Source organism: Hypomesus transpacificus, unplaced genomic scaffold (genome assembly GCF_021917145.1).
Source record: "Hypomesus transpacificus isolate Combined female unplaced genomic scaffold, fHypTra1 scaffold_235, whole genome shotgun sequence".
Classification (NCBI taxonomy): Eukaryota; Metazoa; Chordata; class Actinopteri; order Osmeriformes; family Osmeridae; genus Hypomesus; species Hypomesus transpacificus.
The window spans coordinates 1-55,023 of record NW_025813769.1 but is presented as its reverse complement, the minus strand read 5'-3'; the positions used below and the strand labels follow the sequence as shown (position 1 = coordinate 55,023).

The 55,023-nt window shown below is 48.9% G+C and overlaps 7 protein-coding genes across 9 annotated transcripts; 2 read left to right on the top strand and 5 right to left on the bottom strand.

Moving 5' to 3' along the window:
- The first annotated feature begins 767 nt into the window (after nucleotides 1-767).
- On the top strand, nucleotides 768-3,661 carry mrpl39 (mitochondrial ribosomal protein L39). Its single transcript, XM_047014299.1, has 10 exons — nucleotides 768-974; nucleotides 1,388-1,594; nucleotides 1,699-1,838; nucleotides 2,009-2,108; nucleotides 2,252-2,319; nucleotides 2,416-2,528; nucleotides 2,629-2,694; nucleotides 3,064-3,217; nucleotides 3,326-3,373; nucleotides 3,461-3,661. Exons 1-10 carry the CDS (start codon nucleotides 935-937, stop codon nucleotides 3,575-3,577), a joined length of 1,053 nt encoding a protein of 350 aa, XP_046870255.1. The 5' UTR covers nucleotides 768-934; the 3' UTR covers nucleotides 3,578-3,661.
- Nucleotides 3,662-4,966: 1,305 nt separating this feature from the next.
- On the top strand, nucleotides 4,967-13,658 carry jam2a (junctional adhesion molecule 2a). Of its 2 annotated transcripts, XM_047014301.1 has the most exons (11): nucleotides 4,967-5,345; nucleotides 9,527-9,592; nucleotides 9,926-10,036; nucleotides 10,200-10,349; nucleotides 10,732-10,919; nucleotides 11,220-11,322; nucleotides 11,433-11,537; nucleotides 11,737-11,749; nucleotides 12,311-12,382; nucleotides 12,636-12,669; nucleotides 12,906-13,658. In XM_047014301.1, exons 1-11 carry the CDS (start codon nucleotides 5,294-5,296, stop codon nucleotides 12,942-12,944), a joined length of 933 nt encoding a protein of 310 aa, XP_046870257.1. In that variant the 5' UTR covers nucleotides 4,967-5,293; the 3' UTR covers nucleotides 12,945-13,658. The 2 variants fall into 2 exon arrangements, with proteins under 2 accessions (XP_046870257.1, XP_046870258.1); XM_047014302.1 differs by lacking the exon at nucleotides 12,311-12,382 and having other exon boundaries at nucleotides 4,970-5,345.
- Nucleotides 13,659-13,735: 77 nt separating this feature from the next.
- On the bottom strand, nucleotides 13,736-15,094 carry atp5pf (ATP synthase peripheral stalk subunit F6). The gene is made up of 4 exons (XM_047014303.1): nucleotides 15,042-15,094; nucleotides 14,260-14,440; nucleotides 14,033-14,157; nucleotides 13,736-13,842 (listed from the first exon to the last, which is right to left on the bottom strand). Exons 2-4 carry the CDS (start codon nucleotides 14,427-14,429, stop codon nucleotides 13,814-13,816), a joined length of 324 nt encoding a protein of 107 aa, XP_046870259.1. The 5' UTR covers nucleotides 14,430-14,440; nucleotides 15,042-15,094; the 3' UTR covers nucleotides 13,736-13,813.
- Nucleotides 15,095-15,344: 250 nt separating this feature from the next.
- Nucleotides 15,345-34,670, bottom strand: appa (amyloid beta (A4) precursor protein a). 2 transcript variants are annotated; one of them, XM_047014295.1, is made up of 17 exons: nucleotides 34,466-34,670; nucleotides 25,715-25,882; nucleotides 24,983-25,112; nucleotides 24,735-24,847; nucleotides 24,445-24,635; nucleotides 23,985-24,241; nucleotides 23,292-23,459; nucleotides 21,491-21,624; nucleotides 21,248-21,322; nucleotides 20,933-21,091; nucleotides 20,562-20,690; nucleotides 20,317-20,416; nucleotides 18,731-18,943; nucleotides 18,564-18,617; nucleotides 18,365-18,456; nucleotides 17,732-17,878; nucleotides 15,345-17,652 (listed from the first exon to the last, which is right to left on the bottom strand). In XM_047014295.1, the coding sequence occupies exons 1-17, from the start codon at nucleotides 34,523-34,525 to the stop codon at nucleotides 17,551-17,553; spliced, it is 2,292 nt and encodes a 763-aa protein (XP_046870251.1). In that variant the 5' UTR covers nucleotides 34,526-34,670; the 3' UTR covers nucleotides 15,345-17,550. The 2 variants fall into 2 exon arrangements, with proteins under 2 accessions (XP_046870251.1, XP_046870250.1); XM_047014294.1 differs by having other exon boundaries at nucleotides 25,715-25,886; nucleotides 34,467-34,670.
- Nucleotides 34,671-35,884: 1,214 nt separating this feature from the next.
- On the bottom strand, nucleotides 35,885-40,533 carry cyyr1 (cysteine/tyrosine-rich 1). Its single transcript, XM_047014297.1, has 4 exons — nucleotides 40,005-40,533; nucleotides 38,110-38,209; nucleotides 37,019-37,179; nucleotides 35,885-36,693 (listed from the first exon to the last, which is right to left on the bottom strand). The coding sequence occupies exons 1-4, from the start codon at nucleotides 40,078-40,080 to the stop codon at nucleotides 36,560-36,562; spliced, it is 471 nt and encodes a 156-aa protein (XP_046870253.1). The 5' UTR covers nucleotides 40,081-40,533; the 3' UTR covers nucleotides 35,885-36,559.
- A 1,272-nt stretch (nucleotides 40,534-41,805) lies between these two features.
- adamts1 (ADAM metallopeptidase with thrombospondin type 1 motif, 1) lies at nucleotides 41,806-48,070 on the bottom strand. The gene is made up of 8 exons (XM_047014298.1): nucleotides 47,018-48,070; nucleotides 45,810-46,150; nucleotides 45,554-45,686; nucleotides 44,966-45,423; nucleotides 44,654-44,840; nucleotides 44,287-44,465; nucleotides 43,861-44,036; nucleotides 41,806-43,749 (listed from the first exon to the last, which is right to left on the bottom strand). The coding sequence occupies exons 1-8, from the start codon at nucleotides 47,637-47,639 to the stop codon at nucleotides 43,017-43,019; spliced, it is 2,829 nt and encodes a 942-aa protein (XP_046870254.1). The 5' UTR covers nucleotides 47,640-48,070; the 3' UTR covers nucleotides 41,806-43,016.
- Nucleotides 48,071-50,159: 2,089 nt separating this feature from the next.
- Nucleotides 50,160-53,788, bottom strand: LOC124462705 (A disintegrin and metalloproteinase with thrombospondin motifs 5; the record flags this gene model as incomplete). Its single annotated transcript, XM_047014290.1, has 4 exons — nucleotides 50,160-52,407; nucleotides 52,573-52,748; nucleotides 53,071-53,246; nucleotides 53,450-53,788. Coding segments are annotated over 4 exons (1,370 nt in total), but the record flags the coding sequence as incomplete, so codon positions are not given.
- Nucleotides 53,789-55,023: the final 1,235 nt, after the last annotated feature.

Sequence of the window (55,023 nt, the reverse complement as noted above, 5' to 3'; positions counted from 1 at the left end):
GTGTTGACAGTCACGGTTACAGAAGCAGCTACGACACAAGATAGGATCCAGGATGTAAACACTAAGCTATGGTGTGTATGATGTGTGTCCATAGATCAGTAATGCAAATCAACAATGCATACAAGGCTGAAATACATACCAGAGGATTCATAAAACTTCATAGGATGCCAGGCCGGTATATACAATTGCTGATACTGGTTTTCCCCACACTTTATGTAACCAATAACATACAGTGGTCTCAGTTTAATTTATTGCATTTGGATCCAGCTCCGTTGTCCAGCCCAATGTCTTAGATCCATTAGCAAAACATTCCTCCTTATGAATGCCAACTACTTATTCTAATCTTATTTAAACAAGCATCTGTCACATAGCCTCTATTACAGTCCTGGAACTCTATCAAGTTGTGGCAACAAACATTTCCTTTGTCCTACTTTAAGAATGATGTAGCCAACCTAGATCTTATTTTACCCCACCCTGGCAGCTTATTGGCACAGACAGTCAAGACATTTCATAGCAGCACCTGTCGAGAGAACCGGAAGTGAAGAATGACAGGGACACTAATGGTGCGTGTGAGGTGTGGGCGCCCGGGTGGAGAGGTGGAGCGCCTTGGAGTTGAAAATAACTGTGAAAATATTTTTTGTTTTAACAGTTACTAAATCAAATTGAGGAAATCTCTGAAATACAGCAACAGCTACCCCTACTGACCATGTTGTAGAACAGCCTCCACTCTACGAATGGCTGATGACTGGAACCCTTATCACTAACCCGACATACAACACGGACATAAATAAGACTTGCACCCGAGTGCGCATGGCGTCCTTTTGACAGTTTCTGTAGCTTAAAGTCAACTACAGAAAACTGAAATATTTTCCATGCACAGCTTTGCTATTGAACTATAAAATCATTTAAGTAATTGTACAGGGAATATTACACCATGTCGTGTAGGAGGACCATGTGTCAACTTCTATTGCGCCGTAAGTACACCATCCCTTTTCTGCAGAACTGCAATGACAGCTAAGAGCTAGCCAGCCAAAGAAACCGAGCTAGCTCTGATATTCCCTGTGTGACCTTGGGGTTTCCTTGTTTTAATGTCATACACATCTATAAATATGTTTAAATTGTGAGATGTGGTCGATGGTGTGTCTAATTCTAAATGTGAACTTGGCTAGTAAACGTTGACAAAATGTTTTTAGCTAGCTAGCTAGCTAGCTAGGACATACTAGGTGGTTTAAAGCCTGTATTAATTGTCATTCTCCAGTCAGGTGTGAGAACAACTGGGAACAGAAGCGTTAACTAGTATTTTTTGGACGGGTGGGCAGTTAGCTCAAACTGCTTGAAACGTTGAGAGTAACCCTCTAATCGCGTATTCCTTCCTGGCATCTTTCAGGTCTGGCGTCCAGCGTAGCGGCTGTCCGTCCATTGGCCACCGACTTGCGAGTACAGCGCAGCGCGGTGTTCTCCCGTGAACAGGCTCGGCAACGCGCCCTGTATCCACGCACGGAGAAGATAGAGGTGACCCTGCAAGGACAAGGTCTGCAAGGGACCCTGCTCGTCATGAACAAGGGAATGTCCACTCCACACAGTTGTGCACGCCGTAAGTTCAGTAAACTAAATTGTGTGCGTGTGCGCAGAAGGGATTGGTCTTCAGATTTTGTCTTTGTCTGAATAAGTCAATGACTGGCTCTTTATTCCTCTCAGATTTGACTGAGTGGCATGTCACCAACTCTGCCCTGGCGCTAGTGGATGGGGAGCCCTGGCCCCTGCACCAGCCCCTCACCCAGTCCTGCTCCCTCTCCCTGCTCACCTTCAAAGACTCTGACCCCCAGCTGGTCAACCAGGTACTGGCTGCCACTGTCCTGTCTGTCAAACTCAGTGTCAGGTATCTACCTGTCTCTCGCGATGGTGGACAACCCATGTGATACCAGACACTGTACCAAGTTAAGACGGTCTGGTTTAACTGATGTGCCTGGCTGCTCTGTAAGTCTTCCCTCCCCTTCCTGTTGGCCAGGCGTACTGGAGGTCATGTGCAAGCCTGCTGGGCCAGGTGCTGGAGGATGCCTTTAAGGAAGACTTCACGGTGGAGCTGCTCCCAATCCTAGAGGTGCCAGGTAATGTCCTTGGACCCACATACACACGCACACACACACACACACACACAGGTCTGAATACTTGAGTAAACATTTGATATACCTGGCATATTATGCAGCAGTGTTTGTCCCTCACGCTTCCCTGTCTCCATCTCTCTCCACAGTGACGGCAGGAGCGTTCTGTTGTGATGTGGTGCTGGATCCACAGTTAGACTCATGGGAACCCTCTGAGGTACGCGGGGGCCGTTTCATCCATGTTTTGTCCTTTGGTGTCGGTGCCGTTTTTCGGATGTCTTGTAGACACGGTCTGGTCTGATCTGCCCCCCAGGAGTCTCTGAGGTCCCTGACCCGGGGAGTCCAGCAGATGATCCACCGGGACCTGCCCTGGGAACCTCTGGAGGTGGCGCCCTCTGTAGCCCTGGAGGTTTTCTCCCACAGCAGGTACCCTCCTTCCCTTTCTCTCTCAGTTTCTCTCCGTTTTTTTTCTCTACAGAAATGATGTGAGTGCAGTCTTCTAATAAGTGTGTGTGTGTGTGTGCAGGTGTAAACAGAAGGAGGTGGAGGAGAAGGCAGCGCAGAGCGATAGAGGCACAGTGACACTCTACAGGTGAGAGAGCCAGACACACCCACACAAATGGATACTTCAACAGACATTCTAGGTCTGTTACACACTCGCACAACACACACAGAAACTTCTCCATGCTCCTAAGCAGTGGCAGTCCTAGCACATTTGGCACCCCGGGGCAAGGGGCAAGTTTGTGGTTTGCGCCCCCCCCGGGGAACGTGGACATATGACGTGTCGCGGTTGGCACCCTCTGCTGGTAGTGCGTTTGAATCTCAAGGACAGCAGGAGGTTTCATTTAATTTGATGCACTTGGGAAATTGCCCCCCCCCCCCCCCCCCCCCCCCGCGCTCGTGCCCAAAGCCGCTACTGCTCCTAAGACCAACCTGTATTGACCCACTGTCTGTCTTCTAGGTGTGGGGACCATGTGCTGTTGACCGGGGGCCCTCTAGTGGCGAGGACAGGTCTTTGCTCCCAGTACGAGGTGACAGCCGTTCACACTCTGGGAAAGGGTCCCTGGGGTCTCCAGCGCCGTGTGCAGGGGCTCTCGCTGCCCCTACAGCTACAGGTACAACAACACACCTGTTTAGGTGCAGACATTGAGCTATATGTCCCCTTTATGTGTGGATCTTTCTGTCAGAGAATAATTCCCTGTTCGGTTCCCCTCCCCTCAAAGGCTCATCACACAGTCTGGAGGAAGCTTAGAAGTCGGGCTGAGAAACTGGTAAGGTATCCTTGCACAGATGTTCAGAATTGTCTCAACCATAACTGGAGTTGATATTGTAATCTCACTGGTTTATTCTCCCCGTAGCTTAAAGTGCCTACAGAATCAACCAATGAAGCAGCTCCAGATACGCTGTCCCCACCCCCTTCTGCTGTGACTCCTCCCCCTGCCGCTGAGACTCCCACCCCAGCAGCCAACAACTAAAACATAACTCTGCACATTATACATACATACTTGCATTATCTTTGTTATATTTGTTCAATAAATGTAAACTAATGTTTCAACTCATTATTGACAAATTTTTATGTGTGTATGATATATATATATATATATGTGCTGATTGTGAAGTGTATGATCCATTTAACATTTACTTGGTTTTCAATTTGAAAGCACAATTGGATAACTTCTCTGCTTGTTTGTGACAGACACTGTGTCCAGTGAGTGAAGTATAATAATGTGCTTTTACTGTAAGGTGTCCTTGCATGGGTCTTTAACTGCTCAGCTGACAACATGTAAGTCAAAGTGGTGTATGGGTGGGGGTGTGTGTATTTAACAGTCAGCAGTTTGCCCCGAGACAAAGGCGGTGGTGTGTGGAGGCTGACTGTCAGGATAGAGCAGCTGCTGTGTCTGTCACTTTCAGACAGGTGCTGTGTGTGGGGAGGGGAGGGTGAGAAAGTGAACTAGATTAGTCAGAACTACCTGGTCAGTTGACAAACTGAGGTAAGGTATCATTTTCAGATGTATATCATTTTAAGGATGTTCTTTGTAATTGTTTCACGGACCACACGTTGACCTGGCCCTTTATGGATGAAGGATGGTGACGCTTCCCTGAAGAGAGGAGGAGAAACCTAGAGAGACTCAAGGTCGAAAGTTTGTGACTTCACAGCTGTTGGCCATACTCATATACACCCCACTTTGACACTCACAGTGTGTGTGTGTGTGCGTGTGTGAGTGTGAGTGTGAGTGTGAGTGTGACACACCCAAAGACATATGCCCACCCATGTGTCCCCACCATACAGCAATTGAAATGTTTGCACCATAGCCAAGAATTCCTGGCAATTGTAGAACATGATTGGGAGAAATGTTTGGAAAATCTTCAGAAGTTATTGAGTTTTAAATGTTTTGGACTTTTAAAACAAAGGTCACCTTTTTTCATACTCATTAAATTGAGAGGGACTCTTAAAATGGGGTATTACTGAACATTTGACATTTAATCGGGGTTAAAATAGCAAAGGCAGATAAACGGAAAAAATACCTCAGATTTAGCTATGGTTAGTTAACTTCGGGGTTGTTTGAATTGCTTTCAATACGACTTCTATTGTCTCAGTCAAATCTAATTACACCATTGTGAGCTATTGTCAATTTTTGTAAACCACCAAAGTCACACCTACCCACAGGAGTCACTTCCCTTGCCTTAACCTATTATTCAGTAAAGCAAGACAAACAAGTGTTATCTAAGTGTTAATTCAGTAGTTACGTTCGATGTTGCCAGAGAGTGAGCTGGGGCGGCATTGGTTGAGCGCATGAGTGCACAAGTGTAGTGCGCGTCTTGAACACAGCGCCGCGCTCTTCACATGCCATGGTTAGTACCTTTCCCCCACCCCTCCCTTCCACTCATCCAAGAACCTTCTCCGATCGCGACAGCAGGACATCGAAGAGCCGAAACCACAGTGTAATTACTAAGAGGAGACCTGAGGAGGTTGGGAGACCCACGCTGCTTCTAACTACGTCGTGGCCGGAGCGCTTAATAGTTTCCAAAAGAGTCTTAAAGTGCGACCTCGATTGGAATGCCCCGCGTTGGAAAATAATTTCGATTATTAATTGGATTTTGGAGTTGTGAATAAGTGCAAGAATAGGCGCGAAGGTTGAGAAGAAACTCTCCTTTCGAGGAAGGACGTATATTTTTTACATCAGGAATTGATGATGGAGAAAGCGTCACTGTTGCTGTCTATTGTCATCTTAATTATACAGTGTAAGTAGCCGTATTCCGTCAACGAGGACTTAAATATATCATAGGTTTGCGATGCTTTCTACCCTTTTGTAAATTACATGAAGCTTTGTCTGACTGTGTGTGTGTGTTTAAAGAGATGATGGATGTCCACCTAATTAATCATTCATTGTATTGTTATGATCATAGCTGTTTTCAAAGTACTGTCAGCTTGGCTACGTAAACAGCAATATTAGGAGGATATCTTCCATAGTTTGTTCCTGTAGATTTATAGATCTTCACATCTAATCCTCATCCCGTGAGTGGCCAGTCATGAAAGTATGTTCCACTGTGAATCTGAGAGGGGGGACCACAGCGGGTGGTGTTGAGTGGTAGTTGGCCGCTGTCCAGTCGAGGAGACCCAGGGTGTGCCCCCAGCCCCCCAGCCCCAGCCCTGCTAGCAGGCTGGCCTGCCTGGAATCAACACACTGCTCTGGGAAGGGCCGCAGACACGGCAGACCAGGGCAGCCTACTGCCGGTCCGTCTGAACTGTTCCAGTCCTGATTAGATGTGGTCCACAGGACCCAGGCTGTGTTCCCGTCCTGGTGCTTGATACCAGTGTTCATGTTGGCTCCCGCCTGTCCCGGAGGCTGCAGCGGTGTGGTTCTGCGGTCGTCCTAGACCAGACTTATGGATCTATCTTAGGCAGCTCCTTCTGCTCTGCTCCATGGTCATGGAACCTGCTATACAGTTTCTGCTCATCAGGATAGCAGGTCTCCACAAGTCTTGAAAATCCTTTCAAGTTTGTGAAATCTAGAAAGGTAAAATAAGACCTTTTTCATGAATAAGTGAAAAACAGGATCTGTTTTCAGTACTTGAATCCACAATTGAGATATACAGTATGGCCTATATTATACAGTAGAAGTTATTGGTTAATGGTGGGTATGCAGTTCCCTAACTTCAAGTCCTGATTAATCTCAAATGTGTGAAGATAACTCTTCCACTCGCATAACTCAGTACATCTAATCCACTCCTGTCCCGTCAAGTAACTTTCATATTATGTTTACTGTGACTTTACATTCCAATGTCACAGATTGGGTTATCAGTTCTTTGGACAAAGTGGCCACAGCCATGGTATCAGACCTACAGACATAACAGACTCTGCCATAAAACTTTCCCAGTGGGAGATAACCACCTGCCATTTGTGCAGCAAAACACGCAATGTTGACTCCTTGAATTTGAGGAAAACGACCCTTAAAAGTCACAGAATTGGATGTGGAACAAGGTGTGGGAACCCTGGATTAGGCAGTATGATATGAATCATCCTAATCTGGATCAGGAAGCATAGCCAGATAGGGTTACAGTTATCCTATTCACTGTTATGAGTTGGTGTGTTTGTGCAAAAACACGATTGAAGCCTGTGTAATATTAGATAGCAGGGATTATTTCATACAGCTGGGAAGGTAGTGTGTCTAGCGGCTGTTGTGGTTTCGGGGTATGTACGCCAGGGTGGGGCTCCCTGTTGGACCCCTTACCCCCAGGGCTTGACGAGGCCAGCTGTTGCACACAGTGGAGTGCAGGGTTACACTGATACAGAGAGGCTTTGTTCTCGAGGGGGGGGAACACACATACCCACACCCCCTTCACACACACACACACAAACTGTCCTTTCTCTGTCCCTGGATTCTGTGCTGGCTGTCTCTTCTGTAGATGTATGCCTTTGAATGTCCACAGACTTTGTGTGAGATCGCTGCAGGTGGACCATTATTTAAAGCTCCCAGAACAGTCCGAGTGAGTGAACACATGCAAGACTGAGTGTGTGTGCGCGCATGTGGTGTACAAGTCTAACTATACTAAAGGTACAAAGTCCAACTACTTTAGCCCCTTAGTATAAAATAGACTTTGTACCTTTAGTATACTTCGAATGTATGCACCTTCCTGCCAAAGTAAATTCCTTGTGTGTGCAAACTTTCATGGCGAATAAAACCCTTTCTGATTCTGCTGTGGAAGTTCTGTTTTGGGGCCGGACCTCTGTGAGTATGCACGGTGAAGTCTACAGTGTGTGACAGATGTGTTAGCCTTTGTGTCTGTGTTTGTCTGTGTAGTCACGGTATATGTGTGTGTACGTTTGTGACATCAGGCTGGGCATGCGTCGTTGAAATCACGGTGTGCGTGCGTGTGTTTTTGTGTGTTTAAGGCGTGTGTGCTGTGTGTTGGTGGTGTGTGTGAGTGAGCGTGTGTGAGACAGTTCAGACAGGTCAGTTGGTTCAGGCAGAGCAGCAGGCAGCAGACAGACAGGTAGACACCAGGCTGAGAAGTGTGGGCCCTGTGTCAGGTCGCTGCATCTCCGCTACCTCTAAGAGACAACCCTCAGCGAGGTGTCGCTCACTACGGCTGATACGCTGTGACAAGTTTCTTCAATGCAACGGGATGCTGCCGTCATAGAATATATCAATCTCTCTCTCTCTCTCTCTCTCTCTCTCTCTCTCTCTCTCTCTCTCTCTCTCTCTCTCTCCCTCTCTCTCTCTCTCTCTCATTCACTTTTTTTCTTTCTTTCACTTTTCTGTCTCGTCCTCTTTCTCTCAGTACCATCCACGTCTCCCAATAGGAGCCTTCTTTCTTCTTCCATCTTCCTCCATTACTTTCTCTCGCCCTCGCCTCCCTCCCTCCTCTCCCTCTCTATCTCTCTATTTGTCTTTCTCCCTACCCCTCTCTCTTTCTCTCTCTCTCTCTCTCTCTCTCTCTCTCTCTCTCTCTCTCTCTCTCTCTCTCTGCCTGTGTTCATCCATTTAGAAAAACAAAGGCTCTTAGAAAAGTATGTCTAGGCGCTTGCTGCAAGGCCACACTCCCTACACCAGCTGCACTGATAACCTCGTTACTCACACAAAACAACACACGCAGGCAAGCAGGATAGGGACCCCAAAACATGACGCTGCTATTATCTTGGACGGTATTGAAATGTCTGCGGGGGTGTGAAAGCAAGGCCAAAAAAAGATGCTGTTACAATGTCAAAGTAAGTTTCGGAGAAGAGGTCAATGTATACTTCAGTCCAGCTTGATGTATTTGCACGCGTCAACGCGTGCTGAGCTCGATTCATTAGGTCTCATGGTATTGTGGACATAGCGGAAATATTGGGCCTAGCTTACAGTAAGCCCTGTCATGGCCACCCATAATAGTCTCCTTCCTGTGGTCTCCACACGCTTCCTGTGTTTTGCTCCACCGCTATTGTGTTGACTTCCACCGTTCCTCTAAAGATCTGCCCTCCGGCAGCCACAGCCACAACCACAGCAGGACAATGACTAAAGCCAGTCCCTTGACCTTCCACTCTCTATCTGCTCCCTACACTGGTCTGCTAATAGAATCACACAGGAAGCAGAGACCAAACAAGGCCCAATCAAAGAGGGAGCTAGCTCACTGCCAGCTCTGAGGGCTGGTGTTTGGCAACTGACCTAAGTGCTTCATAGGGATGAGGTGTCCTCTGATAATCTTGATAAACTGATGGCTTAGCTGTGTGCCAAGCGCAAACACCTTGTTTGTTAAGCAACCCAAGGGATGTTGCCCAACAATGTATAGGTTAACAAGACTACACTGATTTTGTTTACGATTATGTCTAATCAAGGGTTGCTAAGTACACTGTACATCTTGGTGTTCAATGAAACAAATGTAAATGTTATCTTCGGAAACATGAAGTGTACAATCAAAGGCAGTGTATTCATGTGTTGCATGTGTTCCTTTTTGCATTCACACATGAACCATCGAAAGATCTCAGAGTTTACTCATGAAGAATAGGCGTTTCCCAAGGCGACTTGCCAACAGAAGCAGGCTGACAAAACAATAATCCTGACCGCCTCACCAATCAGCTTGCAGGAAGGGTTGCATCTGTTTCCTGTTCCTGTCAAGATAACAGGAATCAATGGCAGCCTTTGAACGCCAGAAATACGTTTCAATGCCAATCAGAGGCCATCAACTACATGCCAGCTCAAATTAGACCCACTAAACTTCTCCTTACACATCCCTTCAATCTACATACGGACGCTGGCTAACTCCTAGGATTACACCTTTTGATAATCCCTTCGTCATCTGAGGCCGCATACAGGGAAGCCTCTCTCACACCCGCTAAGTGCCTGTCTTCATCATGTGTTACGATTCCTCTGCCCCCTCATGGATGACAGCGGTACTGCAGGCAAAGAGAATCTCACTGTCGTTCTCCCTAATCTGTTTTACAGGCCCACCCACCATTCCTGTGACTGTGTTTACCAGCCGGCCCAAGGTGGAGGTCCGTGAAGGTGCAGGTAAGATGGTCACCCCATCCATCATCTATCCCAGTGGTTCTCAACCCCGGTCCTCGGGACCCCCTTGCCTGCTTGTTTTAGGTATTCCCCCTGCTTCAACACACCTGATTCAAATGAATGGTTGTTGCCAGGCTTCTGCGGAGCTAGATAACGACCCCTTCATTTGAATCAGGTGTGTTGGAAGAGGGAATCATCATGCAGTGTACAAGGGGTTCTGAGGACCAGGGTAGAGAGCCACTGATCTATCCCTTCCCAGTGTCATTCTATTGTGTATTTACAACGTCTTTCTCTAATTCTCCCACACATTCTGTCGGCCTGTCTGCACGCATGCAGATGCCATTCTCTCGTGCGAGTTCAAGACTGAGAAAGAGCAGAACCCGCGCATCGAGTGGAAGAAGAAAGACACGGACGTGTCATTTGTCTACTTTGAAGGCGACTTCAGAGGTATGATCTTTCTCTCTCCTCTTCCCTCCCAATAACTCTCTCTCCCTCTCCCTCCCTGTCACTCTCTCTCCCCCCACATGCCTTGATTTAAGATACATCAGTACGTGTTTATCAGGAAGAAGGATCTTTTTTTGTCTTCATCCGCTTGCGTCGTGCTTCCCAGGAAACTTTGCCGGCCGAGCGAAGATTGAGGGGGCAACGGTGACACTGAGGCGGGTGAGCCAGAAAGACGCCGGCCAATATCGCTGTGAGATCAGCGCCCCTTTAGACACTTTGACCCTGGGAGAGACCAACATCACCCTCAAAGTTCTGGGTACGGCTGTCTGTCTGCCTATTCACTGTCTGCCTGCTTGTCGGTTTGTCTGTCTGCTTGTCTGCCTGTCTATTTGTTCCTCCCTGCATTGAAACGGCTGTCTTATGTTGACTGACAATTGTAACTGTTGATTAAGATGTTGCACTTAGATTTGATGATATTGTAACATTCTCCTATTTAACTATGTACTATAGTGTTGATAGGAGTATTGTTGCATTGTGTCTGGTTAAAATCCAAACCGTTCCTTGGCTCTTCACACCACTGAAATACTGTTAGAACTGTTGCACTTCTAGTCTTGGATGATTTGCTGTACTTGCAGTAGGAACTATTTGTTTGTCCCTTTATCTGATACTATCCTGGTGTGTGTGTGTTTGTCCCACAGTGCCCCCGCACACCCCGTCCTGTGACATCCCCAGCTCAGCGCTGACGGGCTCTGTGGTGCAGCTGCGCTGTAGGGACCGTCAGAGTATCCCCCCTGCCACCTACTCCTGGTACAAGGATGACCAGCCCCTGGTTCCCTCCCACTTAGCCAACGCCACCTACAAAATCAACCCTATGACAGGCATCCTGGTGAGAGAAGGCACCCTGAACAAGTAGTTTCAACACATCCTGCACATTTTTGGGGGTGTTATTCTATAGGTTGTCAAATGGCTGAGCGGTTATGGAATCGGGCCATTAATCAGAAGGTTGCCGGTTCGATTCTCGACCGTGTAAAATGACGTTGTCCTTGGGCAAGGCACTTCACCCTACTTGCCTCTGGGGGAATTTCCCTGTACTTACTGTAAGTCGCTCTGTATGAGAGTGTCTGCTAAATGACTAAATGAAATGTAAATGAAATATATAACCCTCTTTTCTCGCTTCTCCATTCAGGAGTTTAGGACGGTGTCCAGGACAGACACTGGACAGTACAGTTGTCAGGCCTCAAATGGAGTGGGCCCATCCAAGATGTGTGAGGGAAAACGCATGACGATAGGTCTGTGTATGTGACTGTGTGAGGGTGTGTGTTTTGTTTTCGAATTTTTTAGGTGGAGTGAGTGTCTTGGTATGCCCACATTTCAGATTTTGTGCATCTTCTTTTCTCAGATGATGTTAACATCCCAGCGGTCGTAGCTGCAGTCGTGGTGATATGCTTGGTCGCCATCTGTGGAATTGGAGGCTTCTATGCCCACCGCAATGGTTATTTCACCAGTGAGTCTCTGCATGTTTGTGTGTGTGTGTCCCTTTAGTCATCTGACAATGGATATGGTTGGTGGATATTAATTTTCTATTGTTTGTGTCCATATTTACAAGTCTCTCAAAATGTAACCCCTCTTCTCTCCTTTCTCCAATCTCTCTCTCTCTCTCTCTCTCTCTCTCTCTCTCTCTCTCTCTCTCTCTCTCACTCCAGGGCAAAAAGGACGGTAAGCATGAGTGTCACTCCTCCTTTGACTAAAAATAGCCCACATACACTGCACTCGCCAGAAGTGAGAGTGGTTGTTCCAACAAGCACGCACACACGCGCATAAGTTTAATGCTGGGTCAGGCTTGTGAAGTCTAACAGGTGTGTATCAACGCAGTGGGGTCTGGTTGTCCACCAGTGCATACAGACTACAGACACTAACAGGTGTTGAGCAGTTGATGAGAATCTGTGTTGTCATTTACCACTACTTGACATGCACTAGGTCAGGTCAAAGACCAAAGATAATGTCAAAAACAGATTCCAACACTACTGGCTGCAGTAGTTACTGACTGGATCACTGAGCGGATTAGCTGCCGCCACAGGTCCCCCCCCCCCCTCTCTTTCATTTTAATTGGCTAACACAACTCGAGCAGCATTGCGATTGGCTTTTCCCACTCAGTATGGTTGTGTTTTGACCGTAACCCCTCAGCATGTGGTGTGCAGCGTGAAACTAAATTGCCCCCGCCCCGACCCCTGCACTCAACTGTGTCCTACGACCCCCCCGTACATGTACCCACTGCAGGTCCTTTTGGATCCCCCAGTGTCACGGTGTGGCCCACATCAGCAGCCAGAACCTCCACAGAGCAGAGGACATGTGAGTCTGACCCTCAGACAGACACACGAACCCTAAAATGGCCGACAGACTCGCTCTGTTAGAGATACAACCAACCATGTCCTTAGAGAGGCTTCTGTTCAAAGCTCTTCGCCCAGCAAAATAGGCACGGCAAAGAAACAACAGTTTTCAGACATCGACTCGGTGTTCAGGCTACTGCGGATGCTTATCTCTTTATCCTGCTTTGGGTATTCCCAACAGTCTTATCCATAGATCCTTTCTCTTTCTCTTCCAGGCCCAACCCCAACTACAGTGCTCCTCCACAAAATGTGAGTGTTGAGTCAATCTGCTTTTCTGCTGATTTATTTGTGAGTTGAATACTGATGGATTGTGACAGACAAAGTGCTGATTCGGGTTTCTCTGGCTCATGCATTGCCCATGGGACCCAATTGATGAAATGATTCAGCAAAAAGCTAGATAATGTAGTCAACATGATTTATGATTTGCATAAAAGAAAAGACGCAGAATGTTTCATTTCCTAATCTTTTCTCCTTTCTTTTTGAAGCCTCAAGACTTCAAACACACTCAGTCCTTCATGCTGTGAGGATCCAGCCCTCTCCAGACACTGCTTCAGGTTCATATTGCTGTGCCAACACTGGACGAGTCTTCATCGATGTTCATTGAAGTTGTGTTTCTCTTGCCCAGTCGCTCTTCTCTCCTCTTGGAGTTTAAAAATAGACGTCTTGTCAAGGCACCTTAGCCTTCTCTGCCTGTCTGGGAAAACAAAGCCTGTTTTTCCTCCTTGTGAAGTTTCATGGAACCCTCACCCCCACTGGTGGCTAAATATGAAAAGTCTTTACCCCCCTCCATTGGCCAAAACATGAACTACAATTTGGAGAACCAAAAACTGAAATGCTTTCGGGATACAACATGTCAAGGTGTGGACATGAGGGAACCACAGTGTACAGCACCATGTACAGCACCATCACCTCTGCTGTGCTTTAAACGCATCAGGTTCTTAACCGGGACATACTGTAAATGTTTTGAAGCAGTCATTTAAGCTGATTAAGATCCCCGGTCACCCGTATGTGCCTGCATGGTCTCTGATAACCTGTGCCTTTTGCTTTGAGTTGACCTTATTTTTTTATTTCTTTGTAAAAATTTGCCTTACTTGCATCTTAAGTATTATTATGCTACTGTGTTCTCCGAAGTGTGTGTCTGTATACCTGAGTGTATGTTTTCTAGATAAGGTATGGATGAGTTAAGTTTGTTCATTATGATATGCACTCAATTAAAGAGTCGTTTTTCTTATCAAACAGCAAATTGTCATGTGTGTATAATTATGCATTGACACAGTCTGGCTATCCCTACAAAAATGATGGAAATGACATAGCATTATTGATATATCCATTTATCATTTATTAAATAGTACATTATAGTGGTGACATTTAGGACAGACGACATGGTCATCATTTACTTGACCACTTCATCAAACTTGGGGTCTGAAAGAGAAAAGGAGAAATTATTCTCAATCTTTTATACAAAAAGAGCGCTCAACCTACATTGAAGTACCAAATATTTCAAGTGGGCAAACATCAGCGACACAGTCATGGAAAATAGCTCTCAGGTCAACAGCAGCTTTTGTTGATTTCTTAATATAGGACCAGATCAAGCCCTGGGCATTTTACACACCTTGGTACTTGAAGTCTGGGAATTTGGTGAGGTCACCGGCACCGTATAACCTCTGGAGCTTAGTCTTCTCATCCGACAAGTTCTTCTGATAGCTGGTGCCAGCATCAACAATCCCACCAGTGGCCCTGAGGGGGTAGAGGCAGGGACATGGTCAAATGATGTGCCAACTTATAACATTTTCTAAATAGCATGGACAGGGACCCTTTGTAGTGTTGACTAGGACTGACTTGCTCTTGGTGTTGTAGTCACGGATCTTGTCCAAGAAGAGTTTCTGGACGGGGTCCATGCCCGATGCCCGGTTAAATAGGACAGCGGACAGACCCACGTTCCTGCGAAGTGTCAATGACACGGCAGAGCGTAGCAGCGCGGACAGGTGGAACAAGCGATGAAGCGCCATCCTGATACTGTCTGATTAGGAAAAGAGAGAGGATGTGTTATACAAGATGTCTGTCTGCTCCGAGGTCATGTTCAATATCGTTATCGCCATTTCATTACAGACTTCAAGTTCAAAGACTCTAAAACGATTATATAAAGATTCATCCTCAACTTCCATATTAGGTTAATACATCGCTATTTGGTGGCACGCGTCTGCAACCAGAGACTGAGAGAGTAGTGTCACAAGAACGCACCTCGCTAGTTAGCTACCTAGCATGGTTTTTCTTAAAATGTTTGGTTAATCTGACCTTATCTGTACAGCTATCTAAAACCTTCCACGTACACTGTATTACGCCTATTTTACTGTATACTGCTAATGCAACTAAGGAGCTCGTCTTCCTAGGTTCATGCCAGCGTAGCTAAAGCGTTAGCTAGATACACTACAGCTTGCTAAAGTTAGCTGCCCTGATTTGCACCCTAGCCTTGCTTAAACCGTCTGCTTTCATCAGTCTTACTTTTACACAAAGACATATCTTCATCATTGGACTTAATATGTAATGACTATCAGAAATGCTGAAGAAAGTAAGATTACGTTCGTTTATATACACATCTTTGTCTCATAAACAACACTCACCTTGACACTCTGGAAAGCGATTAACGAATGTGATGAGCAGCGGTAGGTTGTGGGTAAAATGTCAGTCAAGCTTCGTGCGCATCAAAGCGCAAACCCTTTGCGCAGTGCTGGAAAACTGCAAAATGAGTGTCATTGTGTCATATTTGTTAATATTTCTTCCCTTCTTTCAGTAGAGATGTTACATTACCCATATGAGGGGAAGTTATCTTTGAATACAATTATATATATTTTAATATACAGAGACGTATTGCAGTGGCATGTGCACTGATCCCAACTAAACAACATAAGGCACACACAAGGGAGCTGTATGTACATTCAAAACTTTATTTATATGGAATACAGTGTAGAAAGCGTTTTCCCAGTCAAAGCAAATGGCTTGCACAATTACACACAGTGGATATAAAGCCACAAATAGACAGAAAGAAACCCTGCTTTTTCTTCCAACTCGACTGCTTACAGTTGGTCAAAAACACCCTCTGAACCAAAGCAATGGATTAACTCATTGCAGCATGACATCTCTCAGCTATCAGCAATTCTTCACAAGGCTTTCTCTAGAACCAACCTTCGACCAAAAGCTCCACTCATGAGATGCATGCTTCCAGCACTCCCAACTAACAAACAGTAGACAACCCTTGGAGTTGTGTTGTAGTGATGTTTTACAATAATGGTGTGTTCAGATGGATGGTGACAAGGAGGCTGCCACAGAATCTTCTAGAATCACAACCTCCAATCAGCCTGGTATCCCTCTTTCTACTCCCAGTTACTTTCAATTAATCTTTACAAATCGGCAGTACTCTCCACATCCAGCCACGAAGAACAGGCTTGGTGAATCTGGGGATCTTTAGAAAGAAGTGTGTTGTGATAGTTATGAAGTGAGGAGGACGCCTAAAGGGTGGAAAAGCTGGGGAGAAAATCTATTTTACAGCCTGCTGGCTTAGGCATCCATCTGGAACAGCTAATTCCCTCCCCCCCCCCCCTTCTCCTTCCGTTCCTCCCCTCTCACATGCACACCCTCTAGCAGTGCACCTGTTCTGGTGTCAGCAGAGAGAAAGGCAGGAGATAGCTGGAGAGAAGGCTAACCCTACAGGATGTCTTGTTACTGTATCTTGTTATTTGATATTTCAAATGTTTGCATCTTAAACAAAAGGTGGGGCTTTCCCAATTTTTTTTTGCAAACGTGGAACCGGACGAGAACGCTAACTAGACTGGAGAACACACACACAGAGAATCATCCATCCTGCCCCCCCCCCCCACCCACCCACCTCTCCTAGTCCCTCCCCCCCACCAAACACACACACCAAATCTTCCCCAAACCTTAAAAAAAAAAAAAAAACGACACAGGTTTGAAAAGAAATGAAAATTAAATAGGGCCATGTCGAAGAGCCTCGACATTTAGGTCTGCAAACGCAATATAGGATTCCAACACAATACATTTCAGATCATAATAACAATGTACACATACGGATCAAGCCAGGGCCCGTAGCTCCAGGAACAAGCATGGTAAAAAAAAGAAAAGAAAAAAGGGGAAAAAATAGAAAATGGGAACATAATCTTCCAATCCAAAGGTGTACTTCACATGATATCAAAGCAGAGAGCCCAGTCATCTAGATTTATCATATGTTTTATGGTTGTTTTGAGTCACGTGATCACGAGAAGATACTAAAAATTTACAATCTTGCTAGAATGACAATCTATACGTGAGAAAAGATCTCTCAGAACTGGAAAGACCGTTTTTAATCCCCTCATCATCAATATCATCATCATTGTTGTCATCATGCACTAAATAGAACAGCTAGATTTAAGCGTTACTTCAGTACATAACACGCAATAAAAAAAAAAGAACAATTGTCATCTTTACATAGAATTCTTTTGTTTTTTTTACATTTTGATTCTTTTTTTGGAAAACAAAACCGGAAATGATAGAATAACTCCAAACAAAAGAGCTCATTCAGAATACATTGTTGCCATCATTATCATCATCATATATAATAATCATCATCAACATCATCCATAGCACTGAATCCTTAAAAGCCTTGTGTGATCTAACACAGCACAGCTGTCATAAGAATGAACAGAGAAAGATATGAGGGGTGGGGGGAGGGGTGTGGGTAGGTGAGGGGGGAAGAGAAGAGGGGGGAGGGGATTCATGACCCATAGACCTCACCTATACCCCAGTGCATCGTGGGTGCAGTAGTGTAGGGAGGAAGGGGAGGAGGAGCAGTGTGTGACACACGACACCTCGTAGGTGCTGATGCAGGGTCAGTTTCTCTACTCAAGTCCACACCTCAGCATTTGCAAGCCAGAAGCTAACACTGACCCTGGACCAGTACGAGGGCGTTCTCCTCCCACCCCAGACCAGGAGAGGTTGGTGGTGAGGCTGGGTGGTCTAGGCTAGGCATGGGACACCTCTAGGAGAGGATGGGGGTGAAGGGTGTTTATGGGGCGAGAGATGGGGGTGGGTTGGGGGTGGGGTGAGTGGTCAAGGTGGGATGGTGACACTGCGTGTTCTTCAGTTCTGCATCTGCTCAAAGAACTTGTAGGTGGGGTTCTCGTAGCCGTTCTGCTGCATCTTGGACAGGTGCCGTTCCTCGGGGGTGACGGCGGCATCCACCTGCACCAGGGAGGGACGGGTTAGAGCACGGCTCACCTGAACGCACGACCACACACACACACACACACAGTTTCCCCACCTCGATGACTCCGTGGTGGATGGATGTGTACTGCTTCTTCCTCAGCATCACCAGGGTGATGACGATGACTGTCGCTATGACAACCCCGCCGACCATCAGCCCGATGATTGCTCCCTTGTTCGAGCCGACGTCCTCCGCGAAAAACACCTGGGGGTGGGGGGGGTGAAAACATGACCTGTCAATCACACACCCAGGCCTGCAATGGCACTGCTACAGGAGGCTTGGTTACCTCATGGAGATTTGGGATTGAGGGGATGTGGATTAGGGGCAGGCATGTAGGTAGGAGAGGGCCTGGCAAATTTAAGGCTCAAAACGAACGGGACAGAAAGATGATTTCTAATAGAATGTCAGGATTAAGGGATTACACTTAGGTGTAGAAAGCGAGGGGTCTCAGATTGGAGGACGCGGAGAGGGATTTAGGGCGGTAAGCCGAGCGTTCCCGTGGCTGCAGGGAGGGAGGGAGCCGGCGTGAGGGCCATTAGAGCGAGGACTCGGGAGGAAAGGAGGTCTCGGGCATGGTCGTTAGCAGGCCGCCGTCTCCGTGGGATACGGTTGCTATGGCGACAACCTTGCGAGTGGGCTGCAAGGACACACTGGAGACTAAGTGCTACGTGTGTGTGCGTGTGTGTGTACCAGCTTCTGGTGGTGGACTTCATATCCGGTGCTGTGCCTCTCCTCAGCCTCCATCCTGAGCTCAGGAATCTCCTCTGGCTTCAGACCAGACACTGGAACACATGCAGACAATCACACACACACACTGCAGCTGTACGCTATTACACACACACACACACACACACTAAGTAAAGATAACACACTCAGGCACACAACCCACCTGGTCGTGTCGGCAGGCCTCTGTCAGGGATGGGGCGAGCGTCAACAGGAACCACTGAGGGAGGAGAGAGAGAGGGAAGGAGGAGAGAGAGAGAATGTAGTTCATGTCTGGATGATAATCGTTCATTATGCGGAACTGTTCCGTGTCGGAGTGTGCGTGTCTCCTACCTTGGTTCTGGGTGTTGGCCTGGTTGAAGCTCTCGGGGTGGATGAAGCCCAGGCCGTCCAGGCCCAGGCCGTCCTCCTTGGCCAGCGAGTCCAGGCTGGAGGTGCTGTCGGGCAGGTTGGGCATCAGGGCGTCGTTGCCGTAGCTCACCCTCACGTCGCTCTGCAGGGAGGACAGCTGCTGGGCCATCTCTGCCTGCTCCCTCTGCAGCAGCTCTGGGCGAGGAGGAAGGGAGGGAGGGAGGGGGGGGGTTAGGTAGGTGGAGATGGAGGGGAGGATCAGGAGAAGACGGGGGAGGCCAGAGAGGAGGACGAGGGGTAGACAGACGTGAGGAGAAGGGGAGACGTTGATAGGAAGCATAAAGAAACAAAAACAGAGAAAGAGCGAGCGCGAGAGATTGAAAGGAGGGACAGACGGTTCCGTTGCTGCTCAGTAGTGCAGCAAATAGCCATATTGTGTTGCCGAACCGTGTGAATGACTTACTGCGACATTAAAATGTCAGGAACACAATCAAACAGCGCCTGATTGTGTTTTTGACTGAAAACGCATGAGGGTGTATGAGCCATGAGACGGCCAACCCTCCAGACAGAACAGGAGAAAACCAGGGAAGTGGAAAAACATTCCAAAACGACAACACCAATCAATAGTTTCTACAATTTCCCCTTCGATTGATGCCGATTTAACATTCAACAGAAAATGTCTTTCACAGTGACATTTAATGAATGCAAAGTCAATGTATTTGTTTGACTTCAGCTTGATTTAACACGTAAAGGTTGACGGATGGAAACATCATTTTTCAAGGAAGTCCTAGCCTAGTTAGGCAGCACCAGGTCATTACGCCTATGCAACATGAAAGACTATAATCTAAATGATAAAATCTGAGGTAAAATAAAATCCTAAAACAACTTGACAAACATTTACAGATCAGCGAGTCACCCTCAAAAATCCTCCATCAACGATTTTAAAACACCAATCTGGTACATCCAGTTTGAAACCGATATGGAAGATGTTCTAAGCGGATGGAAGTGTACACAAAAGCCCATTTATACCGAATTCCGTCCTGAAATGTGGTACAGCTAACAGGATAGGACCCTGAGAGCGAGGCAGGTACGCACCACATTTCCGGCTAATAAAAAACACAAATATACTGGTCAAAGACCCAGATCAGTCGATCGGTTTCACCCTGACACGATCTTACGAGAAAAGTCAACAGCATGCGTTCGTGTGTGGGAGTGTGTGTCGTAGAAGCCGTGGTTGGGTTTAGAGTGGAAAGATACATTGTATCTGAGTCAGGAACAGACCCAGATGGCTCAGTGATGCACACACACACACACACACACACACATATATAACTCAAACAACCTCCTAACAAAGACAGGGGCGAGGGGGGGGGGCTGTTCTCATTCTTACTGAGCGGTAATGTGTGTTTGGATGGATTTATAGATGTCCAGGACAAATAACTAACACAATGCCACATCGACTGTTGTGAGGCGAGACTGAAAAACAACCAGATAACGAATGATCCTGTCTGCCTTCCGACTTCCAGACAGACGGAGCGAGGGACAGACAGGCCAGGGCAGATACTCACCCACTTGATCCTGAATGTCATCAGCCACACTGGGCACCTTGTAGAGCAGACCCAGGGACTGGTTCATCCTCTCCTCAATCACACGAAGATGGGTCAGCACCTGGACGGACACACACACAATCAACACCTGCACCCACAGCGACAGTATGCAGCACGTACCCATCCCTTCTCCACCAGAAGAGGAGCCTCCATACAGAGGGGGGTCACTCTCTCCAGGGCGCGTGCCCCCTGGGAGAGGGCCGTACCTGGGGTCGGATCTGGGCCGCCTTCTTGGGGTCCACCATGCGCACGTGCTCAAAGTGCTTGAGGGTGTGCTGCCTGTCCTTCTGCTCGGCGCGCACGTACTTCTTCAGCAGGCTGAACACGTGACGAGGCTGGGCGGGGGGAGGGAGGGAGAGTCAGAGGTTTGGTGAGTCAGAACGTCGTGTGTGTGTGGGGAAGTCTTAACGTGGCCCGTGTGTAGGAGCATGTGCTGAACAGAATGTGGGCACTGTGGGCACACTCATTGATGGCACGCGTACCGACGTGCAGGTGTGTGTGGGGGGCGTGCATGTCTGTCTGTGTTACTGTGTCTGAGTGTGTCTGTGTCTGTGTGTGCCTGTGTGTGTGTGTGTACCCGGGGAGGGTCAGCCTGCAGGGCGGTCAGGTAGCTCTCCAGGGCCAGGCGCCGGCGGTCGTTCAGCAGGGCCTCCACCCTGGCCATGTGCGTCTCCACCAGCTGCTGCCTCTCACTGGCCGCCTCCTGCTCCAGAGCCTCCACGCGCTCCTGGAAACGCTGCACACACACACACACACACACAGCAAGTTACATACACACCAAGTTAAACACGCAATTTGTATAAACCAAGTTACCGTACTCCCCACACACGCACAAATACATGTTGTACAGCACAAGCAGTAATAGTCGAATACGTGTGTGTGTGTGTCTGACCTGGATGACAGCCTTCTTATCAGCCCGAGGTAGACTCTTGGCCTCGCGCTCAGCCTCCTCCCACTCCCTCATCACCTAGACACAGGGCCGCAGGACAGAGACCACGGTTATCTACTGTAGGTTGGATCACACTCCCCCCCCCCCCCCCCCCCCCCCCCCCGATACAGTATCAGCTGGATTCAGATGTGCTCCCTTCTACCCTCCCTCCATCCCTCTCCTTCTCCTCCTCTCCCTCCTTCGTACCTTGGACATCCTGTCTCTGTGCTTGGCCTCCAGACTCTCCTTGGCCTTCTGGAAGTGGGCGTGCTCGTTCTCGTCGCCGGGCGTCTCCAGGTAACGGTCCACGGCGTCGGAGGAGCTGGGGGCGGCGGTGGGCACTGGGGGAGGAGGAGGTAGAAGGGTAGGGACGAGGCAGAGGTGAACAGGCATGTCGAGTAAACAAACATGGCACCGCACATAATCCCTTTTTTTGTGGTTAACAATCGACATTTGTTAGTCAGAAACAAGCCGATTGGAGAGTGAGTGAGCTAGCGTTTGGAGGTGAGTGAGAGAGCGAAAGAGAGAGAGAGCGCAAGTGAACGAGCGAGTGAGAGACAGTGAGTGATAGAGCGAGCAGACAAGTTAGTGAGTGAGCGAGGCGGTCTTGTCCCCCAGGGTGACCTAACCTCATCCTGCTTCATAGGATCCACTTCTCTCAGTGAACCGTTCGTGGAATTTGTCCTCAAGGCAAAACTGTGTAGCTCACATTACATGAAACCTTTCACCTTTCAGCCTAATTAACCATCGACCACAAATGGATATTCACATGTAGACATTTCTATCTATATCTGTTAGCACTCACCTGTACTGTGTGTGTGTGTGTGTGTAAACCATGCAAGGCTAGTTTGCTCATGTCATATGACTTAACTCAAATTAGACAGTATTCAAAATAAAAATGAACTGAAAGTGCGGTTCGGTTGAGACACTAAGGCGGTATTAGTGGCTCAACCACCCCAGGACGTTCGACCATCGCTAACTGTCATCTCCTTCCTGCGGACAGGCATAAAACGCCTCCCGTTTGGAGATCAGATCCTCCCGTGGAGTTTGATTCTGGTCTGACCACTCACTGACCGTGCATTGACCGCTCTGTGACCATGTGAGAAGTGAGGGAGGGCAGTGTAGAGGGCACAGTGAGAGGGACAGAGAGAGGAAGACAGAGAAGGAGAGACCGACAGAGGGGAAGAGAGAGGGAGCGAGACAGAGGGAGAGGTAGAAGGAGAGCATGAGAGGGACAGAGAAAGAGAAACCGACGGGGAGGGGGGAGGGGGGAGAAAGAGGGAAGGAAACAGACAGAGACACAGACAGGACGGTACTTTCATTCCCACACTGCTGCGGCACCTTCACACCTCCGCCATGCTCCACAGAGCAGAAACGACACACCTAGCCCGACACACATGCACGCACACACGCACCTAAATCTGCGGGATAAGGGGAAAAGACGTGACTCGTTAGGAGAAGCAGAGAGGGCGGAGAGAGGACAAATATAGAGAACGGGCCAGGAGGGAGGGAAGAGATATCATGTGCCCTCAGTGACACACACACACACACACACACAGATGTCTAGACTGCCGGGTCACTGCTACACAAACATTCCAATCAGTGTGAGGAAGAAACCTTTGACTCCTGTTTATCAAAAGGCACACAGACACACACACACACACACACACACACACACACACACACACACACACACAGACAGACAGACAGACAGACAGACAAGACAAACAGACTGTGGCGCTCGCTCGAAAGAAAAGTACGAAAAATGAACAAGTGTTAAAAATAGGAGTCTGGAAGTGGCAGACAGTCTTGTTAGTGTTCACCGTCTCCGATCCACAGAGCACGCGCGTGCGTAGATCGGTTTACGTTAAAAGACACACACACACACACACACACAACCAGTGGTGTTGACAGACACCAGAGGTTAGCCAGCCGGCAGCGAGGTTAGCAGCTAGGCGGCTAGCAGTAACACAGCGGGGGGGGGAAGGAGGGGGGGGGGGTGACTTACGGACGCTGTCGCAGACAGACAGGCAGTATTCCTCCGACTCAAAGTTATTCCGGTTGCCCCCACAGCCCCCGTAGATAAACTGGGCACAGTGGCCCTCCTCGCGGTCATAGTACCAGCGGGGCAGCATGGCGCGACAAGGACCAGTCTCTGCACTCGCCCAGCACACCTCTGAGAGGAGACACGCATGTACACACACACACAGGTCAGCAGACGCACACACACACACAGGTCAGCAGACGCACACACACACACAGGTCAGCAGACGCACACACACACACAGGTCAGCAGACACACACACACACACAGGTCAGCAGACGCACACACACACACAGGTCAGCAGACACACACACACACACAGGTCAGCAGACGCACACACACACACAGGTCAGCAGACACACACACACACACAGGTCAGCAGACGCACACACACACACACAGGTCAGCAGACGCACCCACACACACACAGGTCAGCAGACGCACCCACACACACACAGGTCAGCAGACACACCCACACACACACAGGTCAGCAAACGCGCACACCCACACACACACACGTGTCCATGTCCTCTTGTGTGCAGGCTTGCTCACACACACACTTGACTCAAGTTGCGACCTTTTTGAGTCAGCTTCGATTTGTCAGGCCTGTGAGAAACACTTGTGGACACGCACACGAACACGCAAACACAGGCTCACCTCGGACGACCTCCTCCACCGACTCGGTGGTGGTGGTGGTGGTGGTCGTCATGGCAACGTTGGTGGTGGGCTCGTCGTCGCGCTCGTCGATGACGTCGTCGTCTTCGTCCTCCTCTTCCTCGCCGTCTCCATCCTGGTCATTGTCCAGCACCTCCACCTCCTCTTCTTCCTCCTCCTCCTCGTCTTCCCCGTCATCTTCTACCACAGCAGGCTCCTCCTCTTCCTGCTGCACCGTTGGCTCCGCCTCCCGGGGCATACTGAGGTGAGACCGAACGAGAACGAGAGAGAAAGAAAAAGAGAGAGAAAGGGACAGAGGGAGATGAGGGACAGAGAGGGGGAGGGAGAGAGAAAATGAGAGAGAGATACACTATGAGTCAATGTCAATTGTTGCATGTCACATCCACACTGTTCATACCACAAACACTAGTCCATAGCTTAACGTGTGTGTGTGTGTGTGTACCTGTTGTCGGTGTAGTCGGCCTCAGCTCCGCCCCACCACACGTCAGAATCGTCCTCGTCCTGCTCGCCGCTGTCGGCCGAGCGCTCGGCCTCCGTGGGACAGCACACAAACTCCACCCCCCGGAAGCGGTCGATGCCGCAGGGCAACAGCATCCCGTAGTCATGGAGATTCATGGTTCGGTCTCCGCAGGACTGGGTGGGGGAACGATGGGTTACAAACATGTCCGTTTATGTGTGCGAGTGTATGTTGACAATATGCATTGTGTGTGTGTGTGTGTGTGTGTGTCTCACCTCCTTGGCCACAGTGTGCCAGTGCAAGTGGCTCTCACACTGGTCCATGCGCTCCTGGTGCAGGAACTTACACTTGTCAGGAACCAGCAGGGCATCGCTCACAAACTCCCCAACTGCAACACAGGCACACACACTTAATATACCCACATATATACAGCCTCTCTACAGATTTCGCCACCCACCTGCACACACACACACACACACAGTTGTAACCACCCACACATAAGACCATACACACACACACGCACCCAGGCAGCGGTAGGGCACCACGATGTGCAGGTGACTGCGGCACTGCTTGCGTCCCTTCTTGCACCAGTCCTGGATGCTGACTGGCTGGTTGGCCTCCACCACGTTGGTGATCTGGAGATCAGGGTACACCTGCACACACACAGAACACGCTCCATCAGTCTCCCCATCCCTCCTCATCCCGTCTCCCTCTCCTCTCCTCCTGGTCCACCTCTCCCCCCCCGCCCCTGCTCCAGCTAGCCTCACTGTCCTCTACGCATCCCTTCCTCTCCTCTCGTCATCCTCTGTTCAGTATTCTTTGTAGACCTTCACCCCTCCCCCCTCCCCCAATATTAGTTCTTGTTGTTGCTAATTACTTTCTTGATTTCACGCCAGCTTTTTTCCCCTCCCCTGCCTGCAGTTTATCCTTTCTTCACCCTTCCACCTGACCCAATTCTCTGTACTCCTCCTTTTCTCAAAAGCCTTCCTTGTGTTTCCCCCCCCCCCCCCCCCCCCCTCCCCGTCTCTCCTGAGATGCTCCCTTTCTCCAAATTCGTTCCTCTGTGCCAGTAATCCCTCCCTCCCTCCCTCTCATCCTATCCACTCCACCCTCCCCGCTTCCCCACTCGGCCTCACCATCTACGCTCACATGGCCACATTCCTTACCACCCTCACCCCCCCCCCCCCCCCCCCCCCCCACCCTATCCTTCCTCCTCCTCGCCCTTTCCACCTCATCCTCTCCTCTCCTCTCTTACCTCCTGGCAGTACTGCAGGATGCCCTCCTTGGTTCCGATGCAGCTCTTGGTTCCGGAAGGGTCCGACTCCCACTTGCCGCTCTGGACGTTGATGTGCATGTTGAGCTTCCCACAGAACATGGCCACCTGGGGCTCCGCCAGCAGACCCATGGACTCATCTGTCGGCACCTGCGGAGGAGAGAAGGTGGTGAGGGAGAGGGGGAGAACAGGGAGGTAAGGGTGGGGGAATCGAGGTAAGGGTGGGGGAATCGAATAAAAGAAGAGGTCGGGGGAGGAGGAGGAGAAGAAGGAAAGGAGAGAAGAAGAAAGGGAAGATGAGGTTAGCTTGGATGCTGCTGGCACATCGACGAGCCCCACCCACGAGATGCGTCTGAAGCCTTTGAGTCAGGCGGATCAATCATCCGATAATCCGTTCCAAATGAGGGCCTGGATGTTAACAAGAAACGTCTTGTAGACCAATCAGGAAAGCGAGCAACATGCACTCGCACTCTCCGTGTGCCCTCTCTCCAAGTCCCATAAATGGAACCAAGCACCCAATCACGTCAGGGGGTGAAACCTGTGTGCGTCTCCATGTCATTTTCTCGGCCCTGGACTGGTAATGAGGTTGTGTAACTGTATTGACGTGCAGGGCTGCCTCCATCTCTGCCAATCCGACTGAGGGAGTGGAGGCAGACAGAAATCGAGGCAGATGAGGAGAGCATGTGGGAAGTATCATGCTGACCAAGCCGTCCGCATGCAAGGAGGTTTTGTGTCGAGGTTCCCTCAGGGAAGGAGGTGCAGCACAGCCAGTGAATGACTGCATTGTGTGGGGAAACGGAGAGACCACAAAGAAAGAGTTTGCTAGCGAGGGAGGGAGGGAGGGGGGGGGGGGGGGGGGGGGGGGGGAAGAGAGAGAGGGAGGGAGACTGATGCCATTGTGTATTCCATAATCTTGTTAGTGGTCCGACCGTTCTGGCAACAACACAAATGTTTGCTTGTGAAGTGGATAACATATTTTGGCCGGACTAGATTCTCTTGTGCAGTCGAGGCAATGTTTTTCCTTCTCCGGCGAATTCAAACAAGAACCCCACGGACACACACGCAAAGACGGACAAGCACACATCAGCTTGGCGCCTTATGCTCTGTGAAGCTACTGCCGAGAGAAGTTCATGTCCTTTACACCAACCTGCTACAACCCATGCCCTGGTGAACCGCATATCTCGTAAATCCCTCTCAACACACGCACACACGCACAGCATTAAATCCCTCTCATACCCACCCTCCACACACACACGGCATCCAATCCCTTTCACACCCTCCACAGACACACCAACACACCCAGCAGGGTGTGCCATCCGTGGCACCCCCCCCGTCCGTCAGCAGCCTCAACACATGGTCACCTTAGCACCAACTCTGCCATCTGCACCAGTGGGGTTACTTAGGGACCGGGGCTCAACTCCCATCCTGCCATCTGGGAGCCCTGAGCATGAGCACTCAGGGACCGGGGATAAACAGCCGTCTATCTTATAAACATGCGGGGGAGGGTTAAACCCCGCCCTGTGGATGTGGTGTGGTTCCATGTTGCCCAAGAGCAGGTGTGGATTTAACTCAGCAGTTTGATCACCTACAGGCTACTTTCAAATCCATCCCGTCCCGTTTTGGCTTGTAAACGATGCCCTTTCTCACTCGTCCCCGTTCATCCGTCTTCCATGGCGTGTTCCATGGCCTCTCCCCCGTCCCAACCTCCCATCGCTTCCCTCTGCCTCCAGCCGTGGCGCTAACCTCTCTCTTCTCTGACTGCTCTTTGCAAGGGGAGGTTTGGGGCGAGCAGCCAAATCCTTCTGCAGTCTCATCAATCTCCGTTTCTAGAACACACTGAAAAAGCCAGGGGTGTGTGAAAGGAAAAGTGGAGGGGAGGGGGTGGGCATGAGAGAAAGCAATAAACACCCCAGGGAAAGACAGGAAGAGATTGGAATATAGACAGATTGGTCAATAATCCTCTGTCTCAGAAGGTCAAGTGCTAGGCCACATTACAAGATGCAGTAGAGAGACACAGAGAGAGAGACACACAGAGAAAGAGAGAGACAGAGTGTGGGTGAGAGAGAGAGGCTGGGGGGGGGGGGTGAGTAGCAGTAGTAGTAACAGCAGCAGTAATAGTAACATGGTGGGCTTGATGCGAAGCGACAGGGCTTCCCTGAACAGCCTGCTCGCTCGCTCGCCTCTGCCCGCCCTCATCCCTCCCGCTCGACCAGGCTGCCATCTCATCCGTCGTCTGGCCAGCCTGCCGCGAGTAATCTGGGAGGAGAATTAGGACTGAGCCCGGACGACATATCCCCCCCCCCCCCTGCTAGTCCCAACCCACAGTGAAGGAACTCACGGCACAGTGCTTCCAGTCACAACCAGCCAATCGCCACACAACCATCGTGAACAGCACACCGAGGCAGACAGGATGGAGGACGGTGTGTGTGTGTGTGTATGAGAACTGCTAGCCACGCCAGCGCAGGACTGACTATTCCTTGAAGCAGATCTTATATCACAGGGCTAGACGTTGATATACTGATACGTTAATCTCCCTCTCTCTATCATGCACAAAAACGATGAAAGGAACAACAGATCTAGATATATATATATATATATATATATCTCTCTCAATTTGATACCATCTCAAACACACAAGCCAGGCTGTCACAGCTGGCTAATGCAGGAGCTGATATTGTTGCTTCTTGATAAGCAGGTTTTGAGGCTGCCGCTATCCATCATAGCAAGATGTGCCTTGGAGCTAGCTACATTAGCTAATGAACACAACTGCTGAGGCCAAGGGGAAAATGGCTGATGCCATGGAAACTACAGCAGGGCTCCTTTGAAATGTTGACGTTCTGTTCTTTGTCGGCCTGTTTGTCTGTGTGCAATTTCCTAAAAGTGGGCCACCGTGTGTTTGTGGAAATAGTAAATCATATACCCAGGGTCTAGTCTTTGAACCAGCTGTAACACTCACAATTTGAATGGTGAGAAATGTTCTAAAGGAGAATTATGTACGTCCAATTACTGCTTCAGCCAACACTCAATTCAACCCATTTAGGATCTCATTTCCAAGTTCAGTTATTGACAAACACAGATTATCAGAAATCTTTCATCAGCTACAAATCCACAAAACTGTTTCACAGTAACTGTACACACCCACATGCATAAGAGTTGTGAAATATTACGGTTAACCAAAATCAAATCCAGATTTTTAAAAATAAAAGGGATCTTTTTTTATTTGTATAAAAGGGATCTTTAAACATACAAGCACTTTGCTCCTTGTTGCGTCTGAAAGACCCTGTAGTCCTTCGTCAATGTTTTCTACCTCATTTGGCCAGTGATTAGTTCAGATGACGCAATTGGCTCTTGGGCGTGTCTCTCAGCCCAGAATAATTACTCTATTGGTTAACCAAATTCCCTATGGCCCTGCCTCCCCAGATGACAATGTTCCCATTGGCTTATGTAGGAGTCCCTTGTGTTGGGTTTGGCCTGGGGGAAAATCTTGTTCTTCCTCCATCTGTTTCTCACTCTTTTCATAACATTAACGCACGCAAACACGCACGCATCAGATTTTGTGGAAATCGGTCCTGGCAGGCCCCGGGTGATGTTAATTGTGGAGAGGGTCTTATCAGAGTGGTACAGGCCTGCTGGGGGGGCGGGGGATCTGGGATGAGGGTGGTGCCTGGGGAAGACCCTCTGGGGGGGCTGGATGTGTTGTGAGGGATCTGCTCAACCCTCGACCAACCCTCTACCAACCCGGGGGAGGGGGGGGGGACAAGTGAGAGAGAGAGAGATACCACAAAGCCAGATCGCGATGGCAGCCTAGAAACACACATATCCAAAATGGTGGGGATTAGCCATGACGCATTCACAAAAGGTTGCTTTTTCATCTTTTTTCTTTTTTTACAGAGCACAGGAAACGGGAGCTGTGGGAAACCAGTTAGCGAGGAAGTGTGTTGACTGAACTGGAGAAGGCAGGAGAGGTGTCAAGACAACCTCTTCCTCTCTCCCACACACCAAAACACACACACACTTTGGAAAATCCAGTGACTTTAACCTCTGGCTTGAGCCCATCTTTGAACATATGCGCGTGTGTGTGTGCGCCTGTAATGACATCTGCACCTGGTCTAGGGGACCGGATCTTCTCTGGGGAATGTGTTACTGTGATTACAGGGCAATCAGACCTCCAGCCTCTCGCCTCTCTCACACCCCTGCCTGCCAACATTCCAATTACAGGCAAGACACCCGGGACGGAAGAGTGGTTGCCTTGGCTATCGCCATGAGGATGGGGTCTATCTTGACGTCTGTTCCCATTGGACCTGCGGCAGACTCACCACCCCCCGCGTCGCTATGACGACAAGCAACAGCCCTTCTTGGCCAAGCCCGTTTGGGAGCAGGCATGTCATCATAAAAGTGTGTTTGTGGTGTGAGGGGGATGAGTCTGTGTGTGTGTGAGAGTGTTTACATGTAGGAGAGCGTGTGTGTGTGTGTGTGTGTGTGTGTGTGTGTGGGGAGCATTAGGAGCAGTTCCAGTTATGGTCTCCTGACCCCCGCCCCCCCCCCCCCCCCCCCCATCCCCGTCCCGTCCCGCCAGGCAGCTCACATGGGCTGTGCCCTGCCAGCCCAGATGGCCTGATCTGCTGGTGACCACCACCACAGCAGACATCTGCCATCCAAACCCTGGACGATATCATCATCATCCCTGGTCTCGGATAAGCTTTAGGGACAAATGGACAAAAAAAATCAGCTTTTGAAACTAACGCACACTAGTTACACTTGTATCACATAATGGTTTGGAACCACACACAAACACCACACACACACACAGGACATTGCCCTTTTGATAAGGCTCTATTTTAATGTTGAATACCTTCACATATAGGTCTGTATTATTCCCTTACATTTCCTGGTACTTGAGCAGCTTTCCTTCCAGTGATCTAAAGCAATTCACAGTCGGAATTGATGGCCCCTCCCAGTTATTGTGTAAGTGCAGTGCTAGCAATATTGAGACATTCTATGCAAGCACACCCATACACACCTTGCACCTCTATCTGCATGAACATAAGTGAAGGAAGTCCATTACAGCAGAGACCACACAAGACACAACACCCAAGAATAGACAGGCACATCCAAGTATATCCCACGGCTTCATGACACACCGAGGTCAGGAGGTCAGGCTGGCAGGACTGGCATTCTCAAGCAGACTTTCCCTCCATAAAAGAAGCAATGGACGTTTTCAAAACCAGCAAAAAAGGGGTTTGAATTTAGCAGCGGGTGCAAATCAACGGAATCCAAGCCCTCGGTTCTGATTGGCTGAGGGCTGGAATGTAACAGACTTCCGAGTTGATTCCTTTTCATGAAAAGGAGCCTCGAGTTTTGTCTGAAGACACACGTGAAACATGTCCCTTCTTGCTTGCACGACACATGTGACAGACACTTGGATGGCCCTATGGAGTACTTAGCGAGGAAGAAAACACAGGAGTTGGTGCGAGTGGTGCGGAAAGCAGGAAGAGAGAGGGAGGGAGGGTGAGAGACAGGAATATCGCTCTACGGCAGCGTCTCTCTAATTATAGCCCGGGTGCCAGGCGCCGGGGGAAGGCAGTGCCGCCACGACAACCCTGGAAACCTTCGAGTTTGGAGAAAAAAAACTGAGATGGGACTAGAGCGAGCGGCCATTTTAAATACAGTATTGTCATTTGTGTTCCTGGGGTGCAGTGGGTAGCTAGTGAGGGCAATTACAAAGTCAAATGGAAGGTGTCACCTTTGCCGTAGAAGATGGGAGGGACTTGTGGTCACCTCACTGTAGTCCACACGTGTTTGGTAATTCTTAAGACTTAGCTGTTAAGTCAACCATCTTACCTAGGTATTTGGCAGAACACCAATGTCTGCACATTGGTGTGTGAGATTACTAAAACTGCCATTTTATTCGTCGCCGTGTGTGTGGCGTGTTTGTGTACATCCTCAATGATTAAAAGACTTATTCATCAATCTCCATGACACGGACCTAGAATCTGCTCCCCCCCCTCCCCCTCCCCCTCCCTTTTCTCAGTTCCAGCTGAATAATAACACATTGACCATGGTGTGGCAGACTGAAGTAATGACTCCATGTTGATTACATTTCTGGAAGCCGGGCCTCTCCTCCCTGGACCCTGGCTGGATTGTCGAGCTCTGGGTCACGCATGGATCCGTGAAGGTCGCCCGGCTCGCCTCGCTAAAAAGGGCACATCCGTCACGCCACAGTCATCATCGCGACACATGGCGCACCCGCATCACGCCATCGGACTGTGTATGCATCGCCGCGGCGTCCGACAGGATTGATTATCTCGCACCGCCGATGCTGGGGGGGGGGGGGGGAGTTCCAGTTGTTAAAAAAAAAGAAGCTGGTTCTTATTTGGAGCGCCTTTGAACGCTGCAGCGTCGAGGCGTGGTTAGGAGCCTGGCAGCGAAGGCTCCTCTCTGATCTCTCTGAGCCTCACTGGCCTGATTTGACTAAGATCAGCTCTCCTCCATGCAGACCATGGGGCCACCTCCACAGGCAGACACATTCACAGTCAGGGGAGGGGCCCAGCATGGACTGAGAGAGAGAGAGACACAGGGAGAGAGGGAGACAGAGAGATACGAAGTGGGGGAGGAGTTGCAGAGGGGTACCAAAAAACAACAAACTGAGTGGGGAGGTGCACCCTCTGCCAAAGAAGCCAACCGCCATGACAACACAACAAATGCTGTGTGACGACCAAGCCATAAAAGCTGAAATTCCTGTCTGGCGGGCCAGAGGCATGACACAAGAGAGGGCACAACAACCTGTTAAAGGGCCTGAGCAGCATAACAGTGTTAACGGTGAGGGGAACAGAGAAGAGATGGCACTGCAGTGTTAGCGGTGGAAGGTGCCAACGGGAAACAACGGGTGCACCAACAGGAATAATTTGCACTAATGGTGTTGAGATCGGCTATGTTGCCTTGGGCTGAATGACTGCAGTGCTTTGCCAGACTGCTTCCGCTGGTCCTCAACCCATTGCCCTAGCATGAAAACTACACAATGGCTGGAATTCAGCTTCCACACAACTCCATCTATGGAGAGGGTCATTAACAAGGAACCTGATGTAACCAGCATGTAGAGCAGAAAAGGTCATTTATACAAAAGAATTTGAAGCAAAAAAGAAAGAAAGCATTAGTTGATTGATGTTCAACAATGGAAAAGTAATCACTGAAAATGTATTTCATGCTGGATTTTACTAATCGATGTTGTAGGTTTGCTGACATGACACATGAAACGGGTATTCAATCCCAAATGGTCTTCCTACAGCCAGGTTTGAGAAATACAGCGATAAACCACAGGTACAAGTGTCACCGTAACATGAAAGAAGCCAACAATAATTTGAGCTTGTTCATCTGTGAGAAAGCGGCTGCAGTGAAACAGAAGAATGTGCATTTGAGAATAATGGCTATTATGTGAGGAACGGACGCATATCGACCTGTTTGTAACAAGTAGCGCCTTTATTAAATGTATCCTCCACTGACCAGCAACATTTGTTTCCAGGACCGCAGTTCCCAAGTTTATTCGAAATCTGGGACGCCACAACTGCTGTTCTGATAGGTAGGAAAGACGCTAAATGTGGTTGTAAAACATGTTTTGTAGCGGACAATGTCACATTCACACATACATGGCATGTCGCCCAAGATAGATGATCCGTTATTATGTGAAACACATCCCTGGAATCTGGGCCAGGGCCAGGGCCAAATCCTAAACTTGCCTCTACTGATATATTTTTTTTAACCAAAGTTCAAGACACTCAAAACAATTGGATATGTCGAAGGAACATGCTGTCATGGTTGTTAAAATGATAAAGTAATGCTGAGCGAGGCGAGTGCTAGTTTCCCGATGTTCTGACTGTGGAATGCTGCAGTGTACCGCCGCCATCTTACTTCTGCCTCTCTACATTCTCTTTATCCTCAACATGAAACATGTTGACGAGCAGGAAAATGTTCTGCGGCCGTTATTTGCATGGCTCCGTGCAATGTCAACCTAACACATTTAGAATTCGTTGCACTTTTTTAATCGTTTAATTTAAAGTTTGTTTCCTCTCTAATGGGCCTACATAACCAATTAGGCCTATATAAAGATTTCCATCTCCAACACGCCCACCCCACAAGGGTCTCATTACGCCAAACATTTAAGAAACACACAATATCACCCCCAACTCAATCGATGTAAATTTAAAAATCATTACATTTATTATACACAATATGTGGCGGGTGTAGGCTATACGGCTGTGTGTAGTCTTTACCAAAGGACAAATGCACACACGAAATCACGCCCGATTGAAATAAAGAATTTCTCTTTTGTCAATAATTTTGAACAAGCCAATTTAGTCGAAGACATTTGTATCCCATATTTATAAACAAATGTATTGTTCTCAGGTTCGGACACTTGTATTTATACAATGTAAACGATAGGCAGAATAACATTCGCAAGATGACAACGAATGCCAACAAGGACAAGACTGAAAAATATATTTTCCGTCCATCCGAACTCGAGGTAGCCTAACTCTGAAATCGATCTTAAAATGTATTTCTTCAAACATTCAGAAGTACACAGTTCCTGACTTTGTGGTTTCATCATGGTCTATTCACGCATAATTAACCTCTTCGGTTTGGAACATGGCCCAACTAATCTCACAACAGCCGCGGAAGAGAACAGGAATGGTAGCGGTAATCACCGCCTGGTTTCATCCCGTCTAAACCCTTCCTTACCTCAACAGCAAGCGCCGAGGTCGCCACCAGCAGCAGCAACAAAGCCATACGGTCCCCCATGCCGATTTCTTGTCACAACGCGTCCAATGTGCGATGTGTCGGGGCTTATTTTATGTATCCGTGGGTGTAGGTATGCAGCGTGACTCTCTCGGTGTGTGTGTTGCTCTCGGTGTGATGGAGAACGATACCGAGGCTTTACAGCTGCTCAGTCGCTAGATCACCTGACCGGAGAGCGAGGGAATAGAATGGAGGAAGGGAAGGGAGGGGGCCGATGGTGCCGCCTCCCCCCTCTTTTTCTTTCACAAACACACAAATCACAGTTGAATAAGCACGAGGCGGTAGCTCATCAGCTGTGCCTAAATCCTTGTTGGCTTTATAATGTTCTAGATTGTCAAGCCAACATTGTGGTTAAGGTCACCATTGTGCATGCCCACTAAATACAGGCGTCGGAAGGTCACAGGTGAGAAAGCATTGGAGGTTACAAGATACAGTAAATGCCTCTCAGACAGGTGATGGAAAAAAACAACGTTGTACCTGGCAATTACCCCTAAATAGGCATGCAAAGGGAGTAATTGAAGTATTAACATTTGTTCATCCTAATCGGTATATTACGTTTGACCTAATAGTACCTCATCAACATCTTACATGAAAATATCCATCATCCATTTTGACATCATTATATTGATATTCTTGTATTGAAGTCTTGTCGGTATATGTTTTTGCATGTGCTTTCCATGTCCCGTGCTTAGACTAGGAAGTCAGCTGCCAGGACATGACATCAAATACAAGGGCTGCCTTCTGTATAAATCAGGATGCATTCTGACCTTCATGCCTCAGAGACACTTTGCAGCGGGCCTTTTCCGTGTCTTAGATCTATTCATTATTCCTGACTTGTCATTTCTTGACTCCCATCTCTCTCTCCACTCAGCAGACTGATAAATGCGTTTGGAACTTCAGAACCTTGACTGAAGTCACACTATCGGCAGGGCCTGACCTTTTTTCTTCCACTCTGCAGACCAGACTATACAGTGACCCCATCCTGAACTCGCAGTCACTCCTCCGATAAGGATAAGCGCTTCTGATTGCAGGACACCGTCAACCTGTCCCCGGAGACCCGGCTTATCCTCCACAGCCTGGACTGTTTGTTTCCTTGGCCTTTGGCGCTTCGTGTTTCCTATCACTATGTAAACACACACACACACACATCTTCCTGTTAAAACCAGCCCTCCCCCCCTAACCTTGAATGTAAAACAAGACAACATCCTCGAATGGCTAGCAGATAGACAATATCTCACACATAATGCTAAACTGTTTCTTGTAACATACCTTTTACACAGCAACACTTCCTCATCAATAAAATCACAGGCCTACGTATTACAAGTGTAAGTATTCCCTGGGTGGTAATTTACAGAACACCGATTGAGGTCAAAATACAATTCACAACTAAACTTTATTCAATTGTACACCACACGTACTGTATACATAGCAACAACATACGAAAAAAGATGAAAAATGTCTGCTGTAAAATGTAATTTCACACCACAGGATTCATCATCAACCTATTGATCTCCAGAGCTTCAAGATCGGATCCCGACCAGTCTCAGTTGTGCACTGGCAGACACGTGCGCCATCCATTTATTGAAGTCAAAATCAATAAACCTTCACACACGTTCCCCTCAGTCTAGATGAAACCTAAACAGGGTTAGGGTGCTGGGCCTGATGGATGGCCCGCCAACAGGCATCTCTACCAGAGAGAACATGTTACAGAAGGTCCACCTCCCAGAGAGGGTACTTAGCATGCGCCACACATGCACATAACAGTTCACCTCCAGGGGCCACTGCCCCTAAGACACCAATCAACCCACACCCCCGCATGGATTGGATGATGGAGTGGTCCAGTCTTTGTGAATATATGACACAGGCAAATCCAAACGGGTTCATTGCAGCTTTGGGGGGGGGGGGGGGGGGGGGGGGGGGGGGGCTCGTTTCGAATGTGCGATGCTCCTGTGTCATCCACTCTGTGGCCATGTGACAGCCAGGCCGCTTGGGTGGGCGGGGGGGGGGTGTTTCCCTGGCGGTCATGTAGGTCTGGGCTCACTTGCGGTTGGGGATGGAACCTGGGTAGGGAGGGGGCGGGGAGTAGTTGGCCGTCCTGGGTGGGTTCGGGGTGTATGGAGGGGGGCGCAGAGCCGAGGCGTACATCTCATAGTTGTAGGGAGGTGGGGGACCTGGAGGGAAGCAGAGGGAGAGAATTGATTGGGAAGGTGGAGGGGGGGGGGGGGTAAATGATCCATTACAATAATTATTATTTACTTAAACAACACACAGTACAGCTATCTGTGACTGAGAAATAAACTAACAGAGGCCCTGCCACACCTAATCAGCTTAAGCACAAATGTAGCAGCCTCCAGTGTATCTGGTTTAAGAGGCGGCTTTAGATAGAGCTACATTGCCATCTAGTGGCTACATGGTGGAAAAGCAGGCCGTGGTGAGCGCATGGGAGACATGGACTGGACAGACTGGCGGTGGAGGCAGAGGGGGTGGCAGTCTTACCCGGGTAACCCTGGGTTACTGTGTTGACACAGGAGGTGCTGAACACGCCCACGCGTGCTCCTCGTCCGTTCTTCACGCACATGCACACGCACAGGAAGAAGGCCGCCACCGCCCCCATCAGGAACACAACGCCAAACACGATCCCAGAGATCGCCGTGCCCCTGAAACACACGCACACACACCAATACAAAGGTGAGCTCGGCATTCATGGATAAATGCTTTGGCTTCAACCCACAGAACCCGGTGGTCTGTCGACAATAGAGGAAGGTTATTCAGACGCAGGTACACGCGGGTGAGGTGCTTTCAAAGGACACCTGACAAAACATGTCTGTGCAGCTGCAAGGAAGACTGTGAATGACCAATTATATGACTCAGCCTTTTCCTGTTAGTATATTTAAACCCTATGACAGGCTCTAGACCCAATAGCAAGACATACACCATAAAGGGAAAAAAAAAGAAAAAGAAAACAGATACATAAACGCATACAAACATACTCTTATTCATGAGAGTCTTAAAAGGCACCCATACCAATGTTTCCACAGATATGATTGATATCTGACCGAGCTGCACCTGGGACTTGTGAGCGTCATTATAATACACTCATTTACCCCCCCACCCCCCTCCCCACCTTTCCAATCACTGATCGACTTCCCTCCAGGTCCCCCACCTCCCTACAACTATGAGATGCACCCCTCGTCTCTGCGCCCCCCTCCATCCACCCCGAACCCACCGTGTGTGTGTACTTTCACTCAAATCCATGTAGCAATGAAATGCATTCTTCATTCACACCATAAATGAGTATGCAAAATACATAGAAGACTATGTGTGTGGGATCCATTCTTCCAAGGTTAAACTGTTTACAATAGCAACAGCCCTAGTGCTATGGTATGCTTCCCCCACTCAATGCCTGAATGGAGAGAGAAGAGATAGTGCTGCAGCTGTCCCGTCAGTAGAGGTCAGGGGTCAGGGTCTCCACAGGGGCCACGCGGGAGGCCGGAGAGGGCAGGGGGTGAGGTTTATGTGCGCGGTATAACATGCACTTCTGTTTGGGCCAGCTCAGTGTGTGTGTGTGTGTGTGTGTGTAGACTTACGAGAGGACGTCTCCCACATAGGCGTAGTATGAGCAGCAGAAAGGAGGGGTGCCATCACAACAGTACTCTACACAGCCGTCACACTGTGCCTCACCACTTCCTGCAATTCACACACACACACACACACACGCACACACACAGAGTTAATTTATCTGCCAATCTACTTTCAAGTGTTTACGTTTTCCCCCCACTCAGTTTGAGTCCACGGCTACCAGACCCTTAACAACTTTTATTAGTATGGCATTTTCATGTCATTACCTCACTAATAATAGTGCCAACCTCTTTATAAGAGACCTTTATCTATTTTTGAGCTGTTATTCAAAGAGCACCCATCAACACATTTCATTTTGAAAATGTCAAGTGTAATAAAAGCCTTTATGGAGTTACTTTAAAGTACCCGGAGGCATTTGGAACCATTCATAAAACCAAACCCGTGTTCCCAGCCTATTATCCATTTAACATTCAAAATAATCCAGTCTTAAAAAAAAATATGATTGACAATTTAAAAGTGCAAAGAATGCATTTGTTTTTGATTAAATATATACTTTTCTGTAACTCTTTAACCCACATTTCTTCAAACACAACTAAGGATCAGTCGATCCACTAGCATTATCTGGCATACATGTAGGCACAGTCTACACTCAGACAATAACCCTGTCCAAAACAGCTCAAATATTTGATATGGCAGACCCAAATGTCTAGATATGTGGTTGACCATCATGCCTGGATTGTAAGATATCCCTGTTTGCTGACTAAACCACTCTGCGTGCACTCTACTAGTCTGAACCCGTACAAGCCTGAGCAAAGCTTCCCTTTGTAGGCTGTGGTCATGGGTAGTGTGTGTGTGTGTGTGTGTGAGAGAGAGAGTAAAAGAGAGAGAGAGGCAGAAAATGAGTCGTGATGAACACTGAAACTACTTCAAGGGTCTTTCAGTCCATGTGAATGGGTTCCTACGCACTTACAATGACAGACAAAATTGTTACATGACGTGTGCGTGTTTCCGAAACTTCCCAGATCTCCACATGGACTGTGCCAGCAGCACATGTAAGCACCTTCAACCCCCACATCCCAGTCCAGACACATATCTGCTTTTCTCTCAACGGTATAATAGTGCTACTAACGACCATTTAGTGATGGATATAATAAACGGAAAGCTAAGGGGGCAAGAAGCAGGGCACACTTTTAAAATATAAATAAACGATTGGGGGTTTTTCTAAATGAAGAAATATATAGATTACTCTGATATTCGTTCAGTATACATTCTCTAAATGGATATATCTGCATGCTACGTGGGTGGTCCCTTGAGGTCTTGCGCTGCTACCTCCAGGTCCTGTCTCTCGACACGCCGGGGACAATGCCACTAGCTGTCCTACCACCTTCTTGGAAGACTCGGCAAGCCCGCCCCACCCCCACTACAGTTCACGGGCCACGTAAATGGAAAACAATGCAGTAAAGACTTACGTGCATGTGTCTGTATTGCCGATAATTTGATAACTGAGTATCGCTGTTAATATAAAGCTGATGTGCGTTTGGGATGCGCTTGAGGGGCCAGTATGGGCCATTAAGAACTCTTAGAGCATTATTTGTCTTTCTTATGACTGAATCCAACCCATACACACGCATCACAAATTCGCAGGCATACGAATGTGTGTTCTTCCATGTATTACTGTTTAGAATAGATATCATTTCAGAGGCTATCCAGCCTGTCAATTTAGCAGCAGGCTTTAATGCAATAAGTTGGCGAGTTCACACTTAATAAAATATGAGGTAGGTAATTCCTTTCATTCGGAGTCAACTTGGAAATAATTAATGAGAACAATGACGCACAGTTAAAGACAATGGGACCATGCTGACAAAAAAAACGTAGTTCTTGACGACTTGAAAACTAAGCTTACCGGTGAACAGGCAGAGTATCAGGGAGTCTCTCAAAAATGTCCAACCAGCCATACTCCTCTTCCCGGGGCCAGCCATCGCCTTTGCGACTAGTTTTTAGCTACCCGGCTTCGTTTTATCACCGGGCAGTGAGCTATTCACGTTTAAAGTTCTTCATCTGTGATGTACCGTTACACTGTTGTTATGACGGCAAAGGCACACTATCGGACAACCTAAAGTCGGTAATTTCCAAAGTTTCACTCGGTAGGAAGAAGACAGAAGAAAAGCGCTGCCTCAAACTCATAGACCGTCCCTATTTGTTACTTCTGAAATCCTTCTCTCCCGCAAATACGTTGCATTTAGTTTTCGGTATGCGTGTAATTGAGCTCGCTTTCTTGAGTTCCTTCCCTCTCGACTTTTTAAACCGTCCCCACTACTATCCTTCCCCCGTGGCCGCTACATTTGCTCTCCCTGTTGCCTATAGAGGTGGAGGTATGGACTGCAAGCGAGAGCGGAGTTCTCCTCGACAAGCACGGAGCCACCGCCCACGCTATCACGACCAGTGGAGATGAGAGGCCGAAGCTCTCAAGACACAATAGACCCGAGTAGACCTCACGATTAGGCCGCCAATTAGGATACCCATGAAAAGACAGACCTGTAGCTTATTTGTTACCTACTCTAAATTACCCGGATCATAAATGCGTCTTATTTTTGCCGTTGTTGTTTGTCTAATAGAGCAGAAGTCCCAAGACTTGACCTATGTAGCCTACTTGCTGTACATGTTCCAGATGCATGCTGTTCAGTGTTCACAGAACAACATCTATTATTTTGGCTGCTTTTCATAATATAGGCAACATTGAAATAACGTATTTCAAAATCCACTGTTCTCATCACAGTGCATTAGGTTAAAGGTAATAATTCTTATTCTGGCAGCTACTCAAATTACACAATTTATGAGCATAAAAACGAGGTGTATAATTTGCCAGTGGTGAGGTATTTACAGAGTGAGTCGATGTGCCTAAGGCATTTGCGATAGGTTGTGAAAGGGCGGAAAAATACGAGCAGTTCTGGGAGATTTGTAATGGAAGTACCAACCAAACGAAAACTAGAATAAATGTCAATTTTTATTTTAGCCTGTGACATGGTAGTGCAGCGGCGACGTGGGTTACTGATTAGATAAGCACATCTACAGAGGGGTGAATTCTATGAAAAAGGTACTTTGTAATCAAGTTCACCTTCATTATAAACTATTGGGCATTAAAGGTTTAATCGAGATGCCACCCACACAGTCCTGAAACCCAAGAGATGATTGCATCCGTATGTTTAGGCGTAAGCATGTGGCTGTTGATTGGCCTGCTCCCCCCCCCCCCCTAAAAAAGCACGCAGGGCCTTCAAGGGTATTTAAGAGGCTTTCAGAAAAGGAGAAATTAACTTAACAATGTTAAGTTTGCTGTTTATCTGTCAGTGCAACCAATTTGGAATTAAGACATCCATGGTATATAGATTTGAAGACACATTGGGTTGTTTCCCAAATGGGAGCGAATACAACTGTCTTCTATACCCTCTCACAGCTATGGTGATGACATCCTTTGTGTCTGATGGAAGTACTTCCAGTACCTCCATAATGCTGCCACCTAGTGAATAAATGATGCACGTTCATTTGATTTTAAAATGCTTCTATTTGGGAAGGATTGCCATTATTTGGCAGATGTAACCATATTCATATTACTTGTAAGTCTGTGGATTCATATGTGTGTGTATGTGTGTGTATTCAGTGTGTGTGTATAACTGGTGTACCAAGACACATCACTCTGGAGACATTGCACAGGTCAATGCGATATTTTATTCATGAACCTAGGGACCATATATAATACTGTATAAATACTCTATAGAATCTACATCCTTCTGTTATTTCAATAATAATAACAAATAAAAATACAATAATATTAAAAAGCCACATGATTATATTTAACAGGCTGTACAAAAATAAATAATGTTCTGGATATTCTGTACAAAAAAAGGAACTCATTAGAAAAACATACCTTCTCAGAAGGCAGGAGAGACTTACTTATGAAGTAGAAGCAGGAGAGAAGTCTCACTATATCTCCACCCGCACACACCCAGCATACTTGTCCCTTACACACAAACCCTCTCACACTTCTTTGGTCAATTGATATATTCCCTCACATCGGGTGTTTATACAGGGGCACGATGACACGAATTTAGCATGTGTGGCTCAAAAAAGGCAAGAATGTTTGAGTAGCAGCGCAAGCCAATATAAGGATGCCGGGTGGTGTGACGTTAACCGATGTGATATGGGGATCAGGGAGTTCCATTTAAGCTCAATGTGTGGCTGTGAGACCATCCATTATTTCCAATCTCCTACATCTTAATCACCAAAACAATTTCATACACCTACATCATCTCCATACTACCTCCTCTCCTCTCAAAACGTCTGTCCAGTCCAGCTAGGACAAACAGCACACACACACACACACACACAAATAATACACTCAGACATAAACAACACACAAGCATGATGTGAGCATGTAAAGCAGCATGCATTTAGACAAAATAGAAAGAAAGAAGAGTCAGTCTATTCTTTCTCCACCTCAGTTATTCCAACTGGGAAGGGCGGGTGGGGGTGTGGGTGGGAGGGGGGCACAGTGTGCCAGTGTCGTGCCCCCCCCGGGTGCCCAGGGTAGGCAGCTGCAACAAGTCTGTGGCGTTGTGAGGTGGAAGAGCCAAGGCGGACCGAAATACTTGGTCTGTCCTCTAGGTGGCGGCAGTGAGGGCAGGAGCATCTCTTGGCAGTCTCACTGTGGAGGCGTCAGACCCCCAGGCGACCTGCTCCTCTCTGCGCAGGACGTAAACATTCTCCCGATAGGCCTGTCGGTCGGTTCAGACTGGCCGCTGCAGAACGGGTCAACAGCGAGGGACGACGGGAGTTCAGACATCTTGGTAGCTGGGCTTCAGGTGACGGAGAGGAGGGAGGAGGGGGTTGTGAACACGAGTCCCAGCAGTTCCTTCCTGTTTCAGCAGGCTCCCTGGTTGCACAAGTCCAGCAGGGGCCGCGGCCTGTCTTTGGGGTCGCAGCTCTCGTGCGTCAACGTGCGACCGTCCGGACCCACGCAGCGCAGCGGGCGCTTGCGGAAGCCGCGGCCGCAGCTCTTGGAGCACGCCGACCAGTCGCCCGGCAGCCAGTGAGGGCAGGGGTTGTGGCTGCAGGGGCGAGAGGGCAGGGGCCGGAGCTCCTCGGGACACTCCCCCGATGAGCGGCCCTGGGGGTCCAGACAGAGCACCTCCCTCTGCTGGCTCCCGCCCCCGCAGCTCTGCGAGCAGGGCCCCCACTCCCTCAGGGTCCACTCCGCCCCCACCAGCTCGCGGATGGCGTTGATGGAATGGCGACGGCCGCCGTTGGTGGGCGAGGCGGGGGCCGGCCGGGGGGCAAAGTAGCTGTATTTGACGCGCGGTCGCGGGGAGTCGCCCACCGACAGCACCTGGATGGTGATTGGCTCGGGCAGCGGCGCAAAGCTCCGCAGGCGCTCCAGCGTGACGGCCGAGCCGCTGTAGCGCAGGTGCGCCCCCCGCAGGGCGATGTCCGTCTCCAGCGTGGTCAGCTTGTAGTCGCCGTTCAGCAGGTACGTGCCGTCTAGGCGACGCACGGCCAGGTAGCTGTTGTCGTGGCGACCGCCACCGGGGGCGCGCTGCTTCACGTCCAGGTGGGTGGCGCCGGCGGGTATGGTGACAACATCCTGGTAACCGGGCCTGAGGAGACACAAACACAGGAGGGTTAAACTTCTGACAGGAAGTGCGTAGAATAGGCTGAGCTTATAACTGTGTGTGAGTGGCGGTGAAGGACATAGATGAAGTTCTCACCTGGAGCGCTCTAGAGAACCGGACACCTTCTTGCAGGTGGAGCCGTCCCCTCCACACACACCGCACTTGTCGAAGCGCCGGCTGGAGCCGATGACGCGGTCGCAGCCAGCCTTCACGCACTGGCCCTGCACACACACCGAGGTGGAGTCGGGACTGCAGGGTGTGCCATCGGCCACCTGGGGGCAGAAGAGAGACATATTCAGAATGTTAACGTCTAACCCAGTTTAAATAGTGAACGTCTGTTACGTCTGCTAACCCTTACAATCTGCAGCTATTGGGAGAGGGGGGGAGTTGTCGAGTGAATCAAATTCTGTCTAGGCTTTCAAGTGCCATTCCATTACAGACGATCACAGTTCTGCTCAGTATTGAGACGCCATGGATGACATTCTCTATCCTGCTGTACTCGGAATCTGATCTGAGTCTCACCTTAGGTTTCAGGATGGAGAAGTAGCCTGTGCCCTTGGCCCGGCACATCAGCTTGCAGCGGTCTTTAGGAGAGACACCAGCATATTTGGGCACCCACTCCACCCCGTCCCCGGAACCGAACGTCACCTGGGATGAGATGTCGTTGTGGGCCAGACACTGCTCCTCACGGAACGACAGACCTGCACGGAGAACAAGATAAAGAGAGGAGTAAGTTCATGTTGGCTAGTGTGTTAGCATTGGCTAGGCTAGGAGGCAAAACTGCCTGGATAAAAAACGATAAACAGCAATTGTTCATATCATGAATTTGTTATAGAAACTGGCTTTGTGTGTGCATTGATGCTCATGTTTCTTAGTTGTTTGTTCTTACCGGTGCTATCTGGGCAGATCTCTGTGTTGCAAGAGCGGTACTGGATCCTCTTGCCTTCGCAGTATTTGCCGCCATTTTTGGGCAGAGGGTTGTCACAGTCCCTGAAGGAGTACTGCACCCCCCCACCGCAGGTCCTGGAGCAGTCTCCCCACGTACCCCACACACCCCAACCTCCATTCACCGGCGTCTGAAACCCAACAGAACAGAAAGGTCAGACACAAGCTAGCTAGGACCTAGCATTGTTCATTAGCTCCAACAAAAACAAACACTTCCCCAAACCCAGGGTGCAAGCGTTGCTTGCGTGGTACCCACCTGATGGCGTGCCGCCTGGCTCTTGGTCAGACACTGGCCCGCTAGGCAGAAGTTCTCGTGGCCGCATGGCGTCCCGTCAGCCCAGGGGAAGTTCTTGGTCTGACACACCAGCAGCCCGTTGGAGGTGGTGACCGTGCACCAGAGGGCCGAGCATGTGGTGCTCAGATCCGGGCAGTGCTGCGACTCCTCGCCGAAGGTGAGACGGCACTGGCGGTCGGCATCGTAGACCGTGCCCGGCAGCGCTTGAGGCAGCACCTGGGGCTTGTGGGGCTTGTCCAACAGGCACTGGCCATGGCCATTGTCCAGGAAGGAGGTGACCATGAGGGCGGAGCATGGGGACCAGGGCTGCTGCTGGTCCAGGTTGGACAGGGTGGACGCCATCATGTGGGAGCCCCAGTGGTCGCCGTTGACGCTGGCGCACTGCTTGGCGTTGTCATGGGGCATGTTAAACACATGGCCTAAAGAGAGAGAGAGAGAGAGAGGGATGGGAGGAGATAAGAAGGTTAGGTGGAGACTCAGGCGAGGGGTGGAGAGAAGAGAAGGCCGTTTTTGAGTCCAGAAGGCCGGGGGCAGGGTAGGTTTTCTTACCCAGCTCGTGGGCCACGGTGAACGCCGCCTGAAGGCCGTCGTCCTCGATGATGGAACAGCTCCTGTCCGGGTCGCACACCGTGCCGACGTCCGCCATGCCCAGCGTGTCACAGGAGTGGGCGCCGCACAGGTCCTGCAAGAGGCGGCAAAACACGGTCACAAAACTGGCATCCTATAACCCCAACGGACAGACGCCAATGGAGACGATGGCGAGGTGAGACGTGAGGAAGGTGCCGGTTTGGAGTGTCGGGCTCACCGTTCTGGTGAAGAGCACCGCCGTGTCGTAGTGCTCCGGGTGGCGGTCGCTGGGCGGGTTGTGCTGCCGCTGCCACTGGCAGAAGTTCCTGAGGGTGAGGGCGGCGTTGGAGGACACCTGGGGGCCGTGCTCCTCCTCGTACACCACCAGCAGCTTCACCACGGCCAGGCTGATGGAGTTATGGATGGTGGGGTGGCGGTAGAGGCGCGAGGCCACCGCCATGATGGTCAGCAGGTAGGGCTTGAGGCCTGCGCCGTGGAACTCCGCCATGGACTGGTCGGCCACCAACATGATCTCCAGGAAGCGAGGTGTCGACACGAAACGCCTGGACCTGTGGTGGGCTGGGGAGAAGAAGAGGGAGATAGGTCAGTATAATTGACATGGTGGAAATGGTTTTGAAGGTCCTTATATTTGGGAGACTGCTCAAATATATTCTCTGTTTTTACTATCTCGACTTCGATGGACTATGCAATTTGGATTGTAACAGTCCATATGACTGAGGGACTTTCTAAAAAAACGATTATTTTCGCTATTTCCTGTTGGGTTGATTTCGTATTGTATGGTATTGAAGGCATGGACTGGGTAGAATCCTACGGAGAGGAATGAAAGCTCTGTGGGAAGCTCGAGTTCTCCGGAAGTGCCTGGAGCTGCTCGAGCTGCAGTGACTCAGCGTCACACCACCCCGGCCCCACCCACTAAAGACATTCCTAAATTGACCTTTTCTAGAGGAAACTTATGCGAGAGTGGAAAAAAATCCTTCTGGCCCGTGCAGCGTTCAGTAGGTACCAGGGGGAGAGTTTTACACGTCTCACTAGCCCCGGCCCCGACCAGTACCTCCCTCTTTCGGTCACTCCCCTACTTTCCTCAGCACCTCTCTCCCCCTTCTCCTCCCAGCCCGCCGTACTGTCAGTTCAGAGCCAATTCTCCGTTAACACTCGCAACGCACCAATGCGCTCTCACTATACAACTAAACTCCTAAAGAACTTTAAACTCATCATGCCTCAAAGATCTCCCCATGGCATTCTTCAAGACCCTCTGCATTTGATTCATTCGCTTATGACAATCCAAAATAGATATTGACAGTGTTTGGGATCAAATATAGCCTACCCTTTCTATAAGGCCAGCGAATCGACGTTTGAGGTGAGTTTACACCAAAACTTTGAGCAATTAGGTAAGTTTTGAGCAGTTTCCCCCCAGTTGAGACATACCTTTCTCTTCTGAGGTAGTGGAATCGGGTTTGACTTTCTTCTCGAGGTTCTCTGTCACCCTGTCTTCGTCCTCGTTGACCCCACACTTCGTGCTACCTTCCTCGGCTAAAGATGCCCTGCCCCTCCGGCGGATGGTGTGGAGGTCCTCTTCGGCGGAGAGCGCGTCGCTGAAGTTTTGGGGCTGGATGAAATATTCTTCCCCTTCAAGGTAGAATCCGCCTCTTAGTCCCTGGCACAGGTTAAGTGCAGCGGCAGAATGGGCATCTCCGTTGACTGTACCCGAATAGAAGCACCGAGACTCGGCGGCGCTGTCAGATTCCTGCTGGGTCTCCAGCTCAGGGCTACCCACAACATGGAACACAAACCCCGGGGCGAGGAAGGTCTGGTCCGGCTCAAGCTCCAAAACCATCTGTTTGCCAAATACGTCCAATCGATAGACCCGCATCTCCGACACTTTTTCTCGCTCCTCTACAGAAAACGTCCGCCACTGGTCGGTTTTGCCCTCTTGCCCGACTGGGTCGAGTCTAACCGGTATCACTGTGCTTTCTTCCCATGCGCTGTCCGCCGTGCTTACGCACAGAACGGCAATAAAACCAAACGACACGCACAAAAAGGACATCATATTCCTGTCAGATCCTCAAAAGTTAAAAAGAATATTCAAGTGTCTGCGTGGACGCAAGTAAAATCCGTGCACACTCCCCTCTAAAATCCGTGCACGCAATTTATAGGTATCTCCTGGAAGAATAGACGAAAATTACGCGCAAAGTCTAAAAAGAAAGAAATCCAGTGCAATGCCCATTTAAACGTGCCTGTATATTTTGCCGTGGTACGGTCTGTTGCAGTACTAGCCTACTTAATTCTTTATCTTCAAGTATTACAATTTCAGCAGTGATTAAATTCCAAATTCCCCGAGCGTAAGTGAGTCTTTCTGGATCTCTGAAATACTCAATAGTTGTTAGTTTCTTAGGTGACTTCAGGGCAGGTTTTTCTGCTGTCCCGTGAAGTATGCTCTGCTCTTGCCTTGCATTCAGACAGACCCCGGCTCTCTATATATGCTCCTCTTCGGGACCACCCCTTTCCTGAAGAACCTTTGATCTGTTAGAGGCGAAATCTCGTGCGCAACAAAACGCAGCAGTTGGAGACTTGCCATTATAATCAATCATTGGGAGTAGTAGGCTTCTGGCAGAGAATACGTTTTCTCTTTTAGTAGGCGGGACTTAAATCTTCGTTCTCCTCCATCTCCTTCAAATCTCAATTTACAATAGTCTTATATATTCTGTACGAACGTAACCACCTTATAAACTTAGGTTGCTCATTTGTAATGTAGTGATATCATGGGTTATGTGGTGACTGAGAGTGGAGACGGAGAATGGTAGGTCAGACATAGCAACCATGGGCTCCAGGGGCTCGAAAACTATCCGCATCTTGTCAATGCGCCGTGGCGGCTTTCCGTGGCTCAGAATGGGTGAACGGAGCGACTAGAGGCCGGTGGGTTCTTAAGGTGGAATTGCCACTGAACCAAACTCCCTCTCCATACAAACCACTGGGTCCGCAGCAGCTCTCTCCCCTTTCTCTCCCCCTCCCCTCGTTGTCCATTTCCTACACCGTGCATCAACTCTCTGTTCAGCTCCGTGACCCTGGATATTCCCAGGACAATCATTCCCGGATTACACGGCACTCAATGGTGACAGCCACATCATTTGTGAAATATAAAAGTTTGAATATTGGTCCGTGACACCCTCATAAAAATGATTAAAACAACAGTCTTATGGTATGGTCTTGTGAATGTAAAAAAAAAATAGTAAGAATATAGAGAAGTGGTAGTAGCCTATTTAGTTTGGGAACACCATGGCATTTCTCAGGGATTATGTGGAAAATCAATAGTTTAGAGATTAAGAACTAAAGACGCGGAACAAGTACAAGGTGGTCTTTCTAGAACTTTATGCAGAACTCATTGTACTAGACTTTAGTTATTGTTTCACAATAAAGCCAACTTTAAACCAATGTCATGCCTTGAAAAACGTGTGATACAAACATCGGGCTTAATAAATCATGTTTTCTGCACACATTAATTTAATTTCAAAGTCATGAGTAGGCCTACGTCTGGGTGGACCACCTTAAAGTGCAACAGGTCGTAGAAACGTAACAGTTTTGAGAACGTGTTGTCCAGCAGATGTCAGCCACGAGCCACGGAAAGGATTCCGTACAACTGTTGCGTTTGCTTTCTGAGTTTAGGTCGCCTTGGGATATACCTGGCCAACAAAGCCAGTAGATGGCGTTACAGCATCATATTTGAGCTATGTATTTGACCTGAGTTACTTAACCGTATTTTGTGAGGAAGTTGCTTTAAGAGCAGCCTCTGTTTACATAAGTCGCAGAGCTACACATAATGTGAATTAATGTTTGGTCCTATGCAGATTTGATAAAAATATGATTTAGAAATATCAAATGTTTCTGGACATTTCAGACTGATAATTCACTGTGCTATCTATGTGCATTGTGGTCTTTGATTGGCGGGAGATATATCATAACAATTTAATGGATGATTATACAATTGGTAGTAGAAAAAAGTGTCTTTCTTGTTCCCTTACTCCTCTCCCTCCATGATCATGGCCTTTATAATCATCATCACCATCATCACTATCATCATAATTACCATAGTCATCACCGTTATCTATGTCACTTACATATATTTCTGTGACTGATGTATTTATCTTATTAAAGAGATCAGGTGGTTGCAAAATTCAAAACTGTAACTGAGTTGATGTGATGAAGTGGATGACCTAATGATTGGATGAATACACTCCATTTTAGACCTACCGGTTGCTTCTCTGGCTCCACCTGCTGATGGTGGATGTGTGACCACAGATGTTCTTCCAGTGTGGGTATTGCCTCCCCTGCATTGACTTGACCAGTTCATCTTCAGTCCTATTCTAGATGGGAGTATGATCGAGATAGGGTATTCATCCATTGTTACATTTCCCAGATCAGGAACCTGCAACTCTGCTTTGTGTTCTGATATGCAAAAGAAGGCTTTCTTTAAATTCAAGATAAATGTGCTCGTCAAAGGTGAGCAGGAGTGGATTTAAATTAGTCAAATCATTGTAATCTTCAAGAACCAAGGAATGAATTGGACACAATTGTTTAAATATATAGATTTTATGTACAGATATTCATGTAGATTACTAAAAAACACTATTTTCTTAAAAAGGAATGATTCTGCACAGTCATATTCCTAGTTAAATAGTAATTATGATACAAAATTACCATAATAATAAATAAACTCATCACAAGTTTTCTTTTCACATACCAGTTGTACAAACAATAAATTACAAGTTCAGTGCTGTGTTTCTGTCGTTCAGCGAAAGGGGCTTTTCCCAAGACAGGAGTCAGATAGTGATGTTTACAGACATTTAGTATCATGTGGGCTATTAGGACCGTGTACTGTGTTTGGGCCCTGAATGATTGTGTGCTCTTTAATTCCATTTGATTGTGAATATATCTAGTATCTCAGGTGTTCTATGCTATATCTGTATTTCAATGAAACAGTCCCAAGCTACTTGGACCTATGTCTACATGATGTATCTGATGTGTGTGTGTGTCTTTGTAAGGGTGAAGTGTTACGAGGTATGTTGATGTGGTCAGATTTCCTCTTGCTGTTTGACTATTGGTTTTCTCTAGGAATCTTTTGAAAGGGTGATACAGTAGAGAGAGAGAGAGCGAGAGAGAGAAAAAGAAAGAGAGTGAGAGCTGTATCTGGACAGGTATGTCTGGTCTAGTTTCCCTCTTGCTGGTTTTGCGAGTATCCAGGGCACACATTGTCATACTAGCGAGGATAAGCGTTGTTCCTAAACAGACAAACTGACACACAGACAATATAGAGGCTAAGAAACACAGTGACAAATGGTGACCACCCCCTCGTACCCAGATACTGATACAACTGGAACTGAGGCCAGAGAACCGTCAGGATACAGAAGACAAAAACACTATTGGTTCACACCGCATGTAAGGTATAGTCATACACACACACACACACACACCCACACCACACGCACGCACACACACACACACACATGCACACACACGCACACACATGCACGCACCCGGAACCACACATATACTACTATCTAGTGTCAAGCTTAGCCCATGTAATCCCATGTTACTGTCCTGTTCAGGCTCAGGACAGTGAGTTTCTGTAGTCCATAGTCATCCATGCCTGGCAGTTTGAGAGGAGCAGTCAGTCTCTAGGAGACCTCTGTTGAGTCCCTGTGTCTCTCTCTCTCTGTCCCTGCTCTGACATCATAGCACCGTCCCTGTTCTATTGGTTGAGTGGCAGTACGGTCCAATCCCTGGTCTCCAGTCGTGGCTGTGCTCCCTGTCCACTTCCTGGTCTGAAGATGAATTGACAAATTGAATGCGGTGGAGATAGGAGAGGGCGGAGGGGCAGAGGGGGCTGGGTGGGGTTCAGAGAGCTGGATGAGAGGAGTCCATGTTTAGGAGTCCACACACACAGGACCACACACAAGCCAGGCTGTCACAATGAACCACAAAACATGGAACAGAGACACACGATACATGAAGTGGAAACATACATACACACTCAAGGTTTATTGGAAGTTGGGAGGGGGGGGGGGTGTTGTCTGTGGCTGGTGCCAGGCTCCGTAAATGTGTGTGTGCCCCCTCACCCACACTTTCCGGGGTCCTCGTCACCTCAGCACTTTTTCACCAGGCAGTGTTTGAAGGCAGAGGGGCGTGCGACTAGCGTGCAGCCCTTGGCCAGCTTGCCCTGTGGGTCCTTACACTGCACCGTGCGGCTCTGCCAGCCCGTGTCACAAGTCCTGGAGCAGCTCATCCAGGGGCCCGTCACCCACTGAGGCCCCGGGGCCGGTGTGGAGGGCCCGGGGCCCGTGGGGCTCAGGTCCAGCAAGGCGCTGGTGGATCTGAGCGCGGCGGTAGTGGTGGTGCTGCTGCTGCTCCTGGGGATGGTCGACGTGGTGGCGCTGGTGACCTGGGCCGTGGAGCGGGCGGGCGCGGCCGGGGGGGCAGGGGGTATCCGGCGGGGCATGAAGAAGCTGTAACGTACGTCCAAGGGCTTCTTGGCGTCGGTGGCCAGGATCTGGACCACCAGGGCCTCGCGGAGGGCCCCGGGGCCCATGCTGTGGAGCCACTCGTCCCTCTGGCTCCAGCCGCTGTAGTTGAGGACGGAGCCGTTGAGGGGGATGATGGTCTCGGAGGTGGAGATCATGAACTTGCCGTTGAGGAGGTAGTCTGACCCGGGCTTGCGCAGGGCCAGGTAGGCAGTGTAGCGCTGCTGGTCCTTGGCTTTGTGCTGGCGGACCTTGATGTGGGTGGAACCGACCGGGATTTTCACCACGTCCGTGTAGCCCTTACTGCAGGGGAGGGGGATGGATGGGCGGAGAGAGAAAAAGAGAGAGGTCGTATCGTCAGCCTTCACGCACAGCTACTTCAAAAGATAACGTCAAACGGTCCCGTCACGCATGATACACGCGCGGATTTCGAATCGAGCGACGCGGAGCGCGTTTGCGTCGACCCACCTTTTCTTGGTAAAGTTGCCCACCACCCGGACGCAGCCCAGGCTGTCCCCTCCACAGATGCCGCACTTGTCGAACTGCAGCTTGGAGCCGATGATGCCGTCGCAGCCCGTGCGCACACACTTCCCCTTCACACACACCGAGCTGCTGGACGGACGGCACTCCGTCCCGTCTGTCACCTGGGGGGGGGCGGTAATGTCGTCACGGACGTCGTCGCCATTCATGTCATCACTGTCACCACTGTCATCATGGTCATCATTATCATTGATGTCGTCATGGTTGCCCTCGCTATCGTCGTCATCCTTGTTGTCATTATCATCAGTATCGTATCCATCATTATCGCCCTTGTTGTCATTATCATCAGTATCGTATCCATCATTATCGCCCTTGTTGTCATTATCATCAGTATCGTATCCATCATTATCGCCCTTGTTGTCATTATCATCATCATACTACCATATTCATCATCATCATTATCATTATCATCATCGTCATTCTCACCCTCTGAGAAAACACCACGTAGTAGCCGGTGCCCTTGGCGCGGCAGGTCAGCTTGCACACGTCTTTGGGCAGCACCCCCGCGTACTTGGGGCTCCACTCCACGAAGGTCTTCACCCCCTTAGGGTCTGTCTGGGGGCCGTTCCGTACCTCGCACTGCTCCTGACGGAAACTCTTAGCTGCAGGACAGTTCCACCACACAGGGGATACGAATGGACACAAATTAGTCAGCACCTTCCTTGTTTGTTGTGGTTTCGGTTTGGGATTAACAATGTTGTTCTACGAATGTTTTTTTGCGCGTGTCTTCGTGTGTGTATTAGTGTGTGTGTTTGCGATAGTGTGTGTGTGGGAGCAGGTCTGGTCTGTCAGAAGCAGGACTCACCAGACACAGGGCAGGGTGTGACACTGCAGGACCTGTAGATGGCCCTCTTGCCGGTGCAGTAGCGCCCGTTGTTCCTGGGCGGGGGGTTGTTACACAGACGCTGGGCAAACTGCACCCCCCCTCCACAGGACCTCGAGCACGCGCCCCACGACCCCCAAGAGCTCCAGCTGCCATGGTTCGACGCCTGAGGGGGAAGAGGAGGAAAGGAAGGGAGGGAAGATGAAAGAGGGAGAGAGGAAGATATGAGGGCGTGGGGAAAGATCAGAGGGGAGAGGTGGATGAAAAGAGGGGGACGAGTGGGGAAAGGGGGAGAGAGAAAGGGGGGAAGATAAGGGAGGGCTATTAAAGTTACTTATCGAGCATGTTAGATGTCGGCTTGGCGGTCTGCCAAGCCACGTGAACGAAGGGAGAAATCAAACGGGAGAAATTGACGATGGCCTGGGGAGGGCGGCAGCAGCACTGTGACAACCATGAAAGTCATACGGGTCGTGTTCAGAGGCACATGAGCCTGCTCAGATAGAGAATCCCCTGCAGGCAGCTAGCTGCTAAAGCTAATTCACATGCTAGCTGCTGATGTTAGCTCACATTATAGCCCAGAGCACAGGGAGTCAGACCAGGATGCACTGGTCAGGACAAACATCAGTACGCCTAAACAAGTTTTAAACCGTTTTTTCGTCACCCTTAAAGGCTATTTTGGTTTCTGTCGACAGAGATTCAATTGTTAATCATATAATCCAGGGGTGTCAAACTCATTTCGCATCGTGGGCCACATACGGCCTAGGGAGATGTCAAGTGGGCCGGACCATTAAAATTATACCATACTCTGCTATAAATAATCAAAATATCATGTCTTTCTTCTGTGTTATCTAGTTTAATTGATATAAAGACCATATCTTATAAAGTCCGTCCAACCGCTTTAACAAGCAATGATCTCTTCGGTGGTGTAGTTGGTTAAAGCGTTGTACGACTACATATTGTTAATGCGAATCTGGGATCCCAAGTTCGCGCCCCAGTCCAGTGAATCTCGTAAGATATTCTTTAACTTTTACTGTGAGAAAATGACATAATTCTAAAGGCCTACGGATGTATCACAACATTTTAATGTGTGAGCACTAATATCAGATCAAAATGAACACATGTAGCCTTAATTAAATATTGAATAACGTAGGGTAGTCTACCGTCGGAGACAACCACTACGCCTCATTCAGCCAGTTTAAACGGCTGCTAGATGACGCTGTTCATTTTCAAAGCGCCGATAGTTCGGCTCTTTGGGCCGGCACAATCCGGAAGAAACCACCAAAATCCATGAATTGCAGCGAATTAAAAATATTAATTCCATGTCTTTTATGCATTTTTTCCACTTTCAAATTATCCTGCGGGCCTGATCGAACCTCCTTGGGGGCCGGTTCCGGCCCGCGGGCCGTATGTTTGACACCCCTGATATAATCCTTCATTACAGTGATAATAATACAAATATAAGACTTTCACACAAAGTTGGTGATAAAAACCTCAAATTAAGTGAAGACAGAGATAAATAGGCTGAACATGCTGGACATTGACTTGTCTGCCAAGAG

What these genes read in the sequence shown, in the direction of transcription:
- mrpl39 (XM_047014299.1), top strand. Translation starts at nt 935, where the DNA reads ATGTCGTGTAGGAGGACCATGTGTCAACTTCTATTGCGCC. An exon ending in ACTCATGGGAACCCTCTGAG is followed by an intron (nt 2,320 to 2,415) that starts GTACGCGGGGGC and finishes TCTGCCCCCCAG; the next exon opens with GAGTCTCTGAGGTCCCTGAC. An exon ending in CGCTGCCCCTACAGCTACAG is followed by an intron (nt 3,218 to 3,325) that starts GTACAACAACAC and finishes CTCCCCTCAAAG; the next exon opens with GCTCATCACACAGTCTGGAG.
- jam2a (XM_047014301.1), top strand. Translation starts at nt 5,294, where the DNA reads ATGATGGAGAAAGCGTCACTGTTGCTGTCTATTGTCATCTTAATTATA. An exon ending in CTTTGAAGGCGACTTCAGAG is followed by an intron (nt 10,037 to 10,199) that starts GTATGATCTTTC and finishes CGTGCTTCCCAG; the next exon opens with GAAACTTTGCCGGCCGAGCG. An exon ending in GGGAAAACGCATGACGATAG is followed by an intron (nt 11,323 to 11,432) that starts GTCTGTGTATGT and finishes TTCTTTTCTCAG; the next exon opens with ATGATGTTAACATCCCAGCG.
- atp5pf (XM_047014303.1), bottom strand. Translation starts at nt 14,429, where the DNA reads ATGGCGCTTCATCGCTTGTTCCACCTGTCCGCGCTGCTACGCTCTGCC. An exon ending in GACTACAACACCAAGAGCAA is followed by an intron (nt 14,158 to 14,259) that starts GTCAGTCCTAGT and finishes CTACCCCCTCAG; the next exon opens with GGCCACTGGTGGGATTGTTG. An exon ending in CCCAGACTTCAAGTACCAAG is followed by an intron (nt 13,843 to 14,032) that starts GTGTGTAAAATG and finishes TTTCTCTTTCAG; the next exon opens with ACCCCAAGTTTGATGAAGTG.
- appa (XM_047014294.1), bottom strand. Translation starts at nt 34,525, where the DNA reads ATGGGGGACCGTATGGCTTTGTTGCTGCTGCTGGTGGCGACCTCGGCG. An exon ending in GGCACACTGTGGCCAAGGAG is followed by an intron (nt 24,636 to 24,734) that starts GTGAGACACACA and finishes TCCCCCACCCAG; the next exon opens with TCCTGCGGAGACCGAACCAT. An exon ending in TCCACCACGGAGTCATCGAG is followed by an intron (nt 17,653 to 17,731) that starts GTGGGGAAACTG and finishes TCCCTGGTGCAG; the next exon opens with GTGGATGCCGCCGTCACCCC.
- cyyr1 (XM_047014297.1), bottom strand. Translation starts at nt 40,080, where the DNA reads ATGGCTGGCCCCGGGAAGAGGAGTATGGCTGGTTGGACATTTTTGAGA. An exon ending in TATGTGGGAGACGTCCTCTC is followed by an intron (nt 37,180 to 38,109) that starts GTAAGTCTACAC and finishes CGTGTGTTTCAG; the next exon opens with GGGCACGGCGATCTCTGGGA. An exon ending in AGTAACCCAGGGTTACCCGG is followed by an intron (nt 36,694 to 37,018) that starts GTAAGACTGCCA and finishes GCTTCCCTCCAG; the next exon opens with GTCCCCCACCTCCCTACAAC.
- adamts1 (XM_047014298.1), bottom strand. Translation starts at nt 47,639, where the DNA reads ATGATGTCCTTTTTGTGCGTGTCGTTTGGTTTTATTGCCGTTCTGTGC. An exon ending in TCTCCATCCTGAAACCTAAG is followed by an intron (nt 44,037 to 44,286) that starts GTGAGACTCAGA and finishes TTCTGCCCCCAG; the next exon opens with GTGGCCGATGGCACACCCTG. An exon ending in GGTTCTCTAGAGCGCTCCAG is followed by an intron (nt 43,750 to 43,860) that starts GTGAGAACTTCA and finishes GTGTCTCCTCAG; the next exon opens with GCCCGGTTACCAGGATGTTG.